Source organism: Malania oleifera, chromosome 6 (genome assembly GCF_029873635.1).
Source record: "Malania oleifera isolate guangnan ecotype guangnan chromosome 6, ASM2987363v1, whole genome shotgun sequence".
NCBI lineage: Eukaryota > Viridiplantae > Streptophyta > Magnoliopsida > Santalales > Ximeniaceae > Malania > Malania oleifera.
The window spans coordinates 952,206-1,024,294 of record NC_080422.1 but is presented as its reverse complement, the minus strand read 5'-3'; the positions used below and the strand labels follow the sequence as shown (position 1 = coordinate 1,024,294).

The 72,089-nt window shown below is 40.0% G+C and overlaps 1 protein-coding gene across 1 annotated transcript; it reads left to right on the top strand.

Annotated features, from left to right (window-relative positions):
- The first annotated feature begins 36,699 nt into the window (after window positions 1-36,699).
- Window positions 36,700-46,399, top strand: LOC131158809 (uncharacterized). Its single transcript, XM_058113693.1, has 6 exons — window positions 36,700-37,850; window positions 40,075-40,266; window positions 40,410-40,649; window positions 40,871-41,088; window positions 44,780-45,034; window positions 45,719-46,399. Exons 1-6 carry the CDS (start codon window positions 37,424-37,426, stop codon window positions 45,986-45,988), a joined length of 1,602 nt encoding a protein of 533 aa, XP_057969676.1. The 5' UTR covers window positions 36,700-37,423; the 3' UTR covers window positions 45,989-46,399.
- Window positions 46,400-72,089: the final 25,690 nt, after the last annotated feature.

Below are 72,089 nucleotides of genomic sequence, written 5' to 3'. Positions count from 1 at the left end.
ACGATCCGGAGGTAAACTGAGTAAATTATCAAGAAATACATTTGAAAACTCGTTGACCACTCGAATATCCTCGAGCCTTAACTCCTCCCACGGCGGTTTCTTCATGCAAGCTAGGTACCCCTGACATCCGTCCAAGAGTAGCCTCCTCGCCTATAATGCTGATAGAATCTGTGGCATCGAACGCACACATGATCCTATGAACTCGTACTCTTACTCCCCAGGAGGTCTGAACACTACTACCTTCCTACGACAATCAATCACTGCAAAACTGGAGAATAGCAATACATCCCCCGTATGACATCAAAACCATACATGTCGTATACTACAAGGTTCACTGGGCAGTTCCCTAACATCTTACTACAGATCATTACACTCCCAATCGGCGTAGTCATAGACAACATCTCATTCATCACACAAGTTTCAGCCTCACACAACTTCACAAAACTAGCAGATATTAACGAATAGGTTGCTCCCGAATCAAATAAAACAACAGCTCTATTCGAAAGCAATAACATGGTACCTGTCACCACGTTCCCAGCATGTTCTGCATCTACTGGAGTCAGTGAATATACCCTTGTCGGAGTCGTGGTTTCCTGGTAGTTCCCCCGAGGCATCTAATTACTCCCACAGTTCTGACTCTATGCAGGCGTATCTCTTCTCGGTGCTTGGCAACTCCGTGATATGTGGCCTAGCTTGCCACTGTTGTAGCAGTTTCCCTAGAACGGCTGACATTCGCCATTGTGCCTTTTATGGCACCTAGCGCATGGTGCAAGGGTTGGATCCCCTTAATAACTCTGCCGCTCGATGTTCTACCAATACCCAGCACTGTAGCTCTTTTTCTTCTTCCACTGTCCCTGCCGAGGACCACTCTGAGGACCAGAAGATACTGGCCTCTTCCCTTGAACCTGCACTAACTCATCTCCCCGAAGGTTGGTCTCAACTATGGTGGCTTTATCCACCAAGAAAGAGAACTCACGGATCTGCAGTATCCCCACAAGACGGCAGATGTCTTTCCTCATACCCCTCTCGAACCTCCGAGCCTTCTCGTGCTTATTCGAAACTAAGTATAGCACAAATTGAGACAGCTCGATAAACCTAACAGCATACCTCTGCAACGTCAAAGTTTCCTGCGTTAGGCCTAAGAACTCATCAGCCTTCACATCACGAGTGGAGACCGGAAAGTATCTCTCAAAATACCTCTTTAAAGCAGCCTCACGTTATACCAAATGGACCAGCTCTCTGCCTCTCAAGTAGACTCACCGTCGTCTACCAACGCCCTACCTCCCCAGTCAGTTGGAAGGTAGCGTACAAGACCTTCTGCTTCTCAGTGTAGTAGAGGACTTCCAAAATCCTCTCGGTCTTCTCAACCCAGTCCTCACCCACTATCGAATCGGTCCTCCCGTAAAGCCACGAGACATAGAAGAAGACTCATTGCTTGCCATCTCCTCGGAGCCACTCTCCAAGTTATTATCCTTGGGCTCCATTCTGAAAAATGAATAGGAATCGATTAGAATTCCTATATCGTACATAGTTAACACAATCATTGACCTAATCATGTCAACTATTACTCTCACAGGTCTAAGCATGTCCTGTCACACCAACACGAATCCATCAATGGTTTGCCCTACCTTTACTAGAATCGTCATCCTAGGAAAAACACGGAATACCACCGACAAATCTCAGTCTAGCAACAGAACAACCCTCGACCAATACTACCCATTTCCTACATTCTATACTCTGGTATGTACACATCAATACTCCTAACCAAGTCTACAAGACCTAGTAACCTAGTTAGCTCTAATACCAAGTTGTCACGCCCCGAACTCGCAAATGGGTCCCAGGTGTGAATATAGTAATCTAACCTGTCTCTGTATCAATTAAAACATATATGATACAATACAACAAGAGGGTCCGACCCCGTGGGTACATGGATGCCCTACACACATACACATATACATCCATATTCATTAGTAACGTAGTGGAAAATGTTTCATCTATTTATATAACATACCATACCAGAGTCTGTACAAAGCTAGGATACACATACCCAAACAATACTAGGGTTCACATTCCCATAAATACCATACATACTCCGGGTGTCTACAAAACCACCACGACAACCCGGTTACGAAAACTCGTACCTAATCAGGCACTAACAGCTACTACAACACCCCCACTTCCAATTGTTAGAGTGCTAGGTACGGCTACCTGATCGACCTGAAAACAATGTACGTACATTCGGGGTGAGACACCTCTCAGTAAGGAAGAAAGCAGGTTTTATCAGTGTGTGGCATACCAGTGTTATTTTACATAAAACATAAAATTATACAATACGATACAGTTCCAAAACATTTCCATACAGTTCCATAAAGTTCCAGTATTTTCACAAATGCATTCCAGTACATACGATACCCAAAACATATGGTTAGTGTCGTCACACTAATACGCAACTATGCTATGAAACCCGAAGCTTCAAGCGATTACATTGCTAATACGATGTAGCTCACAAAAGTATGCAACTACTCTATGAATCCAAAGTTTCACAGTGATTACATTGCCAACACGCAACTATTCCATGAAACCCAAACTTCACAGTGATCACATTGTCATATAGTGTGGCTCACATCCCTCGGTGACCAACTGGGATACGTAGTGATATTTCACACCCTCGGATATAGAGCCAAACACTCTCGCCCATGGTTTTCACACCAGTACATGGCGCAGCGTACGGTAATTAGCCGCCACATAACTGTTTCGACGTACGGTAATTAGCCGCCACTAGTCGATTTCACAAAACTTGGAATCATTTTGGAGCTCATACTCCTATACATATAAGCGTACAGTAATAAGATGCCACATAGCTATTTTACAACATACCTGGAACAATTACATACAATCATACATACCACACTTATTTGGTTTACAACAAATCATATCGTTTTCCATTTCAAGTATACAATTTATGCAAATATGGATAACAGTCATCTCAATAATATAGTTTAAACAAAACAAACGGTTTTCCAAACAAAGCAGAGGTGATACCCGAAATCTCCAAATGTTCCCGAAAACTGTAACCCAAAAATCCCGTATTTTACCCAATAGATTTCCCCAAATAAGTTACCAAAACATACATACGATCGTTGCCTACAAGCGTACCGATCCTAATTTCGAAAATAAATTGAATCCCCTTACCTTAACTTGAATTCCAACTACAAACTCTACGGTCCCAAAAACTACGAACTGAGACTCCAAAACCTACAAACCATAGTACAATACATGCTTACAATCCGTGCTACTACCCATATTCTGAATTAGAAATGAAAATCGAGTCTTACCTCGATTTTAGCCCAAAACCTGAAACTGCTCAAAACGAGATTCCAAACCACTATTCTCGAAGATAATCCTCCCTTGATCTTAATGGTAACGTCAGATTTACGATTCAGGCAACGAATGGTGAAGAAATCGAGGAGAGAGACAGAGAGCTCCGAATTCTAGAGAGAGAAAGAGAGAGAGAGATAGAGAGAGAGAGAGAGAGAGAGAGAGAATTTCCAAATCTTAGCCAAGAAACAACCCCAAAATATCTTTTAAAGGCCTTTGAATTGGGTGGATTCATCGACGAATTGGCGTCCTCGTCGACGGGTCCGCCATTACCTTCGTCAACGAGAAGGTGTCCTTATCAACGAGCCGAATATTTCCAACTTTTTCAAACTTCTCGACATTCCCTCGTCGACGAGCCTCTGAATTTCATCAACGAGGAGCCACTAGCCTTCGTCGACGAATGATGGCCTCGTCGACAAAGTCTGCACAACTACCCTTTTACCCCTCTCGTAATCAATTTAATCCATATACTACGGTTCGGGTTCTTACATTTTAAACTTTAAATTTCATCGACGAAGTCTCTTCAATGGTTCATCGACGAACCTATGTGTCTCATCGATGAATCCACGTGGTAGCAGCATCTATAAAAAGATCCAAGGTTGCTTCCATGCGAATAAAACAAGTTTTCTTCGTTTCTCTCTCTAAGAAGTCATTTTCTCTCTCTTCTCTCTTCAGATTCGGCTCGGATTCAGCCTAAATCATTGAACGGAAGCCGCTACGGTGTTTTAGGGAGGATTCTCTACACATCTAGCGGATCAGTTTCTTAAACTGGGCTTTTTGGGGAATGCTCCTAAGTTAAGGTAAGGTCTATGTTTCTTAGTTTTGGGGGCTTTAAATGCTTATTTGAGGTTTAAAAGTTGATAAACTGTTGAAATAATGGGGTATTTGGGGTATATCTGACTAAATTAGGGTTTTGATTCAAGGTCCAAGTGAACACCGTGGGTATCGATTCGGGGATTCTACAGGCATAGTTTAGAAGTCAGGTAAGGGGAAATTGTATATTAAATCATATTTTAGGAAATTATAGGAAATAAATTATGTTATTTTTATGTTTTGGTGTGGATTATTAAAATGCCAACCATGTAAACTATGTTTTCTGAGCTTAGGACCATTTATATAGCTATGTATATGTAATAACCTGAGGAATTTTTTAGCGCCTCGTCAACGAACACAGGGCTTTCGTCGATGAGGGTTCTTGAGTGTCTTGTCGACGAAGGCACGTCTCGTTGACTAGAAGATACCAAGAGGGGGTTTTTGATGGGGATCAACATGCCTTATGTATCCCTTTTACTGATATGATGACACATGGACGACCTCCTGATCTCCACTCCTTTGCTGACATGGTGACATGTGGACAACTTCCCGATCTCCACTATTGTTTATATCTATTTTGTAGGAACACATGGGATTAATTGAAGATCTCCTACTTCTTTGATGGAAGACTTTTTTTATGTGAAGACTTTGCTATTGTGTTAATTTATATTTTTCATGGATATGTTATTTCATGATTATTAGGTGCTTGAAGACCAAGCTTGAAGACCCAAGTGAAGTATTGAAGCAAAATCCAACTCAAAAACCCATGTGGCCCTCACATAGCTCCAATGGGTCCCATACGATTTCGGCCTTCCTTTTGGAATGTGTTTAAATTTCAAATTTGAATTGTAATAATGCAAGACAACTAAGCTTGACTTGTGTGCTTATGAGTTGGAGTTCCTTGTTTTTTAGTAAGTATTAATTGTGTTAGGTTAATAGTTATTGAAAGTTGTTGTTGAAAGTTATTGTTAAAAGTTATTGAGAGTTGTTGTTGAAAGTTGTTGAGAGTATTTGAGTGTTTAAAGCTTTGTCTCCCAGGCTATGCCTATAAATAACCTTCTTATTGTAAGAACAAGAGATATGAAGTTGAAGTTGAATATTGAAGAAGCATCTCTTTGCTTGAGCTTGTAAAGCTTGTTCCTCTCCTTGTGATTGAGTAGTGTGAGGCTACAACGTTCTCTCCGAAGATCAAGTGGTGAGAGACCACAAAACTATCCAACGATTTCATCAACCCCTCCTCCATCTAATACTCTCACGGCCCCCATCAACACCACACGCCCTGCATCTTCATACACCCACATGACGATCATCATCTACACTCATTATTGTGTTCATCTTGTGATTCAAAGCTTGTACAAAGGACCTACGGTGTGACCTAACTACATGTGGAACAATGTCAAGTCATCCAAACCAATTCCTTGGTAACTTCAGTACTTGTGCTTGAATCTTTTGCTATATCTTGTGGACCCTTACTAGTAGATTAAAATCATATCTTTGAATAGGCCATTGATCCATAGATTGCAATATTGGTACTTGTTAGTTAAAATCAATTGTATGAATATTAGTTTGCTAACATAGAACTTTTATTCTTGAATCTTTGAAATAACAACTTTTCAGCATATAACTTGATTCCTTTGTGAAAAAACCAATTGGGACTTAATTTCTGGACAAGTCATACACCTTTTCAAAATCCTTGAACATGTGAAATAAAGCATGATTTGTTGTGTTTATGTTCGGATAATTAAATTCTTAAATTAAAGTGTTTAAGTGTATGTGCTTGTGTGAGGGTTAAATCGTAGCACATAGGTCTACCATTCCCGTCCTACATCAGTTTTGGATGTCTAAAATTCGTCGACGAAGAGAGAAGGTTCGTCGATGAACTTCCTTCAGGACTCGTCGATGATGTGACGTGTCTCGTCGACGAATTCGGCTCTACAAATAGTGAAAACTTGGATTTTTGACAAATTTTCAGTGCAATTACTCTCTCTCTCTCTCTCTCTCTCTCTAAAATGCACCTCTCTCCTTCTCTCTTCGATCTCGGCTTCCTATCTCGCCGGATTAAAGATCTGAGGCCACTACGACACTCCTGGTGAAGTTCTCTGCAAGTCTATTGGAGCTGATCATTGGTGGAGTTAGTTTGGAATCCATCCCAATTTTAGGGTAAGGCAATTTATTCAGGATTTGTTTTCCCTGCACTTATAAGAAATGTTGTATGCAGGAAAATACTGATGTTTTATTCTGGGGGATGTCGTTTTCAGGGTATTGAGCGAAGAACCCTGCGAGTGTAGGGCCAGTGTACAATAGAGGCTTTTCAGAAACTAGGTAAGGGAAATATGCTATGTTAGGAGATTTGATTATATTACTAAAATTTTACAAATGTGCATGTATATCAGCTATTATGTAATTTTTACAGAATATATGTTTTTAAATTATGTGTGGCCTGAGTAGATAATATTTTATGTAGAATTTTATACAATTTTTCCAGTATATGAAGTTATATAGAACATATAGATATAGTCAGATATTCACAAATATTATACATACAGATATATGTACATATACAACTTTTATTCAGATAGTTTCGCAGATATATATATATATATATATATATATATATAATACAGATGTTTATTCAGATTAGTATGTTTTCCTAAATGCCATAACACTTAGAGTATACAGATAGATTATACAGATAGATGATATAGACAGATTATATAGACAAATTATATAGTATAGCGTCAAGATGCTACAGTTATTTAGATATTACAGTATTTACAGTACAGAATTATAGTGTTATGATTATTTTGAAAACATGATGAAAGTAGTAAAAAGAGTGTATATATATATATATATATGATATCAGATCCCTGTGAAAAGATTACAGACAGATACAAATACAAAAACAGAGCACGGTACCACTGCTAATATAGATAGAGTGCAACCACATATCTTAGATAGTGTGTGGGTACCGTCAAACTGTGCTTGGAGAGGATGCAGCTCCCCAGTTCGCTGGGCTGAGGGGGCCAGTTTGACGAGGTAGCAACCAGTTCCATGCCTAGGAGTGGGTGCAGTTTGGTCGAGTTGAGGTAGTGTAGAGTATAGTGACTTATCTAGAGGGCCGACCAGGTTAAGTCCCACCTACGAGCCGCACAACCCTGTCATGAGGGGTCAAATCATGACATATAGAGTTCCAAGGATAAAACACAGTTATGTATATGTATACAGTTTTACAGTATTTGATAAATATAATATGATATTAGCAGTATGAAAAGTAGAAAACCTAGATGATACAGTTATGTTTTAAACTGCAAAAAATGTAAGATATGCTTTACAGATCTATCATTTATTACAGCTCAGATGTTATTTAAAGTATATATAACTTACTCGCCACACACTAGTAATAGCATATTTTCACTTATTGAGCATCGACTCACCCTATTAATCTCATATTTTTCAGATGAGTCAGTGAGGCGAGTAGATTAGGCTCGCGGATAGAGATTTTTTGGTTACCCTGGTTATAGGGTAAGTTTGTACAGAGTATGGTATTTTGGGTAGATGACACTGGAGAGAGATGTATTATATGACTATGTGTTGGAAATACTGAGTTCTGGTTGTCACGCCCCGAACCCAGAAATAGGACCCGAGGGTGAAAATTGTAACCTAACATGTCCCTGTATCATACAAATCATCACAAATATAGTACACTAGATGAGGTTCCAACCCCGTGCGATTCCAAAGCACCCTAAACACATCCAATCATAATCATATACGTAGCGAAAAAAGTCATTCTATATCAACATATGCAGTACCATACCAGAATCTATACAAGAGCAGTTTATGGCTCTAACAAAACGTACAAACTGGGTGCCCAAATACAACTCAAAATGGCAACCCAACAAAACTACAGTCCTAGCACTTACCCAAGCGCTAACACAGTACACCGGCCACTACGCTCCCTACACCAGGACTCTAGTTCCAGTTACTCGAAGGACCTCTAAAAATGTACGTACAGTAGGGGTGAGACACCTCTCAATAAGGAAGAACATAGGTTATATCGGTGTGTGGCATTTGAGTGTTATCATGACACAACATACAAACAGTTGAATGCAATCCAGTACTCATACACACAATGCATATATGCACACATACGACGGCCATTTATATACAGCCACGTCACAATACACACACATGATCAGTACATAGTGTCGTCACACTCATCGGCCCAAAGCCGGTCTGTGACAATCCAACGTTGGCCTGAAGCCATCCGCGAAGCACAGCGCCACCGTCACATGGCTAGTCCTCGACTCCCATGGCATCGTACTGGTGCTAACTGGTGGATCCACACCCTTCGACCTGATTTGCCGGAAAAGGCTCACGCCCTCGGATATAGAGTCGGTCACTCTTGCCTACGTGACAGGCGATAAACACACGCCCTTGGATATAGATCCAGACACTCTAAGTACCTGGAATCATTTTGGAATCACGGTCCAATCAGCAATTCCGGAACCGCGCTCCTATCAGCAGTTCCGCATATCACACACACATGCATGCTCATATAACCAAACAAACCACACTCATTTGGTAATCAAAAACATGATTTTCCAAGAAAATACAGTTTAAACAAAGTCAAGGCACGACCATCACAATATCACAGTATAAATCACAAATATACTCGGTTTCAACAAAACCCGGGATTCAGCCCGTCGCCCCCTTTTTTCCAAAGACTGTAATAATGAAAAACCCATAGTTTTCCCCATTAGATCCCCCCAAATGAGTAGACAAAACACACACAGGACCGTGGACCGCAGTTCCACCGAGTCCGATTTCAAAAATAACCAATTTAACACAGTTTCCCCTTACCTTAACCCCGTAAGCAAATTCCGAACTCCAAGGTCCCTAAACAGTTAACTGAGTTTCAAAACCTACAAATCACAGTACAGAATATACTCACAAGACTGATACCAACATAACTATTAGATCAGAATTAAAAATCGAGCCTTACCTCGATTTTACGCCGAAACCCGAAAATCTCCGAAACGAGATTCTGATCCGTAGAAGTTGTAGAGAAACATTCCACGATTCTCGTTGTTGACCTTATAGGTCACGCCCGATTTTGATAATGACAAATACTCCTGTATTTAATAAATATCTAGTTCATGTGCAGGTCCATATTAGCATATCATTAATGGCACATGAAAGCTCAAAGCTTGAAGACAAATTCATGCTCTTGATTGTAATATTTTTGTAGTGAAATTTGTCTGTAATAGTAATTAGGGTATTCGGTTTGTAATAAGCACACACATCACATGTATGGTTTATTCTGTGAGCTCAAACCAATCATAATGCAAAATGACCTTAGAGTGACCTTAGGGTTTTCCCTTCGGTCGACCGAAGGTCGACTGACACCAAACTTTTTCAGTGTCTTGAAATTGGACCCCAAGTGACCCTAGGACACTCACTCATGCATACATATGTTTGAATATTTGACTTGGTTAATTACATGCTTGAAAAAGGATAGAAATGAACAAGTATTGTACTTTCAGTCGACTAACCCACACAAGTCATTTTCTCCTGGTCGACCGAAATCGGTTCGGGTCAACATGTTGACCACTGTCCGATTGACCGAGCCCTTACAGTTCATTTGACCCCGGTCGACCGAACCCCCTAGGAGTCAACATTTTGACCTCCTGGTCGATCAAGAACTTTTGTTCTCCAACTACCTGGTCGACCGAAGGTTCCTCGAGAGAAATCCCAGCGGTCTGGTCGACTGAACCAGCCAGTTCAAAAAGGCCTGGTCAACCGAACCTCGAAGAAATGAAAAATCGCTTTTGGAAAAGGCCTTTCGGTCGACCGACCACTTAGTTCAGAATTCCCCTGGTCGATCGAACCATATGAGTCCTGGTCGACCGAAACATTTCTGGTCGACCGGACCTCTCGAGTTGCCCTGATTTTTACCGCAGTTAAATATTTTTTAAACAGGGTTAAATTGATTTAAATGTCATTAAAATTTTCCAATAATTACTAATAAGTCCCCAACGGTCAAATATTTTTGTATGTCTATATATACTCTTTCATTTGGGAGAATTAAGCATCGATTAGCAAAAAGATTAAGAAATTTTCTCTCAAGCAAAAATACTCTCTTTTGATTCCCATTTGCTCATACTCTTCCAAATACACTCTAGCTTACATTCAAAACTCATCAAATCATCTGTAAGTGTTCTTGAGTGTTTAGATAGGAAGGTTTGCTCTCTCTTAGTTGTGAGATTGATCTATTTTTATTGAGAGCTGAACCAAAAGGATTCTTAGGGGACTTAGCCAATAAGTTCATCATAAGAAGACTTTACTAGGTCTTCTGAGATTGCATATTCGTTGCAATATCTTGAGAAGCTCATATTTGCTTTTGGTTGTGAAATATTTTTTAAATCATTTACAAATATCTATTGCTCTTTATTTTGAAAACCATTTGAGGAGATATTTGTGTTTGATGTGAAACATCTTTGTTGCAATATTTATTCACTCATATATTTTTTCTGAAAACAAAGATCATATATATTTTGCAATCCAAGCATATACATATTCATATGATTGAGATATTCTATTGATTGATATTCTTGAGGCTTGCTTGGTATTCTGTGTGAACACATTTGATTGAAACATTTTGAAATACACAGATTGTTATTGATACTCTCACGTACTCACTACACTGATAGAAAACATCTTTGAGAGTTAAACTATCTAGACCACACTGAGCTTACATTATTAAATCATCTGTGGTATTTGTGATTGTGCGCATTTGTGGTACAAATTTGCTTTACATGAAAGCACCCATACATTGTACCTTTTGATTGTATATTTGAGAGATTCCAGGCGTAGCCTGAGGGGGCAGTAATCCAGTCCGGTAAGGATTGGTGTAAAGGTCGAGGTCAGCCCTGTGATAATTTGACCTGGTTTGTATAGGTGCCGCTCCACCCGTTTAAGTGAGCAAGTTATTGTGATAATCCTTGTGCTGGTTAGCCAAGGCGGGGACGTAGGCAGTTGGCCGAACCTCGATAACATATCTGCTTGTCACCCTTTATTTACGGCTTTGTAGTGCTTGTGCGATTAATTAAACTGCTTCATTTAATTTCTGATATATTTATATTACTCGCATTAGATTGACCATAGGATTGTGAACATACTGCTGTTAGGAGGAATACCTAGGGGTTAAATTTTAAAAATACCAATTCACCCCCCCACTTGGGATCACGATAAAGTTAACACTCGTGGTAGCTTCCGTTTTCCGATTCTGTCAACGATCGGCGAAGAATTCAAGAGAGAAGGAGAGAGTAGAGAGAGTTTAGAAAGAGAGAGAGAGAGAGAGAGAGAGAGAGAGAGAGAGAGAGAGATAGGATTGAGTTTACTTAATGAAGAAGTAATAGAAATTTCCTTTTATAGCCCTTGACTCAAAAATTTCCAATTTTTCCCCTCTCTTAATATTTAAACCCATTTTTCATATTTTGGGTTCTTACAATCTCCCCTCCTTACAAAAATTTCGTCCTCGAAATTTGCCATCTCTTATTCCCAAATTCATACATACAATCAAATACATAGACACAACTCAAGAGCGAACTGGCGATCATCACAGCACAGTCCCATCATACACATACACATACATACCATCACTTATGGCAGAGGAATATCATGGTTACATATACAACAGTCTCAGGAGTTCACAATACTCACACTTCCAACGACTAACCACCTATACCAACCCACAGTAGGATCATGTACAAGTGCTCAAAATAACTATGGATACTTCCAGCGTATTTTCGTTTCCAGTTCCCAAGAAGCTTCCTCAACCTCGTGGTTTTGCCACAATACCTTCACTAACGGTATCTCTCTGTTACGAAACTTCTGAACTTTACGGTCCAGAACCTGAACAGGTATCTCCTCATACGCTAAAGTATCCCCAATTTCCAACTCATCATAACTAATCACATGTGAAGGATCCAACATGTACCTCCTCAACATGGAGACGTGAAACACATCATGGACCCTCAAAAGTGTTGGAGGTAATGCAACTTTGTAGGCTACCAGACCCACTCGCTCAAGTACTTCGAATGGTCCGATATACCTCGGGCTCAGCTTGCCCTTCCTGCCAAATCTCATCACTCCTTTCATCAGAGCAATATGCAGAAATACCTTACCTCCTACTTCAAACTCTAACTCACGGCAAAGAACATCTGCATAACTCTTCTGCAAACTCTGAGCCGATTTAATCCTCTCCCGGATCAAACCCACCTTCTCAGACGCCAACTACACAAGTTCAGGTCCTAACACCTGACGTTCACCAAACTCATCCCAACACAAAGGAGATCAACACCTCCGACTATACAAAGCCTCAAACGGTGCCATCCTGATACTATATTGGAAGCTGTTGTTATAAGCAAACTCCACAAGTGGCATAAACTGTATCCAGCTACCACCGAAGTCTAACACACAAGCTCGCAACATATCTTCCAAAATCTGTATCGTCCTCTCCGACTGTCCATCAGTCTGGGGGTGGAATGCTGTACTGAAAGTAAACTTCGTCCCCAAGGCCTCCTGTAAGCTCATCCAAAATTGGGAAGTAAACCTCGAGTCCCGATCTGATACTATGGACACCGGTATCCCGTGCATTCTCACAATCTCATGCACATACAAATCTACTAGCCTACTCAAAGGATAGCAACAGTTAACACCTCAAAATGATATCAAACCCTGACATGTCATATACCACAAGATTCGCCGGTAGCAGCTTTCCCTGAATTTCCACTGGGCAGTCTACCAACATCTTCCTATAGAAAGATACACTCCCAGATGGCATAGCAACAGTTAACACCTCATTCATATCTCGACTCTTAACCCCACACCGTCCCACAAAATTCACAGATACAAAAGAATGGGTTGCACCCGAATTAAAAAGAACAGAAGCTTTATTCGAAAGTAATAATAAAATATCTGTCACCAAGTTATCTGCATGCTCAGCATCCGCTAGAGTAAGAAAGTATACTCTGGCCGGAGCTGTATTCGTCTAAGCAATTCCCCGAGGTATCTGATTACCCCCTCGGTCCCCACTAACTACAGGCACGTCTCGCCTCGGTGCTCGACAATCACGAGACATATGGATTGGCTGGCCACAGTTGTAGCAACTACCCCCAAATGACCGGCACTCTCCCTCGTGCCACCTGTGACATCTAGTACAATGACCATCGGTTTGGATCATCTAAGAGTCCTGGCGCTCGGTATTCTGGCGGTAACCCGAGCCTTTGCTCCTCTTCTTCCACGATCCCTGACGAGATCCTATCTGAGAACCAGAAGGTACCGTCCTCTTCCTCGATTCCTGATCCACCTTGTCCTCTCGGATACCAGTCTTGATCACAGTGGCTTTATCCACCAAATTCGAGAACTCGTGGATCTGAAGCATACCCACTAGTCTGTGGATATCCTTCCTCAAACCCTTCTCAAACCTCTGAATCTTCTCATACTCGCTTGAGATCATACATGTTGCAAAGCGGGATAGCTCTATGTATCGAGCCGCATACCCCTGCACCATTAAACTCCCCTAGGTTAGCGCAGAAAACTCATCTGCCTTCGCATCTCGTACGGAAGCCGGGAAGTATCTATCAAAGAACACCTCCTTGAATCGGCTCTATGTCATCTCCTCAGGACCAACTCTCTACTTCTCCAACAGATCCACCGCAGTCAACCATCGACCCGCCTCCCCAGACAGCTGGAAGGTAGCATAAAGAACTCGTTGCCTATCCGTGCAGTGCAGGACCTCCAAGATCCTCTTAGTATTTTCCATCTAGTCCTCTGCTGTCGTCGAGTTAGGTCCTCTAGAGAACGTTAGAGGATGCATGCGTGTGAACCTCTCAATGGTGCACCCTGCAGTAGTAGGAGAGCGCTAGCGTCTCCTCACACTCTACCCGATCTCCCGCAATACCTGTCTCGTCAAACCTTAAGGCACAAAAGGAGACTCATCACTCGCAGTCTCCTCAGAGCCACTTCCCAAGTTATTATCCTTAGGCACCATTTTGCAACACAATAGGAATCTATCAGTATCCCTATAACACATACAGTTAACACAATGATCTACACTAATCATGTTAACTACTTCCTGCCAGGTCTAGGTTTGTCCTATCACACCGACACGAAAGTCATCAACGATTTGCCCTGCTTTTACTAGAATGGTCATCCCAGGAAAAACACGGAATACCGTCGATAATTCTCGGTCTAACAACCGAACAACCCTCAACCAACTCTACCCATATCCACATCCTATACTCTGGTATGTACTTATAACTAAGCCTAACCAAGTCTACAAGATCTAGTAACTTGGTTAGCTCTGATACCAAGCTGTCAGGCCCTGAACCCGAAAATGGGACCCGGGGGTGAAATTTGTAACCTAACCTGTCCCTGTATCATACAAATCATCACGAATACAGTACAATGGATGAGGTTCCGACCCCGTGGGGTTCCCAAGCACCCTAAACACATCCAATCATAATCATATACGCAGCGGAAAAAGTCATTCTATATCAACTTATGCAGTACCATACCAGAGTCTATACAAGAGCAGAACATGGCTCTAACAAAACATACAAACTGGGTGCCCAAATACAACTCAAAATGGCAACCCAACAAAACTACAGTCCTAGCACTTACCCAAGCGCTAACGCAGTACACTGGCCATTACGCTCCCTACACTAGGACGCTAGTTCTGGTTACTCGAAGAACCTGTAAAAATGTACGTACAGTAGGGGTGAGACACCTCTTAGTAAGGAAGAACATAGGTTATATCGATGTGTGGCATTTGAGTGTTATCATGACACAACATACAAACAGTTGAATGCAATCTAGTACTCATACACACAATGCATATACGCACGCATACGGCGACCATTTATATGCAACCCCGTCACAATACACACATATGATCAGTACACAGTGTTGTCACACTCATCGGCCCGAAGCTGGTCTGCGACAATCTAGCATTGGCCCGAAGTCATCCGCGAAGCACGACGCCATCGGCACATGGCTAGTCCTCGACTCCTATGGCATCGTACCGACGCTAACTAGTGGATCCACACCCTTCGGCCTGATCTGCCGGAAAAGGCTCACGCCCTCGGATATAGAGCTGGTCACTCTTGCCTACGTGGCAGGTGATAAACACACACCCTCGGATATAGAGCCGGACACTTTCAGTACCTAGAATCATTTTGGAATTGCGGTCTAATCAGCAATTCCGGAACCGCGCTCCTATCAGCAGTTCCGCATATCACACACACACACATGCTCATATAACCAAACAAACCACACTCATTTGGTAATCAAAAATATGGTTTTCCAAGCAAATACAGTTTAAACAAAGTCAAGGCACGACCATCCCAATATCACAGTATAAATCACAAATATACTCGATTTTTAACAAAACCCAGGATTCAGCTCGTCGTCCCCTTTTTCCCAAAAACTGCAGTAATAAAAAATTCATAGTTTTCCCTGTTAGATCCCCCCAAATGAGTAGCCAAAACACACACAGGACCGTGGACCACAGTTCCACCGAGTTCGATTTCAAAAATAACCAATATAACACAGTTTCCCCTTACCTTAACCCCGTAAGCAAACCCCAAACTCCAAGGTCACTAAACAGCGAACCGAGTTTCAAAACCTACAAATCATAGTATAGAATATACTCACAAGACTGATTCCTACAAAACTACGGGATTAGAATTAAAAATCGAGCCTTACCTCGATATTACGCCAAAACCCGAAAATCTCCAAAACAAGATTCCGATCCATAGAAGTTGTAGAAAATCCTTCCACGATCCTCGTGGTAGCTTCCGTTTTCCGATTCCATCAATGATCGACGAAGAATTCTAGAGAGAAGGAGAGAGTAGAGAGAGTTTAGAGAGAGAGAGAGAGAGAGATAGAGAGATAGGATTGAGTTTACTTAATGAAGAAGTAATAGAAATTTCCTTTTATAGCCCTTGACCTGAAAATTTCCAATTTTTCCCCACTCTTAATATTTAAACCCATTTTTCATATTTTAGGTTCTTACACTGGTATTGTGCAGTTTTTATGGTTGTATTACTTATGTTTCTGCTGCGTAGGTATGACTATTGTACACAGGAATACCCCTAGTGCCTTTTGAGGCCTGACATTACATAGCAGGGTATCAGAGTAGTACATATGTGTTTTAAAAAAAATGATTTAAATTTTTGAGGTCGTTACAGTATATGTGAAAATGAGATGGTGAAAGGTATTTTCTATGAAATTATGTAATAAATAGAAATTATATTTTCAGTATTTAAATGTTAAATTTGGGTTGGCTTATTTTACAAGAAATATGTATGAATCTTATTGCTAAATTGTGTGGCATGAGTAAATGTAAGTTCTGTACAAATATATGTTAAATGTGTGAGATGCAGGCTAAGTAAGTAAAGCATTAAGAATAAAATATGATATGAACTATGCTGCTTGTGTAAGTTAATACAATCATGTAAATGTAAGACAGTTGAAAAGAGTCATGTTAGCAGATTCTAATGCATTTCTATGTGGACTAACTGATGAAAGTTAAAAGAAGTTGTGTTAGCATATTCTAGAACATTTCTATGTGGACTAACTGATGACAGCTAAACACCAGTTGTAGTACAAATGAATGAAATGAAAATGGAATGAAATGACAATGGAATGAAATGTAAAATGTGAATGATGAAAATGGGAAAGAGTCACTTAAAGTGAAATGTAATGCAATGTTAAAGTTATGAACATGAATAGATGTGAATGGTTGAATAATGATAGAAAGAATAATGTATTATGATATTAGAAGTATCTATGTTTGTAGAACATGTTACGAGTGGGTGGGGCGCACTCTTCGCCCAAGGGCTTGCTGAGAAAGGCGAGTGCGCTAGTAACTTCAGATGTGGCAGTAGCTGCATAATATACTAGGGTAGAGGGAAACTACTTGTATGGGCGGGTAGATTTTCCTATCCTTGGGGCCTTCGCTAGTAAACTTTTGTTTGAACTGTGTGAGTACGAGATCAATCTAATACTTGAGGGCTTACTAAGTAAGGTGAGTGCCCTGGTATGCTTCAGCAATGACCCTAGGTTTGCCTAAGTATCATAGCATAGGGGTGCTACTTGTATGGGCGGGTAATCACCCCTATCTTCATGTAATCTCGTGGGTTAAATCTTTTGCATGTGATTGATTAGGTTCAGAGAATGATTTCAGTGTTATGATAATGTTTTACAAATGTTATTAAAATGATATTTATAAACCTCATGTTAGCCACACACTGTTTTAATATATTGTTTCTTCCCTTATTGAGATGTATCTCACCCGAATATGAATATTTCTTTTTCAGGACATCCTCGAGGTCAGGTTTAGAGAACTTGAGGGTTTATAGCATTTTTCGAGGACTATAAAGAGAAAGAGTATATTTTGATAATACTGTTGGGTTGTATAAAGTTTAAATTTATGTTTTATGTTTTAAGTTTGTTGAGAAAGGAATGATTGTGAATACTGGTATGTGGATTGAGTTTTTGGAGGTATATGGATTTGTGAATACAGGTGGATAAATGGTTAATATGGATTATATGTAGAAATAGTAAACTCTGGTATTAAATAGTGACTCGAATAATTATAATAATTAAATGACAATAGAGAGGGAAGAAATAGAAATGGGAAAGGAAAGAGGCAATAGGCCTCGTCGACAAGGATACGTTTCGTCGATGAGAAAATACCGAGAGAGGTTTTGGGAGGTTCTGAATTTCGTCGACAAGGAGAGGGTTCGTCAACGAGTTGTCTTCATGACCTCGTCGATGAGGTGACGCGACTTGTTGACGAAGGCCACAGTATAAATAGTTTTAAACACCATTTTTTTTGTGGATTTTGGCCGCAGAAATCTCTTCTCTCTCCTCCTTCGGTTCCCTACCCTTCTCTCTAAGATCTCGGGCCAATTTTCTACCGGTTCGACGATCTGAAGCCACCATGATGCTCCTGGAAAAGTTCTCTAAAAGTTTGCCGGAGCGAATCGTCGGTGGGACTGAGTTAGAAACCATCCCAAATCCAGGGTAAGACTTTCTACTCAGTATTTGGTTTCTTACCAGTTGTAGGAAGTGTAGTGCGCGTAGAAATATTAAACTTTAGTTTTGGGGAATGTCTTTTTCAGGGTGTTGAATGGGGAACCCTGTGGGTGCGGGGCTGTTTGTTTTAGGAGCTTTTTAGGACTCAGGTAAAGGGATAAACTAAACTAGTTATTTTATGAAAATATATGTATATTATTACAGCATCTAATTTTAGGAAAATAAATATATTTATATATGTTTTATATCTGGGAAATTCTGCCGAAAATGATGGTATGTTAAATATATAAAAAACCTGTTTCGTGTGGCATGAGTGGAAATTATTATGAAATACTGTTTTCTGGGAATGTAATAAAGATATGGATTTTTATAATGGAAAATCGGCATACAGGCCAAGATTTTTATATAGTTGTCAGCGTACGGGCCATGCTATGTGTATGATTTGCCGACGTATGGGCCAAGTTATGGATATGTTTTGCCGGGGTACGGGCCGTGCTATGTATATGATTTGCCGGTGTACAGACCAAGCTATGGATATGATTTGTCAACGTACGGGCTGAACTATGGATACGATTTGCCGGCATACGGGCCAAGCTATGGATAAATGTGAAATACCGGAGTACGGGTTGATGATTTTTATGATATACGTATATATGCAAAACGACATGATGATATTGATATGGCAATTAATAGTATGAAATATCCATGTATCACAGTTTAATTATGTATTATATGTTATCAGAACCTGGTTGGCTTGTTTTAGGCTAGCACTTGTATGGTACCGATGCTATGTGTCCATGATTTATCATGATATTTGTGTTAACGCCATTGTACAGAGTGGTGTGAGATTGGATGGTCGATGTGGTTTTAAGAAATGTGAGCACCCCTGGTGTACGGACCAGGTCTGGCAGACCCATCGGACTTACAGACTGTACTCTTGACTTGGCAATGGTCGGCCAACCATTGTCAGGTCCCGCCTTCGGGTCACACAACCCAGTCATGTGGGGGTAATACATGACAACAGTCAGCTAACCTACCAGGGTGGTTTTGTATTATTATTATTATATGAGATGATCTATGCCATCATAAATCCTTTATGTTCTGCTTTTGAATAAGTATATATATGTTTTCATAGATATGATACATATAGTTTTACTCGTTATGTTTATGTATATGATTATATGTATAATACAGAAATGCTTATGTTGCCACACACTAGTATTAGTTTATTTTCCTTACTAAGAGGTGTCTCACCCCAAAATTTTATAAACATTTCAGGAGCCCCTAATAGGAGAGTGGGTAAAGCTCTGCTAATTTAGTACTATTGATCTGCCCTCTCTGAAGGGTAAGTTTTGGTAGGGACGGTTGGATTTTAGGGAAAATGTCCCTAGGTCTCTTTTTTGGGATGTGTATATAAATATAATGGATGTAGTAACTCTGGTATTATGATTATGGTATTGTGTATGGTGTTATGAGTTATTATGATTTTTATGTTTCCTGTTGCTTAGACTTTCGTTATGTGTTTCTGATGTATCCCTGGTACCCATGGGTCCAGGTAGATTATGATCTGCTGAGTTTTGTGATACTGGTTTTATTATATAATATATATATATATATATACAAAAATTAAGCAGGTCGTTACATATTAAATGTAAGGAGATTATGTTTATGTTTTCCGTTGCGTATGTATTGATTTATGGATTATCAAGATTTTATAAGGTATAACGCACCGGACCCGGGACTAAGGGTTCGGGGCATTACAGACTCAGTGTAGAGTTGGTAAAGAGTGATCCTTAGACATTTATTGTCAACTTAGTGGTGCAACCTACATTACAGGAAATGATTAAAGCTGCTCAGAAAGAGGACCCAAAATTAGTAGAGGTAATAGCCATAATACAGGGTGGTCAGGGAGAGGAGTTCAGTATTTCAAATGACAAACTCTAAGGTTTCGCACCAGATTATGTGTGCCTGCAGATGCTGATATCAGGAGAACGATTTTAGAGGAGACTCATAGATCTCAATACACGGTTCATCCTGACAGTACAAAATGTATAAGGACCTTCGGGAATTTTTCTGGTGGAGCGGTATGAAGAGGGAGATTGCTGAGTTTGTAGCACAGTACTTGACGTGCCAATAAGTTAAGGCTGAGCACCAGAGACCGGCGGATCAATTGCAGTCACTTTTCATTCCGGAGTGAAAGTGGGATCACATATCTATTGATTTTGTTACGGGGCTGCCATCAGCATTGCATGGTCCAAATGCAATTTGGGTGATCGTGGATCATCTAACAAAGACTGCCCATTTTCTTCCCATTAAAATCAACTACTCCATGGACAGACTAAAAGAGATTTAAGTTCAGGAGATAGTCCATTCTCATGGTGTTCCAATGTCTACAGTATCAGACCGAGAACCACGTTTCACATCACGATTTTGGAAGAGCTTGCAAGAGGCTCTGGGATCTTAGTTATCTTTCAGCCCTGCCTTTCATCCTCAGACAGATGGGCATAATGAGAGGATGATCCAGATTCTTGAAGATATGCTATGGGCTTGCGTGTTGGAGTTTGGGGGTAGTTGGACCCAGTATATGCCACTAGTGGAGTTTGCATACAATAATAGCTACCAGGTTAGTATAAAGATGACACCTTATGAAGCGTTGTATGGAAGAAGGAATCGTTCCCCATTATACTGGAATGAGATGGGTGAGCAGCGAGTAGTGGGGCCAAAGCTAGTGCAGTAGGCATATGATAAAGTTTGACTCATTAGAGATAGGATCAGTATAACTCAGAGCCAGCATAAGAGCTACATTGATACTCGCCACATGAAATTGGAATTTGATATGAGAGATCACATGTTTCTGAAAATAGCTCCATTAAAAGGAGTTATGAGATTTGGAAGGAAGGGTAAGCTTAGCCCTAGGTATATTTGCCCGTTTAAGATCCTTGAGAGAGTGGGGTCAATTGCCTACAGGCTAGCCTTACCACCCGTTTTGTTCAGAATACACGACGTATTCCATGTTTCCATGTTGAGGAAATACGTTCCAGACCCCTCCCATGTGATCAGTTATGGTGAGTTAGAGCTCAGGGATACTTTGGCGTATGAGGAGGTACCAGTGCAGATTCTAGACAAGAAAGATCAGGAATTGCGCAATAAGAAGATTCCTTTAGTAAAAGTCCTGTGGAGAAATGATACGGTAAAGGAAGCTTCATGGGAGCTCGAGGAGTAGATACGACATAAATACTTGCATTTATTTTGTGGGGTTCAGTAGTAATTAGGAAAAGATGCAAATAAGTATGTAATGTTCCTTTTGCAGGTTAATCAATACATGTAATAATCTCTTGGTAGTAGGTAGTATTTTGGTTTTGGGAGAATTTTAGTCTATGTATCTGTAATCTCCCAGGACCCTGAATGTAATCATGGTATTCCTCCGCCAGAAGTGAGGGTAAGTAATAAATAAGTAGCCTATTTTTCTTTAAAAGATAGTATCAACACAGATAGTAAATTTTGAGGACAAAATTTTTATAAGGAGAGGAGAATATAGAGACTCATTGAATTATATCAATTAAATAATAAAAGAGAGGAAAGAAAGGAAATTTTAAAGGGGGAATTCAGCAAGATCTCGTCGACGAACGCGCTTCTTGGGCTTGTCGACGTGGACATGCGTCTCGTCGACAAGAACTTACTGAGAGATTGTTTCCCAGGCCTGAATTTCATCGGCGAGGGGTAAGTGTTCGTTGACAAATCTCCTTCTTGGAATCGTTGATGGGGAGATGTGGTTGTCGACGAGGCCATGTGGACAAGCATTTCTATAAAAGGCCCAGAACTTATTTGTTGCGAGAGAAACATGTAGATCAACCTTTCTCTCTATTAAAACCCGTTTTCTCTACCTTCTCTCTAGAAATTCAGCTTCATTTCATGCCGGTTCGACGATCTGAAGCCGCCACGCTACTCCTGAGAAGTTTCTCTTCATAACTGCAAGAGTAGATCGTTAGTTAGGCTAACTTGGGCACCATCCCAAAATTTGGGTAAGTTGATTATTTTAAGTTTTATAAGGTATTTGGTATTTTTGGACTGAGGAGGTGTAGTAGGTGAAATAATACTGAAGTTTTGTTGGGGAAAAATGTAAATTTTAGGATGTTGAGTTGGGAACACACATGTGCAAATTTAGTTAAATTTGTGGGCTTCTCAGTAGTCAGGTGAGGGGATAAATTAAGTCAGTTTATTTTTATGAAAATTTATTATTTTAAAACAACATGTATTCATAGTAATTATGTATGTTATATTATAATATTTGGGAATACTGTTGTTGAATAGGAAAGCGGTTTTAAAATATTTAATCAGAAATATATTCAGCTTAGGTATTCAGTTTTAATACTATATAAAACTGTGTGGCATGAGTATCTTTTTACGAATATTATGTTATGTCAAATTTTCAGTAAAATCATGTTTATAACAGTTTTTCAGGAAAACCATAAATAATACAGGTATGGTTTCAGAATTTTATGATAAACAGTACAAATTTCAATTCAGTATGTTATAATATGCTCGGCACAAGGCCGTGATTGATAGCCGGCATAAGGCCATAATTATGTATGTTATTTGGCACAAGGCCATGAATATGTATGATATGTCAGAATTCAGAAAAATGTTATCAATCTAGTTTCATGTTAAATTAGTATATGTAAACATACTATATGTTATCAGAACCCGTATGGTTTATTTTAGATAAGTATTCAGGGCTCGATACTGTAGCTATTTAGGTCAGTTCAGATTAGCGCTACCACACTTGCCAGTAGAGAGTGTGGGAGATGGATAGTCAATGTGGCTTCAGTGTAGTGTTGTAGACGTCCCCCTAGCAGTCCGGACCAGGGTGGGGCAGGCCCATCGTACTTACAGACACATTTGACTTGGCAGTGGTCGGCCAGCCATTGTCAAGTCCCGCCTTCGGGCTACACAACCAAGTCATGGAGGGTAATACATGACATCAGCTAACTATCCATCTTGGGTATTATTTCAGTACTATTAGTTATAGCAGATGATTTTATAATAACTGAAATTCAGTATGATTTAACATGATCATGATTATGTATGTTTTATCCAGTATTATATCACCAGTTTTTATCCAGACATGTGTTATGTATTGTTTATCTATTAAAGTATGAAAATACTCATATCGCCACACAACTGATGTTAGTTTATTTCCCTTACTGAGAGGTGTCTCACCTCAGCTTACAAAATATTTCATGGAATCCAGATAGACAAACTGGCCAAGCTCCGTGTTGGTAGAGGCAGTTCATACTACCTAGGTAGAAGGGTGAGTTACTGAGATAGGGTCAAATGGTTTTTGGATTATGATCCTAGTTTTTCCTTTTGGTCTTTTGGAGGATTATATATTTATATTTATAGAATGTTATTGATTGTGATGAAACTCTGGTGCTATTTGTTGTGAATGTAGTTTATGTTGATCTAATTGATTAACAATTTCAATAATAATTATTTTTAATTAATATTTAAATATTTCCTACTCAATAAAATAATAGAAGATTTCTTTTCTTAATTAAATATAATTAGTGTATATTTATAATGTATGACTGTTATATTAATTTATGATGAAAATTTTTTTTTAACTAAATAACAAAATGTAATTTATTCTATGTGAAAATTCAAATTAATAAATGATTCTTCCCTCCAATAATTCAGAAAACAATTTAATTAATCATTATTATAATAAATAAATAATAAAGGGGAAAACAAAAAATTCTTTATGCATAGAAAATCTCGCTACTCCAAGTAGCGAGATTTAAATGGCAGCCCTAATCTGGTCTATATGAGTGGCAAGCAAATCTTGCTACTTTAATTTTAAATCTCACTACTCCAAGTAACGAGATTACATCAGAATCATTCTAGGAAATACTTCTCAGAATAAGGTATTATTTAATTTTTTTTTTAAAACGTTAAACCGGGAAAAAAACTCATGTTTTGTTTATTTGGGATGTATTATGGATGCTTGGAGATATATGGGTAATTATGAGAAGGTTTAGTAATCTAGTATAGTTTTTGTGGTATGAAGTATTTCCATTGCATGTTTTAAATGAATTATGGACAGGTGTACTCGATACCCCATTTCGGGTTCGGGGTGCCACAATAGATGTGGTTAAGACTAAAAAATGTAGCACTATAGGAGCTGCACAATTGACAATATATTCAATAGCTATATACTACTATTAGAAAAAAGGTTTTCTAATATGATTAATATATTTTGTTGCGGGTAAAAATAGCTGGGATGCTCCTTCGACTCCCGTTGACCTGAAAGAAGAAGAAAATAAAGGCTTGGAGGACCCGGGGTGTACTCCGGGGGGTCACTCCGATGCCTAAGTAAGGGGAATACTTTTAGAGAGGCTGAATGCAACAGTATAATTGTCTTGAATGACTTACCTTGGCCTTCTCTCCAGATCCCTTCTTATAGGGGCTCGAGTTGACCGTAGGTTGGCTCGAATTTATTGCACGGGGGCGTGAATCGCTCCCCAGCCATAAGTGCGTGCACCTATTACTCGGCTATTAAAGCCATTGGCGTGGATCTCTCCTCTTCTTTATTGGGTTGGAGCAAATCACTCATCAAAATGTCAGACCCAGTGAAAGTGCGAGATAGGCGTTGACCTGCCCTCATTAGTGTGATTTATTATGGGCATATCAGTTGTCCCCCCCTCGGTTTCGAATTTCTGGATAGAATTTTGAATAATGGCTTTGTCTGCATCTTTCCTTTTTTTTTTTTTTGCAGAAGAGTTGAGCAGCTCGTACCGAGCTGTTTTGCCGAGCTGTTCATGCCAAGCTGCTATGGTCGAGCTGTTTTTTTGCGTTCCTCGTGCCGAGCTGTTTTCGCCGAGCTGTTTGTACCGACCAGTTTTGTCCGAGCTCTTTGAAGATGTGCTTGGGCCGAGCTATTTGGCCGAGCTGGTTGTGCCAAGCTGTTTAATCCGAGCTCTTTGAAGATGTGCTTAGGCCGAGCTATTTGGCCGAGCTGGTTGTGCCGAGCTGTTTAGTCCGAGCTCTTTGAAGTATTGCTCGGGCCGAGCTATTTTGCCGAGCTCTTTGAAGAGTTGCTTGGACCGAGATGTTTCTTCCTAGCTCTTTAAGGAGTTGCTCGGGCCAAGCTGTTTTGCCAAGCTCTTTGAAGAGTTGCTTGGGCTGAGCTGTTTGTGCCAAGCTGTTTCGTCCGAGCTCTTTGAAGAATTGCTCAGGCCGAGCTGTTTTGCCCAGCTCTTTGAGGAGTTGCTCATGCCGAGCTGTTTCGTTCGAGCTCTTTGAAGAATTGCTCAGGCCTAGCTCGTCCAAACTCTTTGAAGGATTGCCAGGCCGAGCTATTTTGCCGAACTCTTTGAAGAGTTGCTTGGGCCGAGCTGTTTGAAGAGTTGCTTGGGCTGAGCTGTTTCTTCCGAGCTGTTTGTGCTGAGCTATTTCGTCCGAGCTATTTGAAGAATTGCTCAGGCCGAGTTGTTTTGCCCAGCTCTTTGAGGAGTTGCTCGTGCCGAGCTGTTTTGCCGAGCTCTTTGAAGGGTGCTCAGGCCGAGCTGTTTCGTCCCAGCTCTTTGAAGAACTGCTCAAGCCGAGCTGTTTTGCTGAGCTATTGCAAGGAGTGAATTTGACCGAGCTGTCCGACCTTTTCCCTGGAGTGAAGTTTCGGACAACCTGTCCCTTGGAAGAAATTGGCTGAGTTGCCCGACTCCATAAAGGGAATTAGTCATGCTCGTTACTTTGGGCCTTTGCGTCTATTGAGTCGTGCTCATCTGTTGGGTTGTTCTGGCCTCACGAGTCATGCTCGTCAGTCTGGGTCATCCACCTAGTGAGTCATGCTCATCTGTTGGGTTATTCTGGCCTCACGAGTCGTGCTCGTCAGTTTGGGCCATCCACCTGATGAGTCGTGCCCATCTGTTGGGTTGTTCTGGCTTCACGAGTCGTGCTCGTCAGTTTGGGCCATCCACCTGATGAGTCGTGCTCATCTGTTGGGTTGTTCTGGCCTCACGAGTCGTGCTCGTCAATTTGGGCCATCCATATGATGAGTCGTGCTCATCTTTCGGTTGTTTCACCTTTCTGAGGTTTTGTTGCACGCTTCTGTCCTGCAAGAGATACATAAAAGCAGGTTTTAAATGTGTTCTACCTTGGAAATTGGGCTGGAGGAATCTTCTCATTTATGGTCATCCGTCTAACGTTGTGTCCGAGGCGACGTGGTCTTTCCGAGGTAGCGTTTGTCCTTGGGAAGCCGCGTCCGTGCATTTGTCAGAGATTTTCTGTGCCCTTTTCCTCCCTCGAGATGCAATCCTTTTTGTAAATGGAGATCCTTGAGATTCCCGCCACAGGGATTCATGCCCTCCTCTCTTTATAAAGGCCAGTGGATTCTTTCATTCCACACTCGTCTTCATTCTGAGAGGACTCCTTCTTGCTCTTCTCTCCTTCATTCCACAAATCCCCCATTTGGTGCTAGGTACGCTTTCCCTCTCTATAGCGTTTTTGTTTTGTTGTTCTTCATGTTCTTCATTGTTTTTGCGTTAGCTTTGTATGTTTGATCTTTTCTTGTAAGATGGCCTAGCTGTTTGTGTGTGAAATTTTACTGTCTTGATCTGTCTTGGCATCTTTTCCTCTTTGTTTTTGCTGGTGCTTGCTCGTTTGATCCTTAGGTATAGGTATTGTTTCGTTCAGGCTTTGTTTTCCCTATGGAGTCTTCCTCACAGCCGTTAAGGGTTCCTACTATAGTTCAGAGCGCTCGTTGTGACCTCACCTCATCCGACCTGCAGAATGTTTGTTATTTTTTTGCTGTACCATCGAATATTACTGTTAGGTTGCCATCCGTTTCCAAGTCAGCTCTTGACCAAAACTCCGAGGAGCTCTGCCTCTATACTGATTATCCAGATCTGGGTCTTAGGCTTCCTTTTCCCTCGTTTGTCTCTAACGTCTTACGTTTTTACCGCATAGCACCTTCTCAACTTGTCCCGAACTCTTATCTTTCGCTCACCTATTTTGCCGTGCTTCTGCTCCGCTTGGGCCATTAGCCTACAGTTTCACTTTTCAGAAGTTGTTTCCAAATGCGATCTCATTCTGCGGAGAAGGAGCTATATTATTTCAACTCTCTATCAGGCTATAAACTTTTCTCAACTGGAAGACTCGTTACTTCTTTGCCTCGGGAGAGTTGAATTACACGGGCTCTTGTATCTGGTCTTCTCCTTTTGATGGTAACGTTGTCTATCTTTTTTCCACCCTCTTTTTCAAGGCTTACTAGTAGGTTATCCGTCTAACTCATCTTTTCTCCTTTCACCCCTTTTTCCTTTGTAGTTCGGGTGCGCCATCTCCTCCTTAGACTTTCCCCCGAAGAGCAGGCCATCCTGAAAGAACTTCGTGTCCTCGGTGAACAGGGTATTATCCCTCATAAGGAGCTGCTCCAAGAGCGTGTCCTTGTGCAGTGGGGGATCAGCCCCGTTTCCCCAAGTCATTCCTCCCCCTGATTATGTCTATGTGTGTGTTCATATATTGTCTCTACTGTTGGTGTTTTTACTCCTTTTCTCTTTTATCCTTACAGATATGGACTTCACCAGGTATGAATCTCTGATGGGAGAAGCTAGGAAGCAGAGGGTGAGTAGAAGTAGGGAGAAGAGGAGGGAGATCGAAGGAGAATCCTCTCAAAGGGATGCACCTGCAGGTGATTCTGGCGCCCTTACTGACGAGGTCCATGCTGCTCCTCCTCCGACCCCGCAGGCTCAAATTGAAGCTATTTTTCACGAGCCGACCCGTTCTGCCTCTGCTCTCCTCCAGGCTGTGCACGCTGAGGATTTTGTGCAGGCCCAGTGCACCCTTCCTGACGCTCTCTCAGCGAAGATCCGCCATACTTCGTACCAGGTATCTACTTAACTGGCCTTATTCTTCTGGACTTGTACATAGTCTTGCTAACTGTTCCCTACTTTGTATTCTTCCACAGCTGGCGACGATGGCTCTAGCCCAGGAGGAGAAGGTTGCGGAGATGTATCGACAGACACTCGATGACCGGGAGAAGTATGTTCTGGCTCAGAACGAATTGCACGAGGCCGAGGTCCGCGAGCGGGCTCTGCAAGCAGAGGTTGATTGCCTTCATAGGGAGGAACTACCTGCCAGAGAAGCTGCTGCTGCTGCTACTGCTTCCCGAACCACAGTAAAGGAGTATAAAGACTCCAACCAGTTCGTTATCGATACCTCCAGAGCTTATCGAGTGGGATTCAGGAGGTGCTGGGATCAAGTAAGGACCAAACATCCTGAGCTTCCTCTTGATGGTGTAAGCTCTCATGGTTACGGCGACGAGAGCCCTGAGTCTGTGGAAGATCTGGAGGAGGATAAAGAAAGGGAGGAGGAAGTTGGGGAGGGGAGTTAAGCCAACTAGTTTGTAGGAACCAAAATTGTATTTTGAATTTTTCAAACTTTATTGATGTAGTGCAACTATTGTAATGGATACTTTTATTACAGCATTGCAAGAAGCGTTTGTTAAGAATAGCATTTCTTTAACATTTCAGAGTTCCATGTGTTCTTAATTTCTTTCCCCCTACATCTTCCAACTTGTATGTCCCTGGTTTTATCTCTGTTGTGACCCTGTATGGGCCCTCCCAGTTAGGCCTTAACTTGTGCGACCCTGACTCAGACGGGTTGTTTCGCGTCTTCCTCAGGACTAAATCTCTTGTCTAGAAATTCTGTACTTTGACGCGATTATTGTAGTACTTTACTACCCTCTGCTGGTACGCTGCAACTTTTAAACTCGCCTGATACTGTCTCTCTTCCAGCAGGTCTATTTCTGATATGAGTTCCTCATTGTTGGTTTGCTCGTTGAAGTACTGCCTTCTCCAAGAGGGTATCCCAACTTCTGCTAGGATGACTGCCTCTACGCCAAAGACAAGCATGAAAGGGGTTTTCCCTGTTGCTGCTCTCTTGATGGTGTGGTACGCCCATATAAGGGAAGGGAGTTCCTCTGCCCGCCTACCTTGCATGGATTCGAGTCGCATCCTCAGTCCATGCAGTATCATCCGATTCATGTTCTCTACCTGTCCATTGCTTTGGGGGTGCGCCACTGACGTGAAAAGGAGCTTAATAGATAGGACCGAACAAAAATTTTTGAAGCGTACGTTGTCGAACTACTTCCCGTGGTCTGTAACTATTGCCCAGGGGATGCCATAGCGGCAAACCACTGATGCCCACACGAAGCGTGTAATGTTCCGCTCTGTTATGGTGGCTAGAGGTTCAACCTCTACCCACTTAGTGAAATAATCTATTGCTACCAATAAAAACTTTCTTTGACCTGTCGCCTGCGGTAGAGGTCCAAGGATGTCCATTCCCCACTATGCGAAGGAGCAGGGACTGGTTAAAGGGAAGAGTAAGCTAAAGGGTACGTGTGGTACAGCTGCACATCGTTACATCTGTCGCATTTCTTGACGAGCTCAACCTCATCTTTCTTCATTGTAGGCCAGTAAAACCCCTGCTGCATGGCTTTGTGGGCTAGGGCCCTACTGGCAAGGTGGTTTCCACATGCTCCTTCGTGGATTTCCCGTAGTATGTACTCCCCTTCTTCGTTGCTTAGACATCGAAGGTAGGGCAGGGTTTGGGATCGCCTGTAGAGCTCCCGGCCCTTCAACGTATATCTTGCAGCTCTCCTCCTCACCTTTAGAGCTTCCTTATTGTCTTCTGGTAAGGATCCGTCCTAGAGGTATAGGAATAGAGACGCTCTCCAGTCGTCCTTGCTGACTTCGGACTCTACTGAGTTAATTTTGTCCCCCTCGTATGAGGGTTTCCCTATGCGTTCAAAATAGATAGTGTCTTTCCATTCCGAACTGGTTGCCAAGGCCAATTTCGCGAGTGCGTCCGCCTTTTTGTTCTCTGCCCTTGGTACGTATTCTATGTCGAACTGAACGAATGCCTCTGTGTATTCTCTGGCCTTAAAGAAATATTTCTTTATTCTTGGATCCCTAGCCTCAAATTCTCCTTTAAGCTGCTCTACCACCAGCTGGGAATCACTCAATACTTTGATCTGTGCCACCCCTAATGCTTCTGCCAGCCGCAGGCCTGCTAGCAAAGCTTCGTACTCCGCCTCGTTGTTGGTTGCTATGAACTCCAGCTTTAGTGCGAAGAGAGTTTCATTGCCGTCTGGGGCGGAAAGAATGAATCCAGCTCCCCCTCTAGCAGCATTAGAGGACCCATCAACATGCAGTGTCCATACATCCGACTTAGTGGATGACCCGGGGAGCCTTTTTGCTGTAAAATTAGCGAGTACCTGAGCCTTGACTGCGGGCCTTGTTTGATACTGTATATTGAACTCACTTAATTCGATTGACCACTTCGTCATCCTTCCCAAACTCTTCGGCCGCTGTAAAATTTGTCTCATTGGTAGGTTTGTTAACACGACAACCCTGTGGGCTTGAAAATAGGGCCTTAACTTCCGTGCTGCACAGATGATGGAGAAGGCGGCTTTCTCCACTAGGCAATAGTTCTTCTCGGCACCATTTAATACCTTACTTGTGTAATATACGAGCTGATGCTTCCTGCCTTCTTCCCGGACCAGGACCGAGCTGACGGCATTCTCCGTGGAAGCTATATATAGATAGAAGTCTTTCCCATTCTTTGCTTTTGTTAAAAGAGGAGGGAATCCGAGGTATTGCTTAAGCTGTTCGAAGGCTTTGGCCTGTTCCTCCCCCCATTTGAATCCTCCCTTCTTTCGTAGTGCTCTAAAGAAAGGTAAGCCTTTATCCCCTGAGCAGGAGATAAACTTGCTGAGGGAAGCTATCCTCCCAGTTAGAACTTGGATCTCCTTTTTGGTCCTTGGAGCTTCCATTTCCAGCAGTGCTTGTATTTTATCCGGGTTTGCTTCTATACCTCTATGAGTCACCATAAAGCCCAGAAATTTTCCTACAGAAACGCCGAATACACACTTCTATGGGTTCAACTTCATACGGTACCGGCGAAGGAGCTCGAACGTTTCCCTCAAATCTTTACAATATTGCCCTGCTTCCATGCTTTTCACCAACATATCGTCTATGTATGCTTCCATTGTTTTTCCGAGCTAGTCTTTAAAAATCTTGTTCACCAACCTCTGATATGTGGCCCTTGCATTTTTTAAACCGAAGGGCATCACCCGATAACAATACAAGCCCCTTTCGGTGACAAAAGAAGTTTTTTCCTCGTCAGCTCAACTCATGGGGATTTGGTTGTACCCCGAGTAAGCATCCATGAAGCTGAGGAGCTCGTGCCCCGAGGTCAAATCCACTACCTGGTCGATTCGGGGGAGAGGGAAGCTATCCTTCGGGCACGCTTTGTTCAAGTCCGTGAAGTCTATGCAGGTGCGCCATTTTCCGTTTGGCTTCCTTACTAGAACCACGTTGCTCAGCCACTCCGGGTAGTCTACTTCTCGGATGAAGTTGGCCTGCAACAGTTTCGTCACTTCCTCGTCGATTATTTTGATCCGCTCCATCGTGAAACTCCTTTTTTTCTGTTTTACAGGTCGATGGTTGGGGTTGACCTGCAACCTCTGCTCTATCACAGCAGGGTCGATGCCGGGCATGTCTGCGGCCGACCACACAAACAAATCAGCGAATTCATCCAAGAGTTCAGTCATCTCTGCTTTCAAAGTGTTGGGCAAGTGGTTCCCGATCTGTATACTTCTCTCCTTGTGGCCCTTCAGGGGTATGTGCTTGATATCTTCATGTACTGTACTGATCTGGGGATACTCTCCTCTTACTTCTAGATCTTCCACCGTTAAAGCTTCTCTAGCCTCCATCTTCCCTTTCAGGGCCATTACATAGCAACTCCGAGCAGCTGCCTGGTCTCCCTTGGCAAATCCTATCCCTTGTGGTGTAGAGAATTTGACTTTGAGGTGGTACGTTGACGTCACCGCCCGAACTGCATTAAGGAAAGGGTGACCCAAGATGACATTGTATACCGAAGGTCGGTCGACCACTAGGAATTCTTTCAACGTCGTTACCTGCTGCGGGGTCGTCCCTATTGTCACCGGTAATGTGATTGTACCCAAGGGGTGAACAGTGTCTCCCCCAAATCCTACCAAGGGGGTCAAGACGGGCTTTATTCGTTCCTTGCCGATCTTCATTCCAACCACGACCGACCAGAACATGATATTGGCCGAGCTCCCATTGTCTATTAGTATGCGTCTGACCATGTAATTGGCCACGAGTAGGGAGAGCACTAGTGCCTCATCATATGGTTGTTGCACCCCTTCTTCGTCTCCGCTGTCAAAGGTTATGATGCCATCTCTTTTGTTTCGTTTGCTACTGGTTTCCCCCTTCTCCATTGTCAGCACCTGTTTAGCATATCTTTTGCGTGCACTCCCGCTATCTCCTCCACTGGTGGATCCTCCGAAGATCACCGCAATTTCCCCAATGACCTGCTCTTCCTTCTCTTTTGCGCCATGCCTTCTCTGCTCGATTAGTTCCCTTTGTGGATTTTCTTTCTTGATAAACTTTGACAGATGTCCCCTTCTTATTAGGACTTCGATTTCTTTCTTCAACTGAATGCATTCTTCTGTGTCGTGGCCGTGATCCCTATGGAATGCGCAGAACTTGGACATGTTCCGCTTATGTAGAGGCGTTCGCATGGGTTCAGGCCACGAGATGTAGTCCTTCTTTTTGGTCTGCATAAGTAACTCTGAGCGCGGTACATTCAGGGGTGTGTAGGTGGAGAACTTGTTGTGCTGTCCTCTCATCTTTTGACCCGGGTGCAGGGCACTAGCCTCGTGTCTTTTTGCGGATTTAAAGGGATCCCCTGTTTCTCTGTTATTGTTTTTCCTTTTCCGTTCTAGGCGACTTCCTCTCGTATCCATCATCTCCTCCAGATTGATGTATTTCTGTGCTCGAACCATCAGCTCCCCCATGTCAACTGGTGACTTTTTTCCCAGCGAGTATAAGAAGCTTCCAGGCTGGAGAGCCGTTGTCAGGGCTGCTAATGCTACCCCCATGTCTAAGTTGCGGATCTCTAGGGTTGCCGTATTGAAGCGATGCATAAAATCTTTAAGGATCTCCTACTCTCCTTGCACCATACTCATGAGATGGCCAGTTGTTTTAGCAACTCTCCTGCTGCTAAGGAAGTGACCGGTGAAGAGTTGTTCCATGTCTGAGAAGGAGCCGATGGATCCGGGTCGCAATGTGCGATACCAATCTCTGGCAGTACCCTTAAAGGTAGTCGCAAAAGCTCGACACATAATTGCGTCTGGAGCTCCTTGCAACTGCATCAACATATTAAAATTATCTAGGTGATCAATTGGGTCAGATAAACCCTCGTACCTGTCAAAAGTGGGCATCTTGAATCTACTTGGCAATGGAGCCTCTATGATTTCTTTATTGAATGGCGGTTCCGAAGACCTCAGGGATGCTTCCCCGTGGTAAGGTTTGGTTCTGCCCTCTTTCATCATCTTCTTTATATGATCTATCTTCTTGATTCTTTCTTCAAGCTCCATGGATCTTTGTTGGTTGACGTCCACGCTATTTGCATCTTCTACCTTCTTGTTGAGTTGAGTTTTCTCCTCTTTGTCCACTGGTTTGTTAGCTTGCCTGTTTGCGCTGAGATTCTCTTGCGGTTGAGGGAGGACGTGCCCTTCTTGACCCTTTTGTTGTAAGAGTTGGTTGAGCATGTCCTTCATCTCCTTCTGGAAAGCAAGGAACTCCTCCCTACTGACACCCGATGATTCTGCAAGCGTGGATTTGATGGATTGGGATGGTTCTTTTGTAGCAGGGAGGGAAGTAGAATTACGTGAGGTCGGCATTGCTGGAATGTCGAAAGTCGAGAGCAAGATAATATCGCCTCCTAAAAGCACTTCCCACAGACGGTGCCAATTGTTGCGGGTGAAAATAGCTGGGATGCTCTTTCGACTCCCGTTGACTTGAAAGAGGAAGAAAATAACGGCCTGGAGGACCCAGGGTGTACTCCGGGGGGTCACTCCGATGCCTAAGTAAGGGGAATACTTTTAGAGAGGTTGAATGCAACAGTATAATTGTCTTGAATGACTTACCTTGGCCTTCTCTCCAGATCCCTTCTTATAGGGGCTCGAGTTGACCATAGGTTGGCTCGAATTTATTGCACGGGGGCGTGAATCGCTCCCCAGCCATAAGTGCATGCACCTATTACTCGGCTATTAAAGCCATTGGCATGGATCTCTCCTCGTCTTTATTGGGTTGGAGTAAATCACTCATCAAAATGTCAGACCCGGAGAAAGTGCGAGATAGGCGTTGACCTGCCCTCATTAGTGTGATTTATTATGGGCATATCATATTTAATATTTTTTCTATTACGCCTACTATATTCATGCCTATGTTTCGATCTAATTATTAAAATATGAAAACTACTAAGAGTTATAACACAGCCACAAGTTGTTGTTTGGCTCAATAAGCTTATATAATATAATGTCCTCATTCGTAATTTTTTGTGGCTTGCGCTTTGATACTATTTTACCTCTTTTTTAATGAGGCATTGTATACACTTAAGATTAAGTCGTAAATTACCACAGATAATTATTGGTGAAAACTCGAGAAAAACAAATTGGCATAAAACACGACTACACAAAAATCTAAAATTAAACTCATTTTCAATTTTTAATGAAATTCTCCACCTTATTTCTATGATCCATGGTTGAGCATAAAATTATGAAATTCAACCTTATTTTAAACCCATGAAATTGAAAATTTTCAAGATTGTTAATCTTACATAAATCAAATTTGAGTTTAGTAAAAAACGTCAACGCCTTTTTGTCCAACATGTTGACAGCCTCCATGTCCGTAACAAGCAATATGAATGAGGATTGCTTGGGAAGAATTTAGATTTGAAATTCATGGGTTTAGGAATAATTTCAAAACATGCATTTGGTGTGTAGAAATAAACAATGAGAATGTTTGAGAATTTCAGAATTTGAATTTGTATTTGTGCGAATGTGAAAGAAAGTCGTATCATTTTACACTAGGTTTTTTATTCAAATTCACATAAATTCAAATTTAATCAATTGACTTATTACAAATTTACATCAACTCTTCGGAAAATCAAAGTCAAACTATATTTATATTTGAATTTCTTATCCAATGTTTTGGAACATGGAATTGGTTATAAAAAGATTTGAATCAAGTGTAATACAAAATTGTACTAAGTTTTTTCTAAATTCGTTCGAATCCAAACCCAAGTTCCGAAATACATACTCTCAAACACTATTTTAATTCAGATACATAGTTCCAAGTTTATATTTCTAAACACACAACAAAAGATAGTTAACATTGCATTTTAGGGAGCACTTCATTCTTAAAGATATAATGAAATTAATACAACCAAAATATAATAAAAAATTGTATGTGCATGCATTATTTTAGAAAGAAATCCTCATTTAAAAGCGTGTCATTTCATATGAAATATAATTAAAAAAAAATTGTGCTAAAAAATTATTAATTTTTTATTTATTTTATAGTGAGGGCAAACTTTTTTTATATATAAATATTATAATTTAATACTACTTTTAATTTTAATTTTAAAAATAAAAATTTCACGAGGCAAAACGTAATCACGACGCTGTCGCTCGTAACTAGGGCTGCCAACAAGTTGAGTCGAGCTTTACGTACTCAAGCTTGTTAATTAAATTTTTAATCGAGTTCAACTGAAATCAAATTAAAATTAAATATACTTGCTCAAACTTGTTTATTTTATAAATAAACAAGTTCACTAGTCCTCACCGAACCAAGATATCGAGATGCCCACAAATATTTTAATTCTTTTAAACCCCACAAATATTTTAATTCTTTTAAACCCCACAAATATTTTAATTCTTTTAAACTTTTTCATTGTCAGAGAATTTTGTTACACAAAAGTCAAAGGAACTCTTACTAATATTATTTTAGAATTTTTTTTTTTTTACCTTTCAACAATCGGCCTAATTATTTACCTTAAAATAATGGCCTTATCACTAAAATCAAGTTATGAAATTAGGATTATATTAGCATTGCATGCTAGTCGAGTCGAGGTCGAATAATAAAAAAAATTTAATTAGACTCAAAACTCAATATGAGTACTATTAATAAATTTAAGCTCGATTCATTAAAATACTTAGATAATTCGAAGTAAAATCGAATTAGATGAATTTAAGTTACGAAACCGCTAATAAACCTGATTTGCTTTCAACCCTAGATTATTCAAAGGTATTAAAAGGGAAGACATGGAGTCCACGCAGTATTCGGAATCCCGAAACTACCCCCACCTCAATAAACCCACTTTTCTACTCCATTCTCACTGTACGGCTAAAACAAAGGATTAAAAAAATAAAAAGAGAAATGTGATCAACTTCGTCACGCGTACGTGTGTATGGATTTACAGCGGTCCATCACCACTCAACTCCTGGAGATGGTCCCCAACGGTTCCTGATCTCAGGAGAATCCTCCTCGCTGCAACACCTTAGCAACTCTTTAAAATAACACAGAAAAATAAAAAGGTGCCCGGAGCAACGAACATTCCCGGTCACATGGCGCACACCACACCCACCGCACAGCACATCACTCCCTAATGCCACCGGTTACACCAGGCACCATGCTCTCACAATCGTCAGACCTACCTGACCCATGCACCGGCCAAACCGGTAGCCAACCGTTAAGTCCACGCCGCGGCAGTTGTCTACGTGGGCTGATCGCCACCGTCCGACTGCAATTTTCCCAGTCCAGTAGTCCAGTTTGGGTTACCATGTAATACGGTGGCCTTCGAGCCTTCCTGAGACCGTAGTTTCGTGCAGGGCATTAATGGCGAAAATCCGTTAAGCTGTCAATTCGTTCCTAAAAGTTGAACTCTCTCTCTCTCGATCGATCGATCGATCGAACAGGCTACTAGTAACGGTTTCAGTGCTCCTGTAGCGCTCTGCTTGTTCGTAAAGAAAAAGGGTTGTGAAGATGCTTATGCCTTTTTCTATAATTTTTTAGGCTTTTTGGGTGGAAGAATTCGTTGGGTTGAATGATGGTCGGCTAGGGTTTTTCAGATATTGCAATGAAGCCTTGAAGATCACGCTTGTATTTTTTTTTTCTTTGTATAACCGTGAATTTTCTAGTTAATCCGAGCGTCAGTCGATTGTAAAGGTTTTCGGGAGCTTGATGTTCGTGAGTCATCGATGTCGGAAGTTGCAGGATCGAAGTCATGGCGAGAGGAGCTGGCGAGCCTTGTTGAGGACACTGGCGTAAGATACGCATACACTCCTTCAGACGCCGTACTCGGAGCCTCAACGTTCTTTGTTGAACCGAGAAGTTCGGAATCTGGGAACGATGAGGGTAAGTCGGGCGAATCGGAGAGCTTAAAGGATCAGGTGAAGGAGTTTGCGAAAGCATGGGGTGAAATGCTTGTGGAAGTGGGGAAAGGTTGTAGGGACATAGTGCAGCAGAGCGTTCTGACGGAGGATTCACTGATCGTCCGCAAGTTAGGAGGCTCGTGGGCTAGGGTTTCTGGCAAATTGGAATTTCTGAACGAGTACTTGCCTGAGGATCGCGATCCGGCTCATGCGTGGTCGGTGATTATTTTCGTTTTCGTTCTCGCGCTTGCAGGTACATTTGGATTTGTGAAATATTAACGCAGTGAAGCATTTTCTAGCTTTTGTTTTTGTCACCTTGTTAATGTTGAAGAAACTGGAGCATTTGCTATTTATTGGATTCTTTTTCTTCTTTTTTCCTTAGCGGGTCTGATTAACACCAATATTTTGATTTCTGCCTGGAGTTTACGAAGTCTGAACCATCAGATAATACCGCATCAGTGCCTCACTAGAAATAGATAGATACCGAATTTTCAACTCCGCAAAACTTCATGGAAGAATAACTACATAGGATCTTGGTCTCACTACTTTCGAGTCTTATTCACAACAATCATTTAATTTAGTTTGGTGGAACACCAAACGGTTGACGGTTGTGTTTAGCAATTGAAATGATCTATTAGACATTTCCTGTTTGGTTTCCTAGGATTAGCTAATTCATTGTTTTCTCAAAAAATGGGAAAAAAGCATGAGAAATATATTGTAATAGATGTTATCTGAGTCATTTTAGGAGAGTGTTCTTGTTTGTCTGATAGTGTAGCTTAGAGGAGTGGATGTATGACAATATTTTGGGACTTCCTAATTACCCAATAGCATCATTAACTATTGTTTGTTTAGATTCCTTTTGTATCCTTTTGTATAGTTTCCTCAAAGAAATGCTTGTGTTTGGTCATTTTTAATTTCAATTTCCAATCAATTGCTGTAATGGTTGGAGTTTCTTTATTTTGGATCTTGCGATATTGAAGTCCCTGTATTCATGATAACTTGAATCCTTCCTGACATGAAATGGAGTGTGCATCCCTATTTTGAGGTAGCTTAGATAGTTTCCATGGTGGAGAAGGTCTAGACCCAACTTCCCCTAAGGTTTGGTGAAAACTTTCAGGCCTCTCTTTAAGTTTCCTAAAATTTGACGTTTGGTTTGGAAGAATGGTACAAATCTGTCTTGATCTTTCAAAAATTTTATAGACCACTCTTAAGGTTTGCGCTTTTTTGCCAACCCTCAAGGTAGGTTTGTGGGATTTTTGGAATCTTAGGGGAGCTCTATGTCTTTTTGCCATATCTCAAGGGAGGTCGGTATTTTTTGCCCATATAATAAGACTATAATCTGCATGGCAACTACAATACTTTTGGTGCGCTGTAGTGTAGGTAGCCAATGCATAGTTAGTTTAGCCTTTACCCACCACGAACTTGTTTGTGGATGTATATGTTAGACAGGCATTTGTGTTTGCTCACTCGTTATGTATCAAGTATACAGCCTATGCTACCCACTGGGTGATGAGAGATCAGTATTGCATGTATTTGTGATTATGTTTTCATAATTAAATCCACTTTTTGTATTTTGAGCTCAATATGCTGTTTTGGTGTAGCCTTTGGATCCAGAGGAGATTCTCATAATTACCTTTGGATTCATGTGAACTCTGCTTGGTTATTTCCCATAGCAACTGAAAATTCATCAGGACAACTTACTGAGCTGTACTAAGGAGCTATATTATCCATTTAGCCTATTCTGCTGATAAGAAGAAATCACAAGCTGGGGTAGAATAGCAGTTATTAGTAGAGTAGAAACTTTAGTCGTAACTTTGAGTAGTTTGGAAAAAATAGTGAGGTGAGACTTGATGAAAATGGACTTATGGCCTGAGGTCATTAAGAATCCCAACAGATGGAGATTTTTTGTCCCCTTTGTTCAGTGCTTGCTTTATTGCTGGAAAATATCACCTTATACTCTGTTTGGTCTTAAGAAATAAATAATGACATTGAAATGCTTAATAGCGCTTGGCTTACCAAAGTACGTCAGTTTACGTGAGATGGATGTAGAACTGTTTGAGTCATAATTGACAGACTCTGTGAAAAAACAATACCGAATTGGTAGGAATGCTGATTCCAGAGGCTCCCAGCTCGAGCTTTATTTAATATAAAATGTTCTGAATGATTGCCCCAAAATTGATAGGCATAAAGTACCTCATTTAACTTAGGTTGTCTCTCAAGTTTTTTTTTTTGTGGGGGGGGGGGGGATTGTTATAGTTTGTGTTCTTGTGAGTTCTTAGTTGTAAAGTTATGTTACTGTGTTTCTTCTTGGTATACTTTTGGTGTTTAGGCAGTTTGTTGGGGATCACTGCATTTCTCATGACTTATAGCACATTGAAAGAGTGAGTACTAACTCTTGGTTTCACATTTTCTGCTGTCATTTTATTTTCCATTTGGTGCTTTGTTAGTTTACTATTCTTTTTGTGCTGTTAATGCAGTATTGAATGTAAATACAAAACATGATGGTGTGATCCCACCTGTAAAGATGGTATTCATACATCCTCCTAGTGCAAGCCGTGTGCAACTTCCAGATGGCAGATACATGGCATATCATGAGTTGGGCGTTCCAGCCGACAGGGCAAGATTTTCTATGATTGCTGCACATTCTTTTCTTTCCTCTCGACTTGCTGGTAAATTACATCCACTAGTGTTGAATTTCTTTTAATAATGGAATCTGTGAGAGTCTAATGCTTGTTTCTGGTCAATTATTATTTATGGTGCAGACTTGACATTGTGCTATTTTGTTTTCTTATGAATAAAATTCCTATTAAAGGTATACCGGGCATTAAAGTTTCCCTGCTGGAAGAGTTTGGCATTCGCTTCATAACATATGATCTTCCAGGCTTTGGGGAGAGTGATCCTCATCCTAAAAGGAGTCTTAACTCATCAGCTATGGATATGTTACACTTGGCAAATGCTGTTGGTGTCAATGACAAGTTCTGGGTCCTGGGGTTCTCAAGTGGAGGTATTCATGCGTGGGCTGCACTCAAGTATATTCCTGATAGAATCACAGGTATGTTGACCTCTTTTATTTTGGTTTGAAGAATTGTCTCAGAATTGTGTTTTTAATATCTATTATCCAATTTCTACAATTCCTAGTGATCTACACAATGTTTTCCACTGTGGCCTTGGGAACCTGGACCTCATGTCAAACTTAAAAATTGGTTTCAATTTCAAATTGATTCTCAAAATAGAACTTATATATCCTTTTGTTTATGCCTTGATAATCACCAGGTGCAGCAATGTTTGCTCCAATGGTTAATCCATATGATGCGGGCATGACTAAGGAAGAGATATCCAGAACTTGGAGCAAGTGGATCTCAAGAAGGAAATTTATGTACTTTTTGGCTCGAAGATTTCCTAGATTTCTCAGTTCTTTCTACCGCCGAAGCTTCCTATCTGGAAAGCATGGTCAAATTGACAAGTGGTTGTCTTTATCATTGGGAAAAAAGGTGTGTTTCCGGTTTGAATTGCTGCATAAAAATTATGGTGCATCAAACTTGACCGTTGGCATTTAATGGTTACTTTAGTCTACACTTTGTTCCTGTATGTTGACGAGTTTTGGTAGCACATCAATATTGGCTGGAAGTAGCAATGTTGATATTCAAAAATGGTTGGCTGGCTGGCTTGGTTTGGTATGCTTATTGTGTAAATATATACATATTTTCATCTTGTTTAAATGCCCGTTTAATCTTTGTCAAAGAAACCAATTATGTTGGAAGGCAGAAGTTTTCAAAGCTTTTATGTTTAATTGAAGAGTTCAAAAGTTTTCAAAGTTTTCAAAGCATTTCTGAACCATAGGCTATGTAACAAATGCAAATCAGTTTTTGTCGAAATGCCGGATGCATGTCCATGAGACACAGCGTGTTTGGGAAGACTTTGCTGTTTGAGTTCTCTAAGGTAAAAGCGAAATAGCTGTGTTAGAGACTCAAATAGGTCTGGGAATGTTCAATGTCTTGAGTGTTGCCAACTCAAGCAATGAGCTTATTTTTTCCCTTGACAACAAATTATTGTGGACATGTTTTCCTTGCAAAAACTCCGCCTGTGATGCACTTAATGTCCTAATTTTTTCACACACAGCCGGTCCCAAGCCCGGGTAAAGGAGGAGGGTTGTGTCAGCTTAAAATTTGTCAGATCACTATGATATGAATTCTTATTGAATATTTGTTGGGGCATCTCCTACGAGCGACACGTTGCACTTGAACCACTCGGGTGTAGCGAAAAGTGGGCGAGGGTGGGCTAGGTCGTCGCCCCGAAGCGACGCGCCTTGTCGGTACCCAGGTATGGTGTCAAATATGCGAGGGTTCTTGCATCATTCTAGGCGTGGGCAGGTAAAAACGTTAGTTCAGGAAACTAAGATTAGTTTAGCAAATTGGAATATAGGGACACTTAAGGGTAAAAGCATGGAAATTGTGGATACGATGATTAGAAGAAGAATTAATATCATTTGCCTTCAAGAAACTAAGTGGGTGGGGGAAAGAAATCGATAAATCAGGATTTAAACTTTGGTACACTGGAAAAAAAAAAACATAAGAATGGAGTAGGCATTATTATAGACAAAAAGAGTTGGTGATGGGATAAAGATGTACAAAAAATCATAAAGACAAAAAGAATTTGGTATAAAACATGGCAAAAATGTAGAAACAGAGATAACTTTGAAAAATATAAGGAGACAAGAAAAGATGCAAAAAATACCGTTAGTGAAGCTAAATATAGATCATTTAATAGTTTGTATGATAGATTAGGTACAAAAGAAGGGGAAAGAGATATATTTAAACTTGCTAAAGTTAGAGAAATGAAGAGTAAGGACTTAGGAAATGTAAAATAAATAAAAAGTGAGGATGATATTATCTTGGTTGAGAACGAAGATATTAAAGAAAGATGACGAAGTTACTTTAGTAAGTTGTTTAACGAAAACCAAATAGAAGGTTAAACTTAGAATTGTCAAATGAGGGAAAAAAACTAAAAATGTAAGATTTATTCACAAAATTAGAGTTAACGAAGCTAAGTTTGCACTAAAAAAGATGAAAAATGGGAAAGTTATGAGACCAGATAACATCCCAATTGAACTTTGGAAATGCTTGGGTGATAATGGAATTATATGGTTAACTAATTTATTTAATACAATTGTAAAAACTAAGAAAATGGCAGATGAATGGAGGAAAAACATTTTAATACCTATATACAAATATAAAGGAGATATTCAAAATTGTAATAACTATTGTGGAATTAAACTTATGAGTCGTACAATGAAACTATGGGAAAAAGTAGTTGAACAAAGATTAAAGTTAGAAACGAAGATCTTAGAAAATCAATTTGGTTTTATGCCTAGGAGATCTACCACAGAAGTTATTTATCTTTTAAGAAGATTAATGGAAAGTCTAGGGAAAAGAAGAGGGACTTGCATATGATATTTATTGACCTTGAAAAAGCATATGATAGGATACCTAGGGAAGTTCTATGGTGGGTTTTAGAAAAAAAAGGTGTATGTTGTAGGTATATTGATGTCATTAAGGATATGTACGATGGAGTAATGACTAGTGTAAAGACTATAGATGGAGAAACTAGAGAATTTCTAATTACCATAGGTGTACATCAAGGATCTGCTTTGAGTTCTTATCTTTTTGCTTTAGTGATGGAGCAATTGATTAAGAGTATTCAAAAGGAGGTTCCATGGTGTATGTTGTTTTCAGATGATATTGTATTATTTGACGAAATTAGGGACGGAATAGAGGTTGAGTTAGAATTATGGAGAGAAGTTTTGGAATCTAGAAATTTTAGGATAAGTAGAAATAAAACAGAATATATGAAATGTAATTTTAGTAATGATTAGAGGAATATTGGAGACAAAGTTAAACTTGATGATGAAGAAATAAATAGCACTTGTAGATTTCGATACCTTGGATCTATTATGCAAGCTGAAGGAGAAATTGAAGATGATGTAATGCATGAAGTTATAGTAGGTTGGGTAAAACGGAAAAGTGTTTCAAGTGTGCTATGTGATCGTAGAATACCCTTAACATTGAAAGGGAAGTTTTATAGGACAGCTATAAGACCAACTATGCTATATGTTTTATAAAACATAATATCCAAAAAAATAAAAGTTGTCGAGATGAGAATGTTTAGATGGATAACTGGTATAACATTGAAAGATAAATTAAGAAATAAACATATTTGTGGTAAGTTAGGTGTAGCTCCTATAGAAGATAAGATAAGGGAGAGACGACTTAGATGGTATGGACACTTGCAACGTGGACCACATAGTGCACTTGTGAGGAAGAGTGACTTAGTTACTGTGAGGGGGCAGTTAAAGGGGTAGGGGTAGACCTCAAATAACTTGAAAGGAGATAGTAAGGATTTAATATCTTTGAATTTATCAAAAGAAATGGTCCATGATCGCATAAATTGGTGGAAAAAGATACATATAGCCAACCCCACTTAGTGAGACTAAGGCTTGATTTTGTTGTTGTTGTATGTTTTCTTTGCAAAATGGTGACCAGGGCAATGGAACCCCATGATTTTTTGTTTTAATGTGATGGTGTCTGAGGCCTTTTGGGAGTTTGACTAATCCACTGGGATAATAGCCCCCCCCCCCCCCCCCCTCTACCCCCTACCCCCTACCCCCTACCCCCTACCCTTCTCTGTTGAAATTCTGGGGTTTAGTCTTAATTGAAAAGTCATAGACCCCAAGGCTCAAACCCTTGCATCTAATTAGGAAAGTCTTGAGTTCACCAACTATAAGCTACCTTTTTTTTTCGGGAGGGGGGGGATGACTTGTTCTCATAAGAATATGAATGCGGAGCTGGCAAAGGGCAGTTATTTATGCAGCCATTGGCAGTTAAATTTCAAGATGTTGTATTAATTTTAATTTGCTAATTCTTGTTGAGCTTCTTGATTCCTCCATTTGTCTGCAAAACTGACTCATTGACTAACTACCGCAGGACATTTATTTATTTATCTGTTTGTTGTTTAGTATAATTACATAATTATGGGAACAGTGTATAAAGTTCTCTGTGATGAACTTATTAAGCAGACAATTAAAGGTTCTAATCCATACATAAATGATTGGTGGTCAGCTATAATGAAAATTTTAGCTATTAATTTTTATGAGGACTTACAGAACGCAATCTCTATTTTTTTCAGGACAATATTCTAATTGATGAGCCAACGTTTGAAGAGTTTTGGCATAGGGATGTGGAGGAATCCATCCGCCAGGGAAATGCAACACCATTTATTGAGGAAGCTGCACTGCAGGTGTCCAAGTGGGGTTTTAGCTTGAGGGATCTTCAGGTGCAGAGGAAGTGCCATGGAAAAGGTATTCTTCCTTGGCTCAAGTCCATGTACGGTCAGACAGAATGTGAATTGACAGGATTTCAAGGCCCAATACACATATGGCAGGTATCACATATCTTCCTTGTCACTTAATTTTTTCTCCTGCTTGGAAGATGAATGTGAAATTTATGTAAATATTATTTAACTTTCCAAGGCTCAGATTAATTTAGTATACTTAATTAGGATAAATTACCAACTTGTGTTATTTCATATTGGGACTCCTTCAGTGCATACTTTGCCCAATGCATTGGTAATTCAGAGCGCAAATAATGGTTGTACCAAAAAAAAAAAAAAGGTGCAAGTACTGCAGAGCAAACTTGCAAAAATGTCTTGTGCATTGCCATGTAGTGTCCTTTCCTTTTCTACATTCATCCAGAAGAGACTGTAAGGTGTGGGTTATAAAATTTGAGAATCCACTCCTGCTATTTTTTCTATTTTTAGTTTTTTTCCTTCTTGGGTTTTTGTGGTGTTTTGAGTTAGTATGCTGTTGAAAATTTCACAAAGACTCAGCTGGGATCAACCAGAATGATGGTGAAAAAAACCATGTGGGCCTGACATGATTGGGGCTGATAAAGGGAATCACGAAACGAGGTCAGGGTCATGCATCCCTATTAGTCGAATTGACCAGGTTTTTTTTTTTTTTTGGGGGTGTTCTCTCATTATCTATTTATATGAAGTCATGATACAAATACTAGATCTAAGATTGTGATTCTTCTATTATGGCTATTTTTTTGGCTGAATTTTGAACAGGGAATGGATGATGGGGTGGTTCCACCATCAATGATGGACTACGTGGGGCGGGTTCTACCAGAAGCCGTTTTGTATAAGCTCCCAGATGAGGGCCATTTTTCCTATTTCTTTTTCTGCGATGAATGTCACAGACAGATATTCACTGCACTTTTTGGAACACCGCAAGGTCCAGTTAACAGCGCCACCATGGAATTGGAAGTGGACCAAGTTGCTTCCATTGATGGAGATACGGGAGAGATACCATCACTTGCTGATTCTCTAACGGAATGATGAGATGACATGTTCCATTCAATAGTTTTTGTTCTCTGTGTCTTTTGGAAGTACGATGTAAATACTACATACCACAGGCTTGCTCCCGTTGCTCGGTGGTGGGTTGCGCAAAGTAACAGATCTTCAATTGGTTGCTCTGTTGAGAATTTTTTGGACTTCTGGGTCAGGGATGTTTGGCGAGAGAGATATGAGAAGAAAAAGAAGGCAGCAATTTTAACTGGCTACATAGTGAAATAATTATTATAACCACTGGAATGACTTCATCGTGTATCTGTTTCTTAGAAATTTTTTGTTACCTTCAAATATTTTGAAGATCTTTATTATTATTATTATTATCATTATTAAGGAAATATTCTGAAGAATTAATTCGAAATAATTGCGACCTCCTTCCTATTAGGGAGCATTTGGTTCTATCTTGCTTAAGGGAGTGAGGAGTAGAAAGAAACCTAGGTATCATGGATTGTTGTGTTCTCTTTGTTAAAAATGTTACTAAAGTTTGTGTGAGATTACCTTGCTTGTGTGACGTGATAGGTGGGCAGGCAATTCTCTGGCTTGTTGCAATAAAAATTTTTTAGAAGAATGTTGACTTTAAAGTGCAATACAAATTCCTTTCGCTGCATAAATGATTTTTTTGGCTGTTTGAATGTAATTTAATTCAGCTTGAACTAAAACTCAATTTTAAAAGTTCGTTAATTTTATAATTATTAAGCTTGAGTTTAATTCAATTAAATTTGATTTAATTATGAAAATAAAAAATAAAATGTATAAACGTGTAATATAAAATTAATAAAATATCAAAAACTTCACAAAAAGTTAAAAATAATGTAGTTCACAAATTTTTTAACTTTTAATAAATATTAAACATTCTTTTAGTAACAAAATTAACTTATATTCAGTACACAAAATAAAAATTATTTTTATAATTATATATATTCATCATGTGTAACTTTTTGCCCTATTTCACTTAACAAACATTGAGTTTTTTTTTTTTTAATTTAATATTATTTAAAAAATATTCATGCGACTTTAGTCAATCAAAAATGTTGTTCATCTTAACATTTTTTAATTGGAACATGATGTAACAGATTAAAAAATATTATATTTTTTGGGTTCATGTAGCGTTTTTTTCATGAGGCAAAAGAACACTACTTGCCCCCAAGCATAAGCTCGGGTGGTAAGGACGGATTCTCGTAGGCCGCTTGATGGAGAAGTTGAGAGTTCGAATCCTGCCATTCCGAGTGCACATCCGCGATTTGTGGAGGGCATCGTGCACATAAGCATGGGATTAGTCTCTCTCGTCAGTCCCGCCAAGCTCTATGCTAGGTTGTGTGCCACGAAGGGGAGTGTCCGCTAATGGTGATAAGGATGAGAGGAACCCGACGTAATAAAAAAAAAAGAAAAAAAAAAAAAAAAGAAAGCTACTTTGTTGAGCATTTTTTAATTTACCACGTCCCGCCCTCTCCACCATCGTCACCCCCATCACCTCTCTCTTCTCTACCACTCCGCTCCTGCAGATTTTCCTTTCCCAACTACTCTCCATCCACAAACTCCAGACGCCACTCTTCTAAAACTTCGCCATTGCCGTCTCCAACGCCTGCCACGACCTCAAATGCGGACGACAATTGCGGCTCTGGCCGTTCGCCAGCCTCTGATTTTATGCAAAAGATCGACGTCAATCCGCCCAAGGGGACCAGATATTTCCCACCCGTGGAAATGTGATTCCGCAATTGGCTTTTCAATAACTTCAGAGAGGTTGGGTTATTTTGTTCATTTACTCCCTTGTGCGCTTTCGTTTTTGATTTATCAAAAACTACTAGTTCTCATTTTGATTGGTTGTCTGATATACAAGTTTCTGAAGAGAATTATTAATTTTTTTATATTTTCTTCTTAATAACATATTGCTATACATGGCTTTTTAAAAATAATCAATGATGAATGTGGGAGCTATACACAGTGAATTTAGAGTAATCTCAGCCAAGATTCACAGAGATAATGGAGACTTGACCGGTGGAATGATTGACGACTTGATCGGAGGAGCAACGGTAGGTGTTGACTTATCATGCCCCCGCAAGATTGACTGTCCGTTGAGGACACCAATCTTGGTTCGATAAGAAAGAAAGGAGAATCGGGGTAGCGGCTTGGTAAGAGAGTCAGCTAGTTGATCAAAAGTATGAACATGAGAAACGTGTAGACAACCTATAGCAACTTGATCGCGAACAAAGTGGAAGTCGATAACGATGTGTTTCATTCGAGAATGAAAGACTGGATTGGCATAGACATAAGTAGCACTCACATTATCACATTAAATGACCGGAGTAGAAGTTACAGGTACACACAGCTCTTGAAGAAGATTCATTACCCAATTTATTTCAACTACATTAGAGGCGATGACTCGGTATTCGGCCTCGGTGGAGGAGCGAGTGACAGACTTTTGCTTTTTAGAACTCCAAGAGATGGGATTGGCGGCAAGAAAAAGAACATAAGTAGAGGTTGAAGTCTGATCATTAGGATCACCAGCCCAATCAGCATCGACAAAGGCATGAAGCATCTGTGGTGATTTTTTGCGAATCATGATGCCAAAGTCAAGAGTTCCAACCAGATAGAGGAGCAAGCATTTAACTGCAGACCAATGAAGAGTGGAAGGAGAATGCATGAATTGAGATAACTTGTTAATGGCAAAGGACACGTCAGGACGTGTCAATAAGAGATATTGTAACGACCCAAGAGTTTGACGATACAAAGTAGCATCAGTTGGTGGAGAGTCATCCGACAATATGAGAGGTTCAGTAGTTGCAAGAGGGGTAGAGACAGGCTTGGCATGGTCCAGGTTAACTCGATGCAATAGGTCTTGGATATATTTCCTTTGAGACGAAAACAAACTGTTAAAGGTAAAGTGAGCTTCAATCCCAAGAAAATATGTGAGATTACCAAGATCCTTAAGAGAGATTCGTTTGGAAATATTGGTGATGAAGGCAGTCACATGAGCAACAGAGGATGTAGTGACGATGATGTCATCCACATAAAAAATAGATAAAGAACTGTGCTGGAAAAGTGAAGCATAAACAAGGAGGTATCCGACTGAGAGTTGGTGAAGCCTACCGAGATAAAAAAAATTGCGAAGTTCATGGTACCATGCGCAAGGTACTTGTTGAAGCCCATATATGGCCTTGTGTAAGCAACAGACATGATCAAGAAGATCGGGGTTGGTGAAGCTAGGGGAAAAATCCATGAAAACCGCCTCAGATAAAAAGCCCTGCAAGAATGCATTATTTACATCCAGTTGGCAAATAGGCCAATCATTAGTCACAACAAGAGGAAGTAATAATCGAACAGTTGTAGGTTTGACAATTGGGCTGTAGGTTTCAGAAAAATCTATCCCAGGTCATTGATGGAAACCTTTAGCCACTAAGCGAGCTTTATAACAAGCTATGGACCCATCAGGATTTTTCTTAACCCTATAGACCAACTTACACCCAATAACGTTTTGTGTAGGATTGCGTGGAACAAGAGACCATGTGTGATTGGAGAGTAAGGCATTCTATTCGTCGCTCATGGCTTGTCGCCAGGAGAGGTGCTGCTGGGCCTGTTTGAACGTGGAAGGTTCAATAGTGGAGGGAGTGGTGGTGATTGTGTGAAGATCAAAGAAACGTTTTGGATTTGTAATGTTATTTCGTGGACTAGTATTATAAGGATGAGGTTGTGTTGGAATTGCAGATGAAATACTTACCTGGGAAGGAGTTGATGCATCCGATGGTGGAGGCATGGAGGAGGGCCCCGAGGATGAAATGGCTTGGTGGGGAGATTCACTATGATAAGGAGAAGACTCACCATGTGAAGTAGAAGTAAGAGGAGGAGATATAGATTCAACTCAAAGGATGGAGGTGACAGGCACTTGGAGGTGATTAAGAGAAGTTGTAGGAGTGGACACCTGAGTTGAATTAGATAACCAATAGGTGAAGGAAGGTAAAATGAAAGGTGATGCGGTGTGAGACTTGATATTCTAAAGGGGAAATGTGTGTTCCACAAAAAACAACATGTCTAGAGATGTAGAGTTTATTGGTGGAGGGATCAAGACACATATAGGCATGATGTGGAGTTGAGTAGCCAACGAATATACAAGGATGGGACCATGGTTGGAGTTTGTGAGAGGTGTAGGGACGCAACCATGGATAACACAGATAGCCAAATATTTTTAAGGATAAATAATTAGGTGATTGCTTAAAGAGATGAGAGAATGGAGATTGGTTACATGTTACCGGAGAGGGCATTCATTTGATAAGGTAAACGACGGCTTAAATTGCTAAGGACCAATATTTGAGTGGAACAGATGCATGATGTAGCAAGGCTAATGTAGTTTCAACAACATCGCAATGTTTACGCTCAGCCGTGCTGACATGTTCTGGGGTATGGGGAGGAGATTTGAGATGTTGAATACCAACTCGTGAGAGAAAATGTCCGAGATTGGTGGCTTCGCCATTTCTATCTGTATAAATTGTTTTAATCTTTGTAGAAAAATAATTTTCAACAAGAGATTTAAATCGTTCAAATACAGAAGTAACATCCGATTTTTTCTTGATAGGATATAGCCAAGTATATTTAGTAAAGTAATCCACAAAAATAACGTAATAGTGAAAATTATCAAAGGAGGAGAGAAGAGCAAGACCCCAAACATCCATAAATAGAGTTTCCAAAGGTCTAGAACAAGTTAAGGACGAGACACCAAAAGGGAGTTTGTGACTTTTATTACATAAGCATGCATTACAATGATGAGGCAAGGAACTTGACTTAGAGAAAGGTAGTTTATGAGATGCAATGATTTGATAAAGAACAAGATGACTATGCTAGAGACTAATGATGGGAAGTTTGGATCTGGACAGGGTTGTTGTGAGAGCCGAGTGTTGTGGCGAAGAGGTTGTTCTGCTAACTGAAGTAAGCCACTCATAAACATTTCCTCTATTCCAGCCTCGCACCAAGGATGCCCCTGTGGTTAGATACTCCACAAGAAAAATATCAAGAAAAAATTCAATAAAGGTGTTATTCTGAGAGCAAAATTGAGAGACAGAAAGAATATTTTTCTTGATGTTAGGTGCACACAAAACATTATTGAGTTTGAAATTGGAATCACAAGAATTAAGAGTGGTAAATCCAATTTGAGTGATAGGAACGTTATTACCATTTCCAATCATGATATCATCATTGTCACCATACTCATAGTGAATGGATAGGTTATGCAAATCTGAGGTGATGTGATGAGATGCCTCGGAGTCAACTATCTAACCTAACTGATTGCTCGAAGTGTCATGAGTCGTGAAGTTGGCTTGTGGCCAAGTGATGGGTAAGGAACATGATCTGCATACTTTGGCAACATGACCAGGCTTCTCACATAATTGACATACAACTCAAGGTTGATTCCCATTGAAGTTAGGCCGCCAAGTCTGATTTGAGTAGTTTGACAAGAGTCCTTGAGTTTGTCAACTGCTAGAAAAATTTGGGTTGCCACGGTTTCTGTAGGAATTCTGTTGTTCCCTAATTGTTGTTGTTCCCTGAGTAGCCATTATTGTTTCCTCTGAATCGAGACTAGTTTGGAAAGGAATTGAAAGTGTCGTTTCTGCCTTTCTTGCTGTGTTGCTTTTGTGAATATTAGGCAGTGATATGAGAGTCTGTAGAGTGTAATTGCTTGAGGCTCGTTTCATAGTCCATGAGTTTTTCTACTAATTCTTCAAAAGAGATGGGTGATTCTCTTGCACGTAAGGCAACTTTGAGTTCTTTGTAATCATTGGTGAGACTATTGAGCGTATGTACCACTATTTCTCCATCACTTATATTGTGATACCTCGTGGAAGAAAGGCTTAAAAGGATTAGATGTTATTACCAATATCAACATGGTGCACTTTTATTTTCGGGAGCCTTCTCATAAGAACTCAACGGTTAAGTGTACTTGACTTGGAGTAATCTTGGGATGGGTGACCTTCTGAGAAGTTTTCTGAAGAAGTGTGTGAGTGAGGACAAAACACACTAAAAACGACACGTGTTGGTCTGTAAGGCCAGTCATTAGTTCGATAAGACCCACCCCCTGTTATCTTGTCAAGGTGGAGAAGGAGAGACGCAGTGCTCCCTAACAAACTTAGGTTGAGGCATTACACATATTGTGCCCGATTATAGCAAGATCATCAATAATGGTTTTAATAATTTGCATAAATTCAGAAATGCTCTTTCCTACTTGACTAACCTTTGTGAGGGAATCAATTAGACTATTTATCCGAGTTTTAGATTTGTTGGCATAGGTAGTTTTGAGTTTGCGCCACGCTTCCTCGACGTTTTTTCATCGAGATACAATTGGTCATGTTCGTCTAATGACAACTGTTTGGATAGCAAGAAGCAATAGTCGATCTTGACAAATCCAAATTTTATACTCTGGATCATTAACTGGTGGGCATGGACGAGTTCCAGCTATTAATCCCATGAGATCATACCCAAGAAGAAGATTTGTCATCTAGGAGTTCCATATTGAATAGTTTTCGCCGCTTGAAAGTTTGTAAGTAATAAGTTTGAATGTATTGATTAAGACAACATAAGTATTTTTTCCGACAAATATAACTGTAACTTCATTAGATTCAACCATAATTAAAAGATTGGAGAAGATAAGCTAGTTGTACGTATATATAGGAGTATAGGGGTCTGGGTTTTATTGAGGGAAAATTTGGAAGAGGAAAAATGGTTGGAAAAGTGACTGAGGAGACCGGTGCAAGGCCCGCAGTATGGGTCTGTAGGAAGGGAGTATTTAATGCGTGGGTTGAATTATTGTATTGGATGTGGGGTTGGAATTGTTGAAATGGAAGTGGGGCTTGAATTGATAAATTGGAGATGCGGGAAAGTATTTAATATATGGAGTGGTGTCAAGAGAAATATTTAATTGGAAGTGGGGCTTGAATTATTGAGATGGAGATGCAGAAAAATATTTAATTGGACGGTGGTGTCAGGAGAGATATTTAATTGGACCTTGAAATGTTGAATTTGAGATGAGGGCTACGCTACACAGCTGCGGCAGAGAGTTGTCAGGGAAGACGTCGTAGGTGTTGTTGTTGCAGCCGAGGCGGGCGGCAGACTAGCAGCCGTTGGCTCTGGCGAGGGAGCATTGGTCGGAGCGACAACGAGCATGGTGGTAGGAGGAAGAGCCGTAGTTTTGGTCGCAATCGACCTAGAGGAACTCGCCGCTGAGGTTAAGGACGAGAGATCAACCGCGAATTTTCTATGGAAGCTGAAGGTGGAAGCAAGCTAGGAGGGAAGTGTAACGCAAGTGCGGCCGAGCACCCGAAGTAGAATATGGCGCCGGTGAGGGGAAATTTCACGGCGTAGATTCTTCGATGGAGAGGTCGCAGAGACTTGTCGATTTCAAAAATCAGAGGGCTCTAATACCATGAGGAGAATTATTCATTTTGTATATTTTTCTTCATAATAACACATTGCTATACATGACTTTTTATACATAATTAATGATGAATGAAGGAGCTATACGCAATGAATTTAGAGTAATCTCAGCCAAGATTCATGGACATAATGGAGGCTTAACCGGTGGAGTGATTGATGACTTGATTGGAGGAGTAACGGTAGGTGTTAACTTATCAGTTTCGAGGTTGTTCGGGTTTGAGGAGGTTGATTTTCTTGTGCTTGAGTTAGAGGCTCTGTTTATAAGGCTGGGGAGGAGATTCGAGCAGGTTAATGCTTAATTTGTTCTTGTTTACATTTTTTTTTAGGGGTACCCTCTTCGCTCACAATAACTTATGCTACTGTTGTTCATGCTCCCAAACAAGAAGAAATTAAGCATTAACCTACGCTTGAATCTCTTCCCCGACTTTTCTTATAAAGTTCACAATTACTCTCTATTTTTATTTTTATATTTTTTATTTTTTATAATGCCATTGTGTTTCTTAGTCCATCTCAAGAGATGTTGTATTTGGATAGATTTTTTACCTTGGTATCTTAATTTTTTTTGCAGCGGAAACTCTGTTCCTTTAATTTTTATTTTTATATTTAGCCATTCATGCTAAAGTTTGTTGCATTCCTCCCTCGAAATTTTCCTTGATCAGAGTTGTAGAGACCCGAAAAAATAGTAATAATAATAATAATAAGAAGAAAAGGGGAAAATTGGTTTGGTGAAGGACCAAACCGTCGACGGTTTGGTGAGCTCAGGAAAACCGTCGACGGTTTGGTGAGCTCAGGAAAACCGTCGATGGTTTTGATTTACCGAGAGCCATTAAAGTTAAAACGCGGTAAAACAATTTAGTTAAATACCAAATCATCGACGGTTTCGTCTGGGGCAGTAGCCTATAAATTGGACTTAACTCATTTTTTTAGGAAAATTTTACTCTCTCTCTCTCTCTCTCTCTCTAGGGTTGCAACTCTTACTCTCTCTCTCTCTCTTCAATTTCTCCCCAAAATTCAGTCAAATTGAAGGATAAACACAGTTTCGAGGTCCGAACTACGATCCTCAAGATTTTAACTGGAGCGAAATCGTCATTTAGGCATCGTAGACACCACCCTAGGGATAAGGTAAGGGGAATAGATTATGTCAGTTGTTTTGAAATATGAATCGATTAAACTGTAATATTTGTATACATGAATATTATGTATGATTTTTTGAATCATCAGGCATATGAAAATGATGATTTTGGTTTATTATATCTATATGTGTGTATTTGGGAAAAACTAAGTGAGTAGGGTAATCATCTCAGTTTTCCTATAAAACCTAGATTATGAGTTAAATAGAAATTATGGAGATGATCGTACCCCTATTTTCAGCAAAATACTTTCTTCGGGCTATTAATTATATTATGAATTATCACTCAATTTGTGTAGCATGAGAATAATTATGTTAATGCATAAATAAGCAAGTTAGAATACTTTATGATGATATACAGTAAAATGTGATTTTATACTTATCTCAGGAAATGTTATGAGTATAGTGGAATTATGATATGACGATTTTAGATCTAGATATGTTATGATGGTTTTATATCGAGATATGTTATGACAGTTTTATATCGAGATATGTTATGATTGTTTTATACCGAGATATGTTATGACAGTTTTATACTGAATTGTGAAATGAGATCATGTTACTGTTTTATTTTATAAATGGTATTATATGGTATAAGAACCCAGATGGACCAAATATGTAAGGAAGCTTGGTACCGTAGCTATTATGATATGTCAGTGCAACCACACTATTCAGAAAGTGTTGGTGGTTGGATAGTTGATTTGCATGGAGAAGAGAAGGATACCCTCCTGGGTCCGGGCTAGGATGCGGTGGCAAATCGTACTTATAGACGAGTATATTTGACTTAGCTTGGTAGGTCAACCAATGCTAAGTCCAACCTTCAGACCCCATAACCCGATCATGTGGGATTATTACATAATGTTATATGAATGTCCAGTTAGGGAAGTTTTCATATGTATATATATGTAGTTTTATGTAAATAGAGAAATTTCTTAACTTAAAACATGTTTTGAGAAGAAAATATGTGTTTTCAAATGTATAGGTGTGGAGTACAGATTTATATGATTTCTCAGTTAAAGTTAATTAATAAATGGATGTATTTTTGGTACACTAAAACTCATATTGCCACACACTGATAATAATCTATTCCGTCTTACTGAGAAGTGTCTCACATCGATAATTTTAACATTTCAGGAAATCCAGGGAGCTGAGTTTAGGGAGCTCAGGGGTGGGACTGTTTAGTTTTTGGTTTGAAGTAAGTGCTGGTGAGACAATGATATGTACATGTATAGATATGTTTTGTATACCTTGGGCTATAGTATTATTTGGTTTTGGGGAGATACTTTTGTATTATGATGGTATTAGAACTCTGATATTTTCAAATTGAGGTTTGATGTATCTCCGTTACATGTTTTATTTGAGTTATGGATAGATGTACCCGGCACCCCACTTCGGGTTCGGGTTGTTATGGTTATGGTATCAGAGATATATGTAGGCAGAATAGAACTCAGGGCCCCACGTGGTTTAGAGTGCTATAGTGGTGGTATCAGAGCCTAAGGTTGCTAGGTTCTATAGACTTTAGCAGATAATAATACCAGAGTATCAGTATGGATTATGATCAAGGCAGGAAATGGGTAGATCAGGATTTTTGTAAATCATTATTAGAGGTTAAAATAGAATTTTGGGTTTTCGTTTCACAACCTGGAGGCAGAATCCCATTGACGGTCTTCTATGATTTTCCTGAGATGACGGTTTCAAGAAAATTATGGCAAACCATTGACAGTTTTTGTTTTTGAGCAGTAAGACTGAACCTTAAATTGGGAACATGGACATAAAATTTATTTGTTTGTGCGAGGGAAGTTCCAAAGGTAGCCTGAGTATTTTAGTATGAGGATATAGTATATTTTATAGTTTCTTAGTTAAATGATTATACTGGTCGTATTATGATATAGGATTCTAAGATTGTTTTCTGTCCTATTTTTAAGATGGACCCTAGGGGTTACAATGCAAATGCTGGAGGTAGTAGTAACGTGGGGGCTTCCAGCATGTGTGGCAGTGATTATGATCAAGTACTGTGCAGTGTAACCCAGCAGGTCATGGCAGAGATTGCCCGAAACTCCAGGGGCCAAGATTGCCCACCAGTTGATCAGGGTTGCACAATAGAACAATTTACCCGTATGAATCCCCCAGCATTCTCAAGAGGAGTTGACCCATTCGTGGCAGAAAATTGGCTTCAGGAGATTGATGAATATTAGCGGTCCTTCCATGCACCGAAGAACAAAAGGTCTTGTATGCCACCTTTAAGATGACTGGGGAGGCCAAGCGTTGGTGGAGATTAATAAGGCTATTAGAAGAGCAGAGACTGGTACCCGCAGTCCTAACCTAGAGCCGTTTCAAAGAGATCTTTTTCGATTGATACTTCCCGCTACCACCAGGGATGCTAAGGCAGAGGAGTTTCTGAATTTGACCCATGGGCACCTAACAATCCAACAACATGCAACCAAATTTGTGGAGCTGTCCCATTTTACCCCGTATATGGTTCCAGATGAGGCAAAGAAGGTGAGGAGGTTTGAGAGACGTCTGAGATAGGGGATCTACGAATAGGTAGTGGCTTTTCAGGTTCAGAACTTCTCGGAGTTAGTGAATAAAGCCACGGTAATAAAGACAAGTTTACAGAGAAGTGCAAAAGTACAAAATCAGAGGAAGGGCCCACGCCTCCTGGTTTTCAAGCAAGTGCCAGTCAGGGTTCATGGAGGAGAAATAGTGAAGGCCAGAGATAGGAGATGGGGAATCAAGTGTATCAGGGTGATCAACCATACCCTACTTGCCCTAGATGTAACAAAAGGCATGAGGGGGAATGTTGAGTTGGGACGAATACCCATTATCAATGTGGTAGATCCGGCCACATTGCACGAAACTGTCATGCGCCGCCAAGTGATGCACTTGCTCCTAATTGTTACCGGGGAAACAACCAAGCACCCTGAGGCAACCAGCAGAGGTATACCGCCTAGGCGCGGATCTATTCTCTCACACTGGGGGATGCAGAGAATGTAGGTGACGTAGTGACAAGTACGATTTTTATGTTTTCAAATAAAGGTGTTGTGTTATTTGATTCAAGAGCAACACACTCTTTCATATTTATGAAAGCCTACAGGAACAGTAGTGGTATGTAGAAAAGTGCTTAGAAATTATCCAGTGGAGATTCAGGGAAGGATGCTACCTACTAATCTAGTAGTGTTTGACATGCACGGGTGTGATGTGATTTTGGGAATAGATTGGCTAGCTATGCCAGTATTGATTGTTACAAGAGGGATGTGGTGTTTAGACCTCCCAGGGACCAGGAGTACAGGTTTGTTGGGTCATGTGTGCGTTCCTTACCACAGATATTGTCAGCTATTCAAGCAAAAAGGCTACTTCTAGAGGGATGCTAAGGGTACCTAACTTATGTGAAGAAAGCACCAGAAGGAGAACCAAAGTTTGAAGATATCCCAATTATGAGGGAATTCTCTGATGTATTCCTAGAGGATTTACTTGGGTTGCCTCCCCACCGTGAAATCAAGTTTGCTATTGACCTACTTCCAGGGATGACACCGATCTCTAAAGCTCCCTACAGAATGGCTCCAGCAGAATTGAAGGAGTTGAAGGAATAGTTGCAGGAGTTTTTTTATAAAGGATTCATCAAACCCAGTGTGTCACACTGTGGAGCACTAGTGCTTTTCGTGAAAAAGAAAGATGGGTCGATGAGGATGTGTATTGATTATCGGGAGATAAACAAAGTGACAGTTAAAAATAAGTATCCACTTCCCCATATTGATGATCTGTTTGACCAACTCCGGGGAATACATGTTTATTCTAAGATTGATCTCCGATCAGGGTATCATCAGGTGAAAGTCAAGGCAGAGGATGTTCCAAAGATTGCTTTTTGAACCAAGTATGGCCACTATGAGTTCTTGGTTATGCCTTTCAGACTGACTAATGCTCATGTTGCATTTATGGACCTAATGAACAGGGTTTTCCATGAATATCTGGATTAGTTTGTTGTAGTATTCATTGATGATATTCTGATTTATTTGAATAATCTCGAGCACAGAAATTATTTGAGGTTGGTATTCCATGTGCTACGGGAAAAGAAGTTTTATGCTAAATTCAAGAAATGTGAATTTTGGCTGGATAAAGTTACATTCCTTGGATAGGTGATATTCAGGGATGATATTTCTGTAGACCCAAGTAAGATAGAGGTGCTAGTGGATTGGGCCAGACTGAAGAATGTTTAGTAGGTTAGAAATTTCTTGGGTTTGGTAGGATACTATCGGCGATTTGTAGAAGGGTTTTCTAAACTATCAGGTCCTCTGACACGGTTGACGAGGAAAAAATGAAGTATGAGTGAACCGATGATTATGATTAGAGATTTCAAGAATTGACATAACGACTCGTCACTACTCCAGTTCTAACTATTCCATCAAGAGATGGTGAGTTTGTGATTTATGGTGATGAGTCTCAGAAAGGGTTTGAGTGTGTTCTGATGCAATAGGTAAAAGTTGTGGCGTATGCTTTTCGAAAACTCAAGGAATACGAGAGGAATTATTTGATGCATGATTTGGAATTGGTGGCAGTGGTATATGCATTGAAAATATGGAGGCACTACCTGTATAGTGGAAGGTGCGAGAACTTTACGAACAACAAAAGTCTTAAGTACTTCTTCACGTAGAAGGAACTGAATATGAAGTAGAGGAGATGGCTAGAACTAATAAAGGACTATGATTGTACCATTAGTTATCACCTAGGGAAAACTAATGTGGTAGCTAATGCGTTAAGTCGAAAGTCAGTAAGTGCATCAGTATCAGCAGTGGTAACTTAACATCAAATCAGAATGGATCTGGAAAGATTTGGTGTGGAATTAGTGGAGGGAAATCATCAAGAGTTCATAGCTAATTTGGTAATTCAAACAACCTTGATGGACATAACTCTTGTGTGAATTCAATGGTGCTTCTTGATGGTTCAGTGCAGGGAATATGCAAATGGTTCATGATGAGGCTGTGAATTATTTTGAGCAATTCTTGGGGTAAAATAGTTCAGTGCAAAGGCCAAATCTAGACAGTATTATCCAATCGGTGGTTTCTAAGGATTCTATAAGACAACTGAAGGAAGAACCGACGGAGGAGGAGGTATATGCAGCTATTTCTTCTATTTCTGTGGACAATAGCCCGGGACTAGATGGTTTTGGGTCTTCTTTCTATCTTACCTACTAGAAGATTATTAAAAATGATATGATGGAAGCGGTAAGGGCGTTCTTTAAAGGTGATATGTTGCCTCGGTATTTTTGTTCCTCTTATATACTTCTTATTCCAAAAGTAAAGGATCCTCAATCTTTTGATAAATTTCGCCCAATAAGCCTTTATAATGTAATCTATAAAATCTTCTCCAAAATCCTTGTTGGCAAGCTATCGTTAGTGATGGGTGATTTAATTTCTCTTTAGCAAGGTGCATTTGTGAAAGAGGGGAGTATTTTTGAAAATATAATGCTTGCTTAAGAGATGACAAAATTATTACATAGGCGGGTGAGAGGAGGTAATATGATGCTAAAACTTGACATGAGCAAAGTGTATGATCGAGTGGAGTGGCAGGTGGTAGATTAGATTTTCCATGCTCTTGGTTTTCCAGATTATCTTTGTAAGTTGATTCAAAATTGTATTTCTACTCCATGGTTTTTTCTTATGATGCATGGCACTTACACGGGTTTCTTCAAGTCAAAAAGGGGTTGAGGCAGGGGAATCTGTTGTCCTCGTTTATTTTCATCATCATGGAAGAAGTTCTTTCTAGATTAATTCAAAATAAGATGACTAAGGAGCGGATTTTACCGTTTGCACATCTGACTGGTGCACCTATTATATCGCATTTAGTGATTTTTCCTAATGCTAGTAAAAAATATGTTAGTTAGTTAATGGAAGTGATCAAGGAGTATGAAAGCTGGACTGGCCAAAGGGTGAATGATAAATCAACTATTTTTTTCTCAAAGAAGTTGGATGCTCAGAGGAAGGGAGAAATTCTACAAGAGATTGGTTTTATTGAAGGTAAATTTATTTTTACGTATTTGGGAGTGCCGATCGTGGATGGTAAATTGAAAGATTGTCATTTTGACCCTTTAATTCAAAAAATCAGTAAGAAAATTGAGGGCTGGAAAAGTAGACTGTTGTCTCAAGGAGATCATCTAGTTTTGTTGAGATATGTGCTTTTGAGCAAGTCACTATATTTGTTAGCTATTCTAAATGCCCCGAAGTTGGTGACAAAAAAGATACAAGGTATGTTTGCCTCTTTTTCTGGGGATTTAAGAATGGGAAAGAAAAAATGAAATGGAGGGCTTGGAACAAATTGTGTGTTCCTGTGGAGGAGGGAGGCATAGGAGTAAGGGACATTTCGAAAGTGCAACGGTCATTGTTTATGAAGTTTGGTTGGCATTTATTAACACAAAATTCTTTATGGGCTAGATTTTTTAAAGCTAAATATGTTAAAGGAGGACATATTGCTCTTTGTAGGCCACATGGATCAGATTCTACTTTTTGGAGGAAAATTCTACAGTGTATGCCTAAGTTATTGAGTAAATCTAAGTGGAAGGTTAAAGAAGGAGATGTAAAATTGTGGTATGATACGTTTCTGAATTCGGAACCTTTGTTTTCAAAATTTTCAGATGTTGCACATTCACATATAAGATTAAAAGATTTGGTTATTAATAATGTGTGGGATGTGAAAAATTTGCAAAGGATTCTAGGTTTTAATGAAGCGGAAGAAGTGATGGAAAGAGTTGAGAAACTTAGAAACTCCTCGGACATCCTGCTATAGCTCCCGGAAAAGAATGGTTGCTTTAATACAAAGTCATCATAGGGTGCTATCAAAGTTAGAGCTCCAAAGTTTGATTAGGCAGAGTGAGTTTGGAACAAATGGTTACGGAAGAAAATTACTATCTGTATGTGGAAAGTTGCTTTTGAGTGCTTAAGCGTTGATGAAAAGGTGAGAAGGGTGGGGGTATCACTTGCTTTAGCATGTGATTGTTGTGAGATGAGGCAATCAGAGGATGTGGAGCATGTTTTGAATAAGGGAGATCTTGCTGCTGATGTATGGAGGAAGGTTTCGGTGGAGGTAGGTATACCATTCCTTAAGCACCAAAACTAGAAAGAAAGAGTCCAAATGTGGTTTAATAGGGCTTCCAGATACTCTCAATTGAGAACATTGATGGGTTTGATTCCTTATTTATTAGTTTGGAGGTTGTGGAGAAGGAGATGTGTGCCTAGAATAGAGGAGAAATTGGAGAGTAGTACATATGTGTGGCTATCCATTAAGAATTGGGTGGGGGTTTTGAGTGAGAACATGACAATTATGGCTTATTTAAATGATGCTGATGTTCGGAATTTTGTAGAATCTGGAGGTGCAGATTGTGAATAAAAAGAATAAAGCTATGCAAGTTGTGAGACAGCTAAAACTGAGGCAAGGGAGGTTGAAACTAAATTTGGATGGGAGCAGCTCGGGGAACCCAGGGCCGGCGGGTGGTGGTGGCATCCTTAGAGACTGTACAGGTTCTTTTACTTTTGGTTTTTCAAAATATTTTGGTTCTTGCTCTAATAATGAAGCTGAATTGAGAGCAGTGATGGAAGGAATAAAGATTTGCAAACAATTGGGCCATATCAGTACTGACATTGAATGTGATTCTAATATTGTAGTAAATTGGATAAGATCCAGTAAATGCTTTGTATGGTATTTGTGGGATTTTTGGGAGCAGCTTATTGGTGTATTGGAGGGAGTAGATTTTTCTATAAATCATTTCTATAGAGAAGGGAATAAAGTGGCAAATGTGTTGGCTCAACAAGGTGCAATGGGGAGGAATAGTTTGTTTACAAATAGTAGTCAACTTCCTAGAGTTATCAAAAGTTTATATAGGTTGGATAAAATAAGTGCGACTTATATGGGGTATGTTTAGTTGGTTTTCTTTTGGTATTGGTATAGGTTTGTTTTCTCCTTTTGTTTAGTTTGATGCATGGGGTGTTTTTTATTTGTTTATTTTGTAAGCCCTAAGTGTCCTTTTGTTTCCATGGTATTCCTCCACCATAAGTGAGGGTTATTAATAAAATTAAGAAAGGAAGCGTCGCCCTCTTTTACCCAAAAGAAAAAAACCAACCTTGATGGAGAGGATTAAAACCGCTCAGATGAAAGATACAGGGTTGGTAAAGATTATGGAAAAAATGTAGAGTGGACTGAGGGCAGATTTTAATATTTCAGATGATGGGATTTTGAGGTCTCGCACTAGATTATGTGTACCCCCGATGATGCTGAGATCAAAAGAACCATTCTGAAAGAAGCACATCACTTTCTCTATATAGTGCATCCAGGAAGTACAAAGATGTATAGGGATCTACGGGAATCTTTTGGGTGGAATAATATGAAGAGAGAAATTGCCCAGTACGTGGAATAGGGGCTTACATGTCAGTAGATGAAGGCTAAACATCAGAGACCGGCAGGACCATTGCAACCACTTCACATTCCCAAATGGAAGTGAGAGCACATTACCTGGACTTCGTTACAAGGTTGCCACCAGCACTGCATGGACAAAATGCTATTTGGATAATAGTAGACTGTTTGACAAAGACCCCATTTTCTTCCAATTAGGGTTAACTACTCCATGAATAGGTTGGCTGAGTTGTATATTTAGGAGATAGTTAGACTTCACGATGTGCCAGTGTCCATTGTATCAGGTTAGGACCCATGGTTCACATCCTAGTTCTAGAAGAGTTTACAGAAAGCCTTGAGATCTCAGTTGACTTTTAGTACAACGTTTCACCCCTACTCTGATGGATAGTCAGAGAAAACAATCCATATACTGGAAGACATGTTGCGGGCCTGTGTGCTGGATTTTGGGGGGAGTTGGATTCAGTATCTGCCATTGGTTGAATTTGCTTACAATCATAGCTATCAGGTCAGTATCGAGATGGCACCATATGAAGCATTATATGGTCAGAGGTGTCGATCTCCTTTGTATTGGAACGAAGTTAGTGAAAGGCAGATTTTGGGGCCCAAGATTATACGACAAATTTTGGAGAAAATCATATTCATCCAGGAAAGAATTAAAACAACTTAGAGTCGACAAAAAAGTTATGCTAATACCCGCCAATAAGAGCTAGAGTTTGGTGTAAGGGACAATGTATTTTTTAGAATTACATCAATGACGGGAGTTATAAGATTTGGGAAAAAAGGTAAGCTAAGCCCTAAGTATATTGGGCCATTCGAGATACTGGAAAGAATTGGTCTGGTTGCCTACAAGATAGCGTTACCCCCGACATTGTCCAAGATCCATGACGTGTTTCATATGTCTATGTTTAAAAAGTACGTCCTAGATCCATTGCATGTAATAAGTTATGAGTCACTGGAGTTTAGAGATACTTTATCATATGAAGAAGAACCAGTTCAGATTCTGGACTGGAAGGAGTAGGAACTATGCACCAAAAAAGATCCCGTTGGTGAAAGTACTCTAGCGTAATTATGTAGTTGAGGAAACTTCATGGGAATTAAAGGAAGAAATACGCCAGAGATACCCACACTTATTCAGCGAGACCCATTATTAATCAGATAAATGTGATGATTCAAGTAAATAATTAGTTATTTTGGGTTGTATAGTTAGTTTGTTTAGTAATAATCTTTTTGTCCCTCGAACCGCAAACACCAACATTGTGGAGAAGGTAAGGGCAATTCAAGGGACCAACACCATGGGAGTGTGAACAAGCTTGTTGTCAAGTAACTGAGCCCGAGTAAGAATATCTAGTGCATATTTCAGCTGACTGATTGATGAAGAGACCACCAGCTATGGGTGAAGCTTCAAGACCAAGGAAGTAATTGAGGTGACCTGAGTCCTTAGTGGAAAACTCAGAATTGAGTTTACAAGTGAAGCTGTCAAGGGGAGATGAATTGTTGCTTGTAATAATAATGTCATCAACATAAAGAAACAAATAAATGATATCAGACTTCTTATGAAAGACAAAGAGAGATGGGTTAGCATGGCTGCAATAAAACCAAGATGGATTAAAAATGAACTAAATCACTGAAACCAGGCACGAGATGCTTGCTTTAGACCATAGAGAGCTTTCTTTAACTGGAAAACATGATTGGGGAAGCGAGGGTCAATGTATCCTGTAGGTTGTTCCATATAAACATGTTCAGTGAGATTACTATTGAGAAATGCATTTTTGGCATCAGGTGGAGAAGGGGTTATTTGTTGGTTACAGCAAGAGAAAGCATAACACGGATAGTAGTAGCCTTGATAACAAGACTGAAAGTGTCAGTGTAGTCAAAACTAGGTACCTATGTATAGCCCTTGGCAACAAGTCGGGCTTTAAGATGCTAAATGGATTGATCAGGCAATTTGGTCCGAAAAGCCCACAATATTGGCGTTAGCGGGTCAACTGACCAAAATCTAGGTACCATTATTTTGTAGTGCTTGAACTTCTTCATCCATGGCAATAAGCCAAGTAGGATTCTTAGTAGTAAATTTGAATCCTTTAGGCTCACTAGCTGTTAGAAGAGCAAGAAGTAGACCAGAGGATCCTAAGAAACCAAGGTTCGCTAGATGACGAGTCTTAAAAATACCAGTTTTAGCTCTCATGAGCATAGGATGAGAACCCAATGGAAATACTACAGCAGGAGTGGAATCAGCAGCATGGGAATCGGCACTGAGCTCAGAAGGAGGCGGGCTAGGCTCAGTGTGCTGCAAAGTGGAGCCTACAAGAGAATCAAGGGCCTACAAGTACTCATTCACTAGGTCAGTACAAATAACACAGGAGCCAGACCCGGATTAAGCAATGTGTCGGTAATGTGGCTCAGAAGAACATGGTGCATTTGTATGGAGAAGGCTAGCTTCTAGGAAATTGGAAAATTGTAGTGAGGATATGAGATGAGCTTGGGAAGTATCCAGGAAAGGGAAATGATTTTCATCAAATTGAGCATGTCTGGTGATGTATAGCCTACTGTAACCCAAGAAAATGCAAGGAATACTGTGAGAGGGAAATTTGTTAGGCATATAATCACATAAACAAGGGTGGAAAGGACAACCAAAAGGATGAAAATTTTTATAATTCGGGGAGTTACCATACAAAACCTCAAAAGGTGATTTACCTCCAAGAAGTGGTGTGGGCAAGCAGTTGATGATGTAAGCTACAGTGCTGAAGGTGTTAACCCAAAAATGAGGAGAAATGTGAGAATGGAAAAGAAGGGTATATCCCGTCTTAGACACATAATGGTGTTTTCTTTCTGTGTGACCATTTTGGGCAGGTGTATAAAGACAAGAGAGTTGATGGTGAATGCCAAAATTATGAAGATGAGTTTTAAAACAAGTGCTAGTAAATTCAGAACCTTTGTCACTTTGGAAAATTTTGATACAAGCAAAATATTGATTTTCCATGAACTTTTCAAATTGAATAAAAATATCATAAAAATCAGATTTTAATTTCAAAGGGTAAAGTCAAGTTAAGCGTGGATAATCATCAATGAATAGAACATAGTAGGTGAAACCTAAATTTGGTTTAACGGGGGAAAGGCCCTATATATCACAATGAATAAGATCTAACACATTAGACAACCTATGTTTATTATGAGAATAAGGAAAACGATGATTTTTCGCAAGTTGACATGTACTACACAATGCTGGAGAGGGCAATAAAGACGTAAGATAAAGATGTCCTTTTTTATTCAAGAAGGAAATAATAGAATGATTCACATGTCCGAGTCTTGCATACCATAAATCATATGAAGGATAGAAATAAAAACGAAATTTCCATGCTCTAGCATATATAAGCCTCCATCTCGTTTACTGGTTGCCATCACCCATCCTGTTTTGCAATTCTGAACAGCAAAAAGAAATGTAACAAATAAAGGAAAATTAGACGTTAATTTACTAATTGACAATAGATTTTTGGTGAGATTAGGAACAACCAAGACATCTAATAAGTGGATATTCGGGGCAGGAGAAATTGTACCGATATGGTTAATGGGTAGAGACACACCATTCTCAACAATTATGCAATCCTTACCTATGTAGTTATTTGAGTGATCTAGTTAAGATGGGTCTACTGCCATATGTGTCAAAGCCCCAGTGTCCAAGAACCAGTCAGATTCCGTAACTTTAGAGAGTGAGCACGAACTAGTAAAGGCCTCAACAAGTTGAGCAGAAGGCTCATTGCAATCATAGCGTTGGCGGCACCGGTTAGTATAGTGACCTTTCATTCGGTATATCTAGCATCGTGGAGGACGACGGCCTTGGCCAGAGTGGGAACATCCTTGTCCTTGTCCTTAGTTGGAAGTGTTGCTAATAAGGCCATTGTTACGGACACATCGGTTGCGAGAGAAGCCACCATCACAATTAGAGAAATTATTGGTAGCAATAAATGCCGCAGTAGAGGAGGCAGAGGAGTCAATAGATTTCTGAAAAATCTCAAAACTCTCTGCTTTTGAGACCAAATCCGTGAATGATAGGAGAGGAGTAAGTGCCATTTAAGCAGTGGAGAGGCTTGAGAAATCAGGCCCTAAGCCATGAAGGAACTAGTGCACCTTATCGTTGTCGTCAACAGGCTGACCAATCGCATGAAGTTGGTCACATAGTGCCTTGAAGGCCCTGGCATACACAACAACAGGGCGAGAGCTGCACTTCATCAGTTGAAGGTCATCCTTGAGATGAAGTTCACGGGCTTTGGAGCGGTGGCTGAAGGTGTTCTCCAAGGCGAACCAGAACTCACGGGAGGTGGAGAGGCCAACGACTTCAGCTATAGCTTCCTCGGTGAGGGAGGAGAGAAACAGATTAAGGAAATGCTTATTTGTAACTTTCCATGCCAAGTATTTGTTGTTTATCGTCTAAGAGTTGGCAAGTTCAAGTTGGGGCTGTGGCACAAGGGTGCCATCAACGTGACCCAACAGTTCTTGACTTTTAAGAAGGGGAAGAAGTTGAGTCTTCCATAGCAGATAGTTGGAAGAAGAAAGCTTGATGGTGACCATGTGAATCCTGGTGTTGAAGGGAAGAAGAGCGGAGAAGGAATTAGAGGCCATCGGGAATGAGGGATGTTAATCCAACTATGGCTCTGATACCATGTGAATATTTGATGAAACCACCACACCGTTAGAGTGGTGAGTATTTTTGATTTATAATGATTTACATTTTGTATACATTAATTATGATTACAATAGAAAAGGAAAGAATATACAAAATTCAATGAGAATAATCTCCTAGAATCAAGGCCTAGAATTAAGGGAGGACAATCTCCTAGAATTAAGGCTTGGAATTAAGCGGTCAATTACATATGGGAGGTCTTTTATTGAGGTGAAGTATCCTCAACATGTTCCTTTTCCATTGATATGGGAGTTCTTGAGGTTGATTCTTTGCTTTATGAGTTAAACTCTATAGTAACTTTCTCTCAAAGATGTAGATAAGCCAAGCATTTGGCAAGAAGTTCACCATGAAAAGTTTAGTTAGTGCTAGTCAGTGTAGAACTTTCAATGTGATGATATTGTGTTTAAAAACAAAATTGTATAATTGATGTCCAAGTGACATTTAAATTGCAATGCATTCCTTCATTTTAAAACAATGCCAATTCTACAATACCCTAAACTAAAGAGTTTATGGCTTTTAACTTTTAGAGGTTTACCAGTTTCATATTAGAGAGGGGGAAGGTGGGAGGGCTCGCTATGAGAGTTTAGTCAGTGCACTTATAATGTAATGGTATTGCATTTATCAACAAAATTGTATGATTGATGTCCAACTGACATTTAAATTGCAAGCATTCCTTCATTTTTTAAGAGTGATAGGATAGCCCGCATTGCTAATTTCACAATTTCCTAAACTTGAAAATTTTTTGGCTTCTTAACTTTTAGAGGTTTACCAGCTTAATATGGGGGGGGGGGGAGGGCTCAAGAATTTATGGGTTTTAACTTTTAGGGGTTTACCAGTTTCATATGAGAGAGAGAGAGAGAGAGAGAGAGAGAGAGAGAGAGAGTTTATGGCTTTTAACTTTTACATGTTACCAGTTTCATATGAGAGAGAGAGAGAGAGAGAGAGAGAGAGAGAGAGAGAGAGAGAGAGAGAGAGAGAGAGAGAGAGAGAGAGAGAGAGAGAGAGAGAAAGGGGGCAATTTAATATGAGAGCTGAGGGAGGGAGGGCTCAAGAATTTATGGCTTTTAACTTCTAGAGGTTTACCAATTTCATATGAGAGAGAGGGTGGGGGGGGGGGAAAGCTTTTAACTTTTTTATGTTTATCAGTTTCATATGTGAGAGTGGAGGGGGCGTGGATTTGCAAAGTTGATTGACAACTAGTAGGCTCGCCAAGGCTTGGGTTGGGTCCTTAACTATTAAAAATAATATTTATAAAACCTAACTATCCCAGGTTCAGTAGAAAGTGCGTAAGTCGAGTATCAATCCACGGAGACTTAAAACGTAGTTATCAAACCACTTCCAACTTAGTTTATTATAGCCTTGTTATGAAAAAGAAGTAAAAGGTGGTATTTTTCAATGGGTGAGATCTAACCAACTAATGGAAAGCAATTAAATGAAAGCAAGTAAATCTATATTAACACTACTCCTACAAAGCATTGTTTAGACATGAGTATAGTTTAGGATGTTGCTCCGCTTACTCCAAGTTCAGTGAGTTTAACGTACTAAACTAACCGAAACCCGACTAAATAATCCAAGGAGTTGTTCGAGGGCATAGAGTAGCAAGGGTGCACCAGCCATTTGGAGCATGGTCGGGAACCAGAGTATACTCTATCTCAACAATCACGAGAACCTCTAGGGGAGAGTGTAGCCTAATACGAGTACCTGACTGAAGCAATAGAGGTGCTAATCTTGTCACTAAACATGTAATGACCTGCTTAATTTTCCATTAAATTAAGCACACTTAATTCCCTGATATCATTAAATTATAACATAACAAAGTCAACCCGAAATCGTGAGTAATGGGAATGCACCTATCATACACAGCAGACACCTAAGCAGCAGTAAATATAAATTTCATCCACCCAACCATAAAATACAATACCAGAGTTACTTACATTCCAACTTATTTCTGTAGATGTATATATACAATCCTCAAAACACCAAAAGTTAAAACTAAGATCTTACATAAAAAACCTACTAACCCTAGTTCAAAACTCACCCTTCTAGCAGGGTAGAAGAACTGCCTCAACGACGCAGAGCTCGGTCCGCCAGTCTTTTTGGATTCCCTAAAATAGTTTTAAGCTGGGGTGAGACACCTCTTAGTAAGGGAAATAAACTAAATACAGTTGTGTGACAACATGAATATTTGTGTGTTATAATAATTATATAGTACATATTACATGCCTGAAAACACTGATAATATCATAACTAAATAAACATACAATTTCATAGTCATACTAAATTATATTGTATCTTACTGTTCATAAAATCATCTGTTATAACTAGTAGTACTGAAATATACCCACGATGAATAGCTAGCTAGTGTCATATATTACCCCCCATGATGGGTTGTGCAGCCCGAAGGCGGGACCCGATAATGGCTGGCCAACCACTGCTGAGTCAAAATGTATGTAAGTACGATGGGCCCGCCACACCCTAGTCCGGATTGCCAGGTGGATGTCTACAATTCTACATTGAAAGCCAGATCGACTATCCATCTCCCACCCCCTCTACTGGCATGAGTGGTTAGCACAAGTCTGAACTGAACTGAATTGTATAGCTAAGGTACCGTGCTCCTGAAAATTGATCTGAACTATCATCGGAGTTCTAATAACATATAGTACATGATCATATACTGTTTTAACATAAATAGATTGAAAACATTTTTTGAATTTTGTCATAACATAAATAATCATGGCCTTGCACTGGATAACATACATAACTGCGGCCTTACATCAGCTATCAATTACGGCCTTGCGCCGAACATATCGTAGATACTGAACTAAGCATATGTACTGTTTATCATATATTCTAAAACCATAATTTCCTATATTATCCATGTTATTCCTGAAAATAACTGTAAACATGCCTTTTCTGTAAATCTTACTTAACATAAAACAATATACATGAAATAATATTCATGCCACACAAACTGAATAAAAACATGAAATCTGTTCTAGAATTACATCTTCTGACATTTCACACTAAAAACATATTCCTGTGTAATAGCTGTATTTTCCCAAATGTATATTTTCCCAAATATACTCATACATAACACATGCTTTCTAAAAACTAATTTGCTATTATTTACTAATAATTTTCATAGAAAATTACTGCTTTAGTTTACTCCCTTACCTAACTACTGGAAAACCCCAAAAATAACTAGCCCTGCACCCGTTGGGTTCTTAGCTCAACACCCTAAAAGTAACATTACCCCAAAGAAAACTTCAGTATTTTTTCAAATGCTACCCTTTCTACAATTGTAGGAATGCCAAATACTCAATAAAAAGTCTTACCTTGAACCTAGGATGGAGTCCAAGTTAGCCCCACCAACGATCTACTTTTGTAGACTTGAAGAGAACTTCCCTAGGAGTATCGTGGCGGCTTCAGATCATCGATTCGGCAAAGAACGGACCCAAAATCTTAGAGAGAAGGAAGGAGAACCGAAGAGGAGAGAGAGAGAGAGAGAGAAGTTATTCGTGTGAATTCTATGGTGAAAATCGAGTTCAGGCTATTTATACACCTGCACGCGTCGACGAGACACATCACCTCGTCAACGAGGCTACAAAGGGAGTTCATCGACAAACGCTTATTACTCGTCAATGAAATTTAGAACTGAAAATAGCCCTCAGTAACTTCTCGCCAATCATATGCGTGTCCACGTCGATGATCCCATCAAGCGTGTTCGTTGATGAACATGTTGAATTCCAAATTTACAATTCCCTTTTCTCTCCTCCTATTATTTAATTACTATAATTCACCGAGTCTCTACAAAACATCATCACAATCTAAACCATAAATGAAAGCAGTAAAGGAAAGTTGTAAATGAAAGCATGTAAAAAGATCATCCCTTTGCATTCATCACGTCAATCACTAATGCCAATAAGTACAAAAGAAGGCCATGTAATATACACTAGAAGACACACGAACACCACTGGTTGTCGCAGGTCGTCGAACACTTCATGCACAGCCCAGAAATTTATACTACTCCTAATCTAACTTGGCTTTTAATGACGTCCTAGGTCTGTCACTAACCTAAGAGAGGCCAAAGAGGAACCCAGAGCTAGTGTTCGTAGCAAATACTTATAGGCTCTAGGATTCACAAGGTTTGTTTTACAAGTTAGGAAAGTTTGTAACAAATCTCGCGCAGAAGATCGTTGCTGTCAACCAAGTTGCCCATCTATCATTCTTGTGTGTGACCTGGTCGAGACTCACGGGAAGTCAGGGATTCGAATCTTCAATGTCTTTGACTTCGTCGCTCCTCAGGGTCTTGCTGGTTGAGCTGATGGTCGATACTTGTAGGATCTCGATCTTCAGGAAATCTCAGGAACTCGACATGGTCGCCCCTGAAGGTTTCTTGGTCGACCACTTCGTCGAGACTCTCAATATTTCTACTCTCAGTTCTATCTCAGTATCTCGACGTGGTCGCC

Excerpts from the sequence above, each read along its gene's own strand:
- LOC131158809 (XM_058113693.1), top strand. The coding sequence starts at position 37,424 with ATGTCGGAAGTTGCAGGATCGAAGTCATGGCGAGAGGAGCTGGCGAGC. Across the intron at positions 37,851-40,074 it reads TTTCGTTCTCGCGCTTGCAG|TATTGAATGTAAATACAAAA; the intron begins GTACATTTGGAT and ends CTGTTAATGCAG. Across the intron at positions 45,035-45,718 it reads GCCCAATACACATATGGCAG|GGAATGGATGATGGGGTGGT; the intron begins GTATCACATATC and ends AATTTTGAACAG.